Genomic DNA, 72,089 nt, shown 5'->3' with positions numbered 1-72,089 from the left:
AAATGGAACTAGTCCTTCGTGACTACGGAAATTCGTTGGCTGTGTTCAGTTCTTCCAAACTCTGCAGAGTCTCAATCTTTCAATTATCTTGTACTTTGTTCAAGTACTATAATTATCTTATCTTGTCAGGTATCAGCCCCAGTGACAAAAACTCCGGTGGGATTTATGTGTAATAAATCCAGATAAAGGATTATTCTTGTGGATGGACTAATCTCGTATTTACATTTATTACAAAGCCCTGTCTGTGATGTCGCTCAGACGTCCGACGGTGGCATACCTGTTATTTGCTTTTGTTAAAGCCCTGTCTATGATGTCGCTCAGACGTCCGACGGTGGTATTTATTTAAAGCCCTGTCTGTGATGTCGCTCAGACATCCGACGGTGGTATTTCTTTTAAAGCCCTGTCTATGATATCGCTCAGACGTCCGACGGTGGTATTTCTTTAAAGCCCTGTCTGTGATGTCGCTCAGATGTCCGACTGTGGTATTTCTTTTAAAGCCCTGTCTGTGATGTCGCTCAGACGTCCGACGGTGGTATTTCTTTAAAGCCCTGTCTGTGATGTCGCTCAGACGTCCGACTGTGGTATTTCTTTTAAAGCCCTTTATGTGATGTCGCTCAGACGTCCGACTGTGGCATTTCTTTTAAAGCCCTTTATGTGATGTTGCCCAGACGTCCGACTGTGGCATTTCTTTTAAAGCCCTGTCTGTGATGTTGCTCACGTCCGACTGTGGTATTTCTTTTAAATCCCTTTATGTGATGTCGCTCAGACGTCCGACTGTGGCATTTCTTTTAAAGCCCTTTATGTGGTGTCGCCAAGACGCCCGACTGCGGCATGCATTTTTATTTATTTACCTTTCGAGGCATCGCTCCAGACATCCGATCGGTTTTCAGTTATTAAATTTTGATACATCAAGTTCTGCAATATTACCGTTGTTATTTGAGTATCATACTTTGTTCATGATGCATTCATGCATTCATTGATTATATCTTTTGTCCGAGCTGTCTTGCGAGTACTTTCAAGTACTCACTTGGCTTGTTGATTTAGCCAGATGCTGATGAAGACAATCTCATGGATGAAGAGTTTGATAGCGAGTCCGACGCCTAGAGGAGTCCCAGTCAGTACCGTGCGATCCTGTCTTGGTCATTGTATTATCCGCTTCCGCAACCCCGAATAAATTCATCGAGCCTCACCTCGACGCTCGATGTACTACCAGTAGAAGTCAAGTTATCCACCACCACTTTTCCCTCGAGCTAGTAGCATGCCACCCCACCCTTGTGTCAAAACCGCCCACATATAATATATTGGCGAGTCTGTAATAAATTGTTGAGCAGCCTCAGCTCAACCCTGTAATATATTTGATGCTACTGGTTCTCTGTTTATCAAGCTTTTGTCTACCAGAAAGGATGACTTTTCCTATACTAGGATTTAAAGATTGGTTTTCTCAATAAACATTTTTATTGAAAAACAAGTCGTGACAATCTCTTTGCCTTAGATGTCTTGCTCCCCCTGAATCTAACATGGGATACTGGGAGAACATAGGGAACAGAAAATCTAAGCTGAAGGAAAACAGAGCTGAAAGATATGAATGATGATCAGAGCTTAAGTTCAGAGATAATGTATGCTAATGCAAAAAGAGCACATATGAACATGTCGTTCTCATCAAGAAGACATGTGGCATCTCTCCTCTTGAACACCAAGCATCTGGGTTCCTTGAGAAATACTTTCTACTAGTATTCTCTCCCCCTGGAGATCTCTCTCTCTCCTTCTCTGATTTGATCTCTCTAAGTGATAAGCTTTGATGTGATCTCTCTCTCCCCCTTTGACATCAATTTCCAAGAAGGGCTTGATAAAGATGTAATCTCTCTCTCTCCCTCTGGAATTTGATGTGAATGGGTTTGATCCTTGAGTCACAACAAAAAGCAATGATAAAAATGTGATGCTTGTGGAGGACAAGATTCATTGAGTGGATCTGGATCAGAAGAATCACAGAATAAGTGGCAAACTGTTTTTCCTGTTGTGAAATCGGTGGCACCGAGTGGTATGCTTCGGTGGTACCGAGAGTTTTCGGTTGGACCGAAAATAACAAATCGGTGTAACCGAGTTCATCGCAGGGAAAACACTTGTCACCTCAGCTCACTAGACTAGTAACATCTCACCAAGATTTGCAAGGAATTTACTGAATGATATGCAAGGAATTAGATGCAGAAAATGCAGAGAAAACAGAAAGAAATATGCATGAGACAAATGCAAAAACTCAGAAAAGAACACACGAGAACTTCATCTAGAGATGGTCGGCGACAAAGTCACCTATATTAGAGTATATTGACTTAGGAGTCAAGTGAGATCACTTTATCATAGGCCATACTCATCGTTTAAGCTCAAAATGGGGTTGCCATTTTTCGTTTAAGCATCTTGATGTATTCACATCTTGTCGAGTTGCTTTAACTCATGACTCGGAGTAAAGATTCTCTAAGATGGAATAACATACCTTGGTTGGTGGTGTTGTCCATGTAGTTGAACTTGTGTGGGTTGCTCAAGGTTGATGTAGCTCATCAAGAAGTTGGAGCACTACTTGGAATTTGAGTCCATCTACCTACATGGGTTAGTTCTTGCAAGGAAGAGCACTTGTATATCCAAAAATGACAATCATGAATCTCAACATAGAATTTGTCAAAGGATATGTTTGAATGGTTTCATGCTTCCTTGTCTTCAACCACCTTGTGTAGAGACTTGGTGATGTAGAGATTGCTCAAGATGTGAGTAGGTTACAATCTCATGGAATTTGATTCAACCAAGTACCTACATGGGTTAGATAACATGCAAGATACAAATATATCCAAGACATAAGATTGTCATCATAAGAGAAATATCAAGGATTAGTCATAAGCTCATGTCTTGCATGTATCCAATGAAGTTTCTACTCCAAGTTTGAAGCATCAATGATGTTCAATTCTCCTCTTAACCTGCAAAACACTTTCTCATCAAGAGGTTTAGTGAATATATCCGCTAATTGCTTTTCAGTGTGAACATGCTTAGGATCAATGTCACCCTTAGCAACATGATCTCGAATGAAATGATGACGAACTTCAATATGCTTAGTTCGAGAATGTTGCACAGGATTATGACCAATTTTAATAGCACTTTCATTATCACAAAGCAATGTAACATGTCTCACATATATCCCATAATCTTTAAGAGTTTGGGTCATCCAAAGTAATCGAGCACAACATGATCCAGCGACAATATATTCAGCTTCGGCGGTGGATAAGGATACCGAGTTCTGTTTCTTGGAGGACCAAGATACAAGAGATCTACCAAGAAATTGACAAGTACCCAAAGTGGACCTTCTATCGACCTTGTCTCCGGCATAGTCCGAGTCGGAATAGCCAACAAGATCGAAAGAGGTCCTCTTAGGATACCAAATGCCAAAATTTGGTGTATGGATTAAGTATCTCACTATCCTTTTCACGGCCTTAAGATGACATTCTTTAGGAGCAGCTTGATATCGTGCACACATGCACACACTTAGCATAATATCGGGACGTGAAGCACATAGATATAACAATGAACCAATCATAGAGCGATAAACCTTTTGATCAACCGGTTCACAATCTTTGGTCAAATCAAGATGTCCACTAGTAGGCATGGGTGTAGTCATACCTTTGCATTCTTGCATATTGAACTTCTTTAATAAGTCCTTGGTGTACTTTGTTTGCGAGACAAAAGTACCTTCCTTAGTTTGCTTGATTTGCAAACCAAGAAAGAATTTGAGTTCACTCATCATAGACATCTCAAACTTCTCCGACATTAGCTTCCCAAACTTCTCACTAAAATGAGGGTTAGTTGAACCAAATATAATATCATCAGCATATATTTGGCACACAAAGAGTTCACCATTAACCCTTTATTAAAAAGAGTAGAATCAATTTTCCAAATTTCAAAGCCTTTTTCAATAAGGAACTTGGTCAAGCATTTATACCATGCTCTAGGAGCTTGTTTAAGACCATAAAGAGCTTTGTGAAGTTTGTAAACATGATTGGGTTTCTTGGGATTGATAAAGCTGGGAGGTTGTTTAACATAAACTGCCTCCTCTATTTCACCATTTAAAAAAGCACTTTTAATGTCCATTTGGTACAAGGTGATATCATGGTGATTAGCATAGGCAAGTAAGATGCGAATGGACTCAAGTCTAGCAACGGGGGCGTAAGTCTCACCATAGTCCATACCTTTGACTTGTGTGTAGCCTTGGGCGACGAGACGTGCTTTGTTGCGAACTACTTGTCCATCTTCATCTTGCTTGTTGCGAAACACACATTTGGTACCGATGATGTTGTGGTTGTTGTCGGGCTTCTCAACCAGTGTCCAAACTAGGTTCCTCTCAAAGTTGTGTAGCTCTTCATGCATAGCATTTATCCAATCTGGATCTTCCAATGCTTCTTCGACCTTCATAGGTTCAATGCTAGAGATGAAAGAATAGTTTTCACAAAAGTTAGCTAAATGAGTTTTAGAGCGAGTGATTCTCCCGGTTTGAATATCATTGTAGATTTGCTCGACGTGATGGTCTTTAGCAATTCTTGCTCGAACTCGTGAAAGCTTTTGCTTGGATCTTCATTGAACATCTTCTTCATCTCGTTCTTCTTCTTGGCCTTCTTCATTGTTGGCGTTGTCGTTCTCTTGTCGTGGTGGAGAAGGAGGTTGTTGACGTTCATCTTGATGCACTTCCTCGTTTCCTTCATCTTGGTGTGTCCCACTTGTGGATGCTTCCGTATCAACTCTTGGTTCACCTTGTCGTGAAGTACAAGCTTCCACTTGGACAGACAAGGTACTCTCCTTCACCTCCGTTGGACGGACCTTGCCAATAGACAAGTCTTGGATTGCTTCCGAAGGATCTTTGTCTCCTACATCAATTGGCAATTGCTCTACTTGCGAGCCGTTAGATTCATCAAACTTCACATCTACCGTCTCTTCAACCTTTCGGGTGAAATTGTTGTAGATACGGTAAGTGTGCGAGTTTGAGCCATAACCTAGTAGGAAACCTTCATGAGACTTAGGAGCAAATTTAGAACGACGATGCTTATCAAGAATGTAGCACTTTGAGCCGAATACTCGAAAGTATACAACTTGGGATTTGTTACCGGTGAGTAGTTCGTATGCCGTCTTGCCGAGTAGCTTGTGAAGATACAAGCGATCTGTTGCATGACAAGCTGTCTCAACCGCTTCTGCCCAAAAGTGCTTCGGCGTCTTGTACTCATCAAGCATCGTTCTCGCCATTTCGATGAGCGTCCGGTTCTTCCTCTCAACAACTCCATTTTGTTGAGGTGTGTACGTAGCCGAGAACTCGTGTGAAATCCCTTCTTCGTCAAGAAAGGTGTCCACATTTGCATTCTTGAACTCCGTTCCGTTGTCGCTGCTAACCTTCTTGATCTTCACTTGAAATTAATTTTGGGCCTTCCTAGCGAAGTTCTTGAAGATCTTTTGGACCTGCGATTTATCATCGAGAAAGAACACCCACATAAATCTGGAAAAATCGTCAACTATAACTAGACCAAAAGAATTTCCACCGAGACTCTTGTAAGAGTTGGGACCAAAGAGATCCATGTGAAGTAGCTCGAGTGGCCTCTTCGTGGTCATGATGTTCTTCACGGGATGCCTTCCTCCAACCTGTTTACCTGCTTGACAGGCACTGCAAAGTCTATCCTTATCAAATATAACATCATTAACTCCAAGGATATGATTCCCCTTAATAAGCTTGTCAAGGTTTCGCATACCAACATGACCTAATCGTCTATGCCACAACCAGCCTTTTGAGGATTTAGCAATGAAGCAAGTTTTAGGTTGAGCCTTTTTAGTGAAATCAACAATGTATAGATCACCTCTACGTATACCGGTAAAGACCATTTTATGATTGTCTCGACGAAACACTTGGCAATCAATTTCAGTAAATAAGACATTGAAACCCAAGTCAGCAAGTCTAGATACTGAAAGTAAGTTGTATCCAAGAGATTCAACGAGCATGACATTTTGTATGGAGCTATCATGTGAGATGGCCACCTTACCAAGGCCAACCACCTTACCCTTTGAGTTGTCACCGAAAGTGACATACTTTCGAGGACTATCATTATCAGCAAGCTCACGAAACATGTCTTTATCTCAGGTCATGTGATCGGTACATCCACTATCAAGAACTCATTCCTTTCCTCCTGACAATTATCCCTGAAGATTTGCCATAAGAACAAAATGTCTCATTGCATCATCAAGATCGAAGTCACTATCATCATCCTCATCATAGTATCCATGTTCGACATCATCATGTGGTGGATCAAATCCTAGAGAGGGTGATTTGTTAGAGTGATTTTGACAATGATCTTGTCTATGAATTTTTTATAGCTTCGGAAATAATATCACTAATAATACCAACATTTCCTTTGGCACGCATAAGGTTTGTAAGCTCAAATAGACGATCACCAAACATAGGATCACTAGTATTCATCATACTCAAGGCAATAGACTTATGGATAATTTCATCAAGATTTTTCAAAGAATAATCAGGAAATCGTTCCTCAAGAAATTTCCATATAGTGTAGGCACACTCAGGAGTAGGCAGTTTTATAATCAAGTTTCTAGGCAAGCCTATAGTGATAAGATTAACAGTTCTAACATTTATAATCATGTCAATAGACTCATCAAGGGTAGGATGAATAGGATCAACACAAGGTGCACAAGGACTAGCAATGTACTTGTTCAAATGATATTGATTGAAAATTACAAGCATCTCATTTTTCCACTCATGAAAATACTCTCCATCAAGAATAGGCACTCTATGTCTAAGACTCCCCAAAGTAGACTCATCCATCTTCCTCCAATGGTGATTAAACCAAAGCAATGGAGACCAATGCTCTGATACCACTTGTAGGACCTTGAGAAGAGGTGTCTAGAGGGGGGGTGATTAGACACTAAGTACCAAAGTTGCAGTTTTTAGTTTCTTTAAAGTTTGAGTGGAGTTTAGGCACAAGTTTAACATTCACAACATATAGCAAGCAAGCATGCAAAGAGTATATGAGTAGTGGAAAATAAAGCACGCAACTTGCGAGAATGTAAGGGGAAGGGATTGGAGGATTCAAATGCAATTGGAGACACGGATGTTTTTGGCGTGGTTCCGATAGGTGGTGCTATCGTACATCCACGTTGATGGAGACTTCAACCCACGAAGGGTAACGGTTGCGCGAGTCCACGGAGGGCTCCACCCAAGAAGGGTCCACGAAGAAGCAACCTTGTCTATCCCACCATGGTCGTCGCCCATGAAGGACTTGCCTCACTAGCGGTAGATCCTCACGAAGTAGGCGATCTCCTTGCCCTTACAAACTCCTTGGTTCAACTCCACAATCTTGTCGGAGGCTCCCAAGTGACACCTAGCCAATCTAGGAGACACCACTCTCCAAGAAGTAACAAATGGTGCGTTGATGATGAACTCCTTGCTCTTGTGCTTCAAATGATAGTCTCCCCAACACTCAAGTCTTTCTCATAGGATTTTGATCTGGTGGAAAGAAGGTTTGAGTGGAAAGCAACCTGGGGAAGGCTAGAGATCAAGATTCATATGGTAGGATTGGAATATCTTGGCCTCAACACATGAGTAGGTAGTTCTCTCTCAGAAATAGGATGCTGGAAGTGTAGGTTCAGTCTGATGGCTCTCTCCATGAATGAAGAGGAGGTGGAGGGGTATATATAGCCTCCACACAAAATCTAACCGTTGCACACAATCTACCAAACTCGGTGGGACCGAATAGTTAAACTCGGTCGAACCAATTTAGCAAATAATATGACCGTTAGGGTTTTCGGTGGGACCGAAATGCAGCTCGGTAGGACCAATTCAGTTAGGGTTAGGGCATAACGTAATCTCGGTAAGAACGATTACACAAACTCGGTGAGACCGATTTTGGTAACAAGCTAACCAGAGAGTTGGCCGGGCAAACTCGGTTGGACCGATTTTGATAATAAGTTAACCACAGAGTTTGCATTGTAATCTCGGTAGTATCGATTGCTCAAACTCGGTGAGACCGATTTTGATAATGGACATACACAGAGAGATTACAATCCCATCTCGGTGAGACCGAGATCCCTACTGGTGAGACCGATTTGCCTAGGGTTTGTGGCAGTGGCTAAGACATCAAAACTCGGTGGCGCCGGATAGGAAGAATCGGTGTGGCCAAGTTTGACTTTAGGTTTAGGACATATGTGTGGAAATGGGAAAGTAGTTGAGGGTTTTTGGAGCATATCACTAAGCACATGAAGCAAGAGGCTCATTAAGCAACACCTCATCCCTCCTTGATAGTACTGGCTTTTCCTATAGACTCAATGTGATCTTGGATCACTGAAATGTAAAATAAAGAGTCTTGAGCTTGAAGCTCGAGCCAATCCTTTGTCCTTAGCATCTTGAAGGAGTTCCCACATCCTTTAGTCCATGCCACTTCATTGTTGAACTTATCTGAATCATACTAGATAAAAGTTTTAGTCCAACAAGAGATATGTTGTCATTAATTACCAAAACCACCTAGGGAGCACTTGTGCTTTCTATCTCCCCCTTTTTGGTAATTGATGGAAACATACATCAAAGCTTTAGATAAACATATAAAGAATAGCAAATAAAGCTTTGGAAAGACATGTAACAAGCATAGGCTCCCCCTACATGTATGCAATCATGTGAATATGAAATATAGAAGCATGTGAGAGCATAACCATGATAGAGCATGCAATGTGTTACATGTATCTTGGCCATATGCATTAGAGCAAAAAAAATATTAAAGGAAATACCTTCATGCCCATGAGTCCTTCTTGCAAACAGTATGTACATCAGCAAGAATTCCTCATACACATGATTGTGATGCATATACTTACCTTGTGGTCTTGAGTTGGCTTAGGATGGAATGAACCTGTGAAAACAGGGTTAGATAACACAGATGCATCTACTAGCCAGAGCAAACAAAAGAAACCACAAGAATACCAATACTGGGATGACATGTAGAGAGTGAGTACTAAGTACCACATTGGATTAGACATGTCCCCAAGAGTAAAGATATGCAATGAATTTAAATGAACTCTTTCCCTTAGATGTCTTGCTCCCCCTGGATCTAACATGGGATACTGGGAGAAGATAGGGGACAGAAAATCAGAGCTGAAGGAAAACAGAGCTGAAAGATATGAATGATGATCAGAGCTAATGTATGCTAATGCAAAATGAGCACATATGAACATGTCTTTCCCTTCAAGAAGACATGTGGCATCTCTCCTCTTGAACAACAAGCATCTGGGATCCTTGCGAAATACTTTCTACTAGTATTCTCTCCCCCTGGAGATCTCTCTCTCTCCTTCTCTGATTTGATCTCTCTAAGTGATAAGCTTTGATGTGATCTCTCTCTCCCCCTTTGACATCAATTTCCAAGAAGGGCTTGATAAAGATGTAATCTCTCTCTCTCCCTCTGGAATTTGACGTGAATGGGTTTGATCCTTGAGTCACAACAAAAAGCAATGATAAAAATGTGATGCTTGTAGAGGACAAGATTCATTGAGTGGAGCTGGATCAGAAGAATCACAGAATAAGTGGCAAACTGTTTTTCCTGTTGTGAAATCGGTGGCACCGAGTGGTATGCTTCGGTGGTACCGAGAGTTTTCGGTTGGACCGAAAATAACAAATCGGTGTAACCGAGTTCATCGCAGGGAAAACACTTGTCACCTCAGCTCACTAGACTAGTAACATCTCACCAAGATTTGCAAGGAATTTACTGAATGATATGCAAGGAATTAGATGCAGAAAATGCAGAGAAAACAGAAAGAAATATGCATGAGACAAATGCAAAAACTCAGAAAAGAACACACGAGAACTTCATCTAGAGATGGTCGGCGACAAAGTCACCTATATTAGAGTATATTGACTTAGGAGTCAAGTGAGATCACTTTATCATAGGCCATACTCATCGTTCAAGCTCAAAATGGGGTTGCCATTTTTCGTTTAAGCATCTTGATGTATTCACATCTTGTCGAGTTGCTTTAACTCATGACTCGGAGTAAAGCTTCTCTAAGATGGAATAACATACCTTGGTTGGTGGTGTTGTCCATGTAGTTGAACTTGTGTGGGTTGCTCAAGGTTGATGTAGCTCATCAATAATTTGGAGCACCACTTGGAATTTGAGTCCATCTACCTACATGGGTTAGTTCTTGCAAGGAAGAGCACTTGTATATCCAAAAATGACAATCATGAATCTCAACATAGAATTTGTCAAAGGATATGTTTGAATGGTTTCGTGCTTCCTTGTCTTCAACCACCTTGTGTAGAGACTTGGTGATGTAGAGACTGCTCAAGATGTGAGTAGGTTACAATCTCATGGAATTTGATTCAACCAAGTACCTACATGGGTTAGATAACATGCAAGATACAAATATATCCAAGACATAAGATTTTCATCATAAGAGAAATATCAAGGATTAGTCATAAGCTCATGTCTTGCATTTATCCAATGAAGTTTCTACTCCAAGTTTGAAGCATCAATGATGTTCAATTCTCCTCTTAACCCGCAAAACACTTTCTCATCAAGAGGTTTAGTGAATATATCCTCTCATTGCTTTTCGGTGCGAACATGCTTAAGATCAATGTCACCCTTAGCAACATGATCTCGAATGAAATGATGACGAACTTCAATATGCTTAGTTCGAGAATGTTGCACAGGATTATGACCAATTTTAAAAGCACTTTCATTATCACAAAGCAATGGAACATGTCTCACATATATCCCATAATCTTTAAGAGTTTGGGTCATCCAAAGAAATTGAGCACAACATGATCCAGCGGCAATATATTCAGCTTCGGAGGTGGATAAGGATACCGAGTTTTGTTTCTTGGAGGACCAAGATACAAGAGATCTACGAAGAAATTGACAAGTACCCGAAGTGGACTTTCTATCAAACTTGTCTCTGGCATAGTCCGAGTCAGAATAGCCAACAAGATCGAAAGAGGCCCACTTAGGATATCAAATGCCAAAATTTGGTGTATGGATTAAGTATCTCACTATCCTTTTCACGGCCTTAAGATGACATTCTTTAGAAGCAGCTTGATATCGTGCACACATGCACACACTTAGCATAATATCAGGACGTGAAACACATAGATATAACAATGAACCAATCATAGAGCGATAAACCTTTTGATCAACTGGTTCACCATCTTTGGTCAAATCAAGATGTCCACTAGTAGGCATGGGTGTAGTCATACCTTTGCATTCTTACATATTGAACTTCTTGAATAAGTCCTTGGTGTACTTTGTTTGCGAGACAAAAGTACCTTCCTTAGTTTGCTTGATTTGCAAACCAAGAAACAATTTGAGTTCACTCATCATAGACATCTCAAACTTCTCCGACATTTGCTTCCCAAACTTCTCACTAAAATGAGGGTTAGTTGAACCAAATATAATATCATCAACATAAATTTGGCACACAAAGAGTTCACCATTAACCCTTTTAGTAAAAAGAGTAGAATCAATTTTCCCAATTTCAAAGCCTTTTTCAATAACGAACTTGGTCAAGCATTTATACCATGCTCTAGGAGCTTGTTTAAGACCATAAAGAGCTTTGTGAAGTTTGTAAACATGATTGGGTTTCCTGGGATTGATAAAGCCAGGGGGTTGTTTAACATAAACTTCCTCCTCTATTTCACCATTTAAAAAAGCACTTTTAATGTCCATTTGGTACAAGGTGATATCATGGTGATTAGCATAGGCAAGTAAGATGCGAATGGACTCAAGTCTAGCAACGGGGGCGTAAGTCTCACCATAGTACATACCTTTGACTTGTGTGTAGCCTTGGGCGACGAGACGTGCTTTGTTGCGAACTACTTGTCCATCTTCATCTTGCCTGTTGTGAAACACCCATTTGATACCGATGATGGTGTGGTTGTTGTCGGGCTTCTCGACCAGTGTCCAAACTTGGTTCCTCTCAAAGTTGTGTAGCTCTTCATGCATAGCATTTATCCAATCCGGATCTTCCAATGCTTCTTTGACCTTCATAGGCTCAATGCTAGAGATGAAAGAATAGTTTTCACAAAAGTTAGCTAAACGAGTTTTAGAGCGAGTGATTCTCCCGGTTTGAATATCATTGTAGATTTGCTTGACGGGATGGTCTTTAGCAATTCTTGGTCGAACTCGTGAAAGCTTTTGCTTGGATCTTCGTTGAACATATTCTTCATCTTGTTCTTCTTCTTGGCCTTCTTCATTGTTGGCATTGTCGTTCTCTTGTCGTGGTGGAGAAGGAGGTTGTTGACGTTCATCTTGATGCACTTCCTCGTTTCCTTCATCTTGGTGTGTCCCACTTGTGGATGCTTCCGTATCAACTCTTGGTTCACCTTGTCGTGAAGTAGAAGCTTCCACTTGGACAGACGAGGTACTCGCCTTCACCTCCATTGGATGGACCTTGCCAATAGACAAGTCTTGGATTGCTTCCGAAGGATCTTTGTCTCCTACATCAATTGGCAATTGCTCTACTTGCGAGCCGTTAGATTCATCAAACTTCACATCTACCGTCTCTTCAACCTTTCGGGTGAAATTGTTGTAGATACGGTAAGTGTGCGAGTTTGAGCCATAACCTAGTAGGAAACCTTCATGAGACTTAGGAGCAAATTTAGAACGACGATGCTTATCAAGAATGTAGCACTTTGAGCCGAATACTCGAAAGTATCCAACTTGGGATTTGTTACCGATGAGTAGCTCATATGCCGTCTTGCTGAGTAGCTTGTGAAGATACAAGCGATTTGTTGCATGACAAGCTATCTCAACCGCTTCTGCCCAAAAGTGCTTCGGCGTCTTGTACTCATCAAGCTTCGTTCTCGCCATTTCGATGAGCGTCCGGTTCTTCCTCTCAACAACTCCATTTTGTTGAGGTGTGTACGTAGCCGAGAACTCGTGTGAAATCCCTTCTTCGTCAATAAAGGTGTCCACATTTGCGTTCTTGAACTCCGTTCCGTTGTCGCTGCAAACCTTCTTGGTCTTCACTTCAAATTGATTTTGGGCCTTCCTAGCGAAGTTCTCGAAGATCTTTTGGACCTGCGATTTATCATCGAGAAAGAACACCCACGTAAATCTAGAAAAATCATCAACTATAACTAGACCAAGAGAATTTCCACCGAGACTCTTGTAAGAGTTGGGACCAAAGAGATCCATGTGAAGTAGCTCGAGTGGCCTCTTCGTGGTCATGATGTTCTTCACGGGATGCCTTCCTCCAACCTGTTTACCTGCTTGACAGGCACTGCAAAGTCTATCCTTATCAAATATAACATCATTAACTCCAAGGATATGATTCCCCTTAATAAGCTTGTCAAGGTTTCGCATACCAACATGACCTAATCGTCTATGCCATAACCAGCCTTTTGAGGATTTAGCAATGAAGCAAGTTTTAGGTTGAGCCTTTTTAGTGAAATCAACAATGTATAGATCACCTCTACGTATACCGGTAAAGACCATTTTATGATTGTCTCGACGAAACACATGGCAATCAATTTCAGTAAATAAGACATTGAAACCAAAGTCAGCAAGTCTAGATACTGAAAGTAAGTTGTATCCAAGAGATTCCACGAGCATGACATTTTGTATGGAGCTATCATGTGAGATGGCCACCTTACCAAGGCCAACCACCTTACCCTTTGAGTTGTCACCGAAAGTGACATACTTTCGAGGACTATCATTATCAGGAAGCTCACGAAACATGTCTTTATCTCCAGTCATGTGATCGGTACATCCACTATCAAGAACCCATTCCTTTCCTCCTGACATGTATCCCCGAAGATTTGCCATAAGATCAAAATGTCTCATTGCATCATCAAGATCGAAGTCACTATCATCATCCTCATCATACTATCCATGTTCAACATCGTCATGTGGTGGATCAAATCCTAGAGAGGGTGATTCGTTAGAGTGATTTTGACAATGATCTTGTCTATGATTTTTTTATAGCTTCGAAAATAATATCACTAATAATACCAACATTTCCTTTGGCACGCATAAGGTTTGTAAGCTCAAATAGTCGATCACCAAACATAGGATCACTAGTATTCATCTTACTCAAGGAAATAGACTTATGGAGAATTTCATCAAGATTTTTCAAAGAATAATCAGGAAATCGTTCCTCAAGAAATTTCCATATAGTGTAGGCACACTCAAGAGTAGGCAGTTCTATAATCAAGTTTCTAGGCAAGCCTCTAGTGATAATATTAACAGTTCTAACATTTCTAATCATGTCAATAGACTCATCAAGGGTAGGATGCATAGGATCAACACAAGGTGCACAAGGGCTAGCAATGTACTTGTTCAAATGATATTGATTGAAAATTACAAGCATCTCATTTTTCCACTCATGAAAATACTCTCCATCAAGAATAGGCACTCTATGTCTAAGACTCCCCAAAGTAGACTCATCCATCTTCCTCCAATGGTGATTAAACCAAAGCAATGGAGACCAATGCTTTGATACCACTTGTAGGACCTTGAGAAGAGGTGTCTAGAGGGGGGGTGATTAGACACTAAGTACCAAAGTTGCAATTTTTAGTTTCTTTAAAGTTTGAGTGGAGTTTAGGCACAAGTTTAACATTCACAACATATAGCAAGCAAGCATGCAAAGAGTATATGAGTAGCGGAAAATAAAGCATGCAACTTGCGAGAATGTAAAGGGAAGGGATTGGAGGATTCAAACGCAATTGGAGACATGGATGTTTTTGGCGTGGTTCCGATAGGTGGTGCTATTGTACATCCACGTTGATGGAGACTTCAACCCACGAAGGGTAACGGTTGCGCGAGTCCACGGAGGGCTCCACCCAAGAAGGGTCCACGAAGAAGCAACCTTGTCTATCCCACCATGGCCATCGCCCACGAAGGACTGGCCTCACTAGCGGTAGATCTTCACGAAGTAGGCGATCTCCTTGCCCTTACAAACTCCTTGGTTCAAGTCCACAATCTTGTCGGAGGCTCCCAAGTGACACCTAGCCAATCTAGGAGACACCACTCTCCAAGAAGTAACAAATGGTGCGTTGATGATGAACTCCTTGCTCTTGTGCTGCAAATGATAGTCTCCCCAACACTCAACTCCCTCTCATAGGATTTGGATCTGGTGGAAAGAGGGTTTGAGTGGAAAGAAACTTGGGGAAGGCTAGACATCAAGATTCATATGGCAGGAATGGAATATCTTGGCCTCAACACATGAGTAGGTAGTTCTCTCTCAGAAATAGGATGCTGGAAGTGTAGGTTCAGTCTGATGGCTCTCTCCACGAATGAAGAGGAGGTGGAGGGTATATATAGCCTCCACACAAAATCTAACCGTTACACACAATCTATCAAACTCGGTGGGACCAGATAGTTAAACTCGGTCGGACCGATTTAGCAAATAATGTGACCGTTAGGGTTTTCGGTGGGACTGAAATGCAACTCGATAGGACTAATTCGGTTAGGGTTAGGGCATAACGTAATCTCTGTAAGACCGATTACACAAACTCGGTGAGACCGATTTTGGTAACAAGCTAACCAGTGAGTTGGTCAGGCAAACTCGGTTGGACCGATTATCAAACTCGGTGGGACCGATTTTGATAATAAGTTAACCAGAGAGTTTGCATTGTAATCTCGGTAGTACCGATTGCTCAAACTCGATGAGACCGATTTTGATAATGGACATACACAGAGAGATTACAATCCCATCTCGGTGAGACCGAGATCCCTATCGGTGAGACCTATTTGCCTAGGGTTTGTGGTAGTGGCTAAGACATCAAAACTCGGTGGCGCCGGATAGGAAGAATCGGTGTGGCCTTGTTTGACTTTAGGTTTAGGACATATGTGTGGAAGTGGGAAAGTAGTTGAGGGTTTTTGGAGCATATCACTAAGCACATGAAGCAAGAGGCTCATTAAGCTACACCTCATCCCTCCTTGATAGTATTGGCTTTTCCTATAGACTCAATGTGATCTTGGATCACTGAAATGTAAAATAAAGAGTCTTGAGCTTGAAGCTTGAGCCAATCCTTTGTCCTTAGCATCTTGAAGGAGTTCCCACATCCTTTAGTCCATGCCACTCCATTGTTGAACTTATCTGAATCATACTAGATAAAAGTGTTAGTCCAACAAGAGATATGTTGTCATTAATTACCAAAACCACCTAGGGAGCACTTGTGCTTTCAGCTGCCTAAATGCCCTCTTACTTTATCGGGGGTGGCAACAGAAGTCGTCCCGTCCGTCGTCGCCCCTCCTTGCTTTGACACGTGTCCAGGCTAACGAGGCATGCAATCACGCAGGCGCCTGCTTAGTTGGCACACTGGTTGTCTCACTCGAGTGGTGGTGAGGTGGCAAATCCTTGCTGGGCGTGGGCCTGGCCGTGGCCCAGCAATCATCCCCAGCAAGGCTTGCCGAGAGCCTCGCACTCGTCCTCGGCAAGGGTCTTGCTGGGAGTGTTCGTCTTCTGGTCCCACGTGGGCCCGCAGGCCAAAAATCTTTGTGAAGATCTTCATGCTACCACACATGCGTTCCCAATCTTGGCCTTAACGTTGTCTATGGTGTCAGAACTCTCAGCCTCAAGGGTGGTGGCCTTGCTGGTGCTGCGTCGGTTGCCCCGGCAAGGAGCTTGCCGGGGCTACGAAAGCCGCCCCGGTAAGGATGTTGCCAGGGGAGGTCCAACTTGTCTTCTGCTCCTTGTTCTCTATATTGAGAGTTGTCTTGGAAGTCTTGTGTTCTGTCTTCTGCTGTCCTTCCAGGCCCGACCACAGGCGAGGCTACAACTGCCCGTGCACAAGTAAGGGGTATAGAAAGATCCCATACTTTTGTACACCGACATAGCCGTAGGGTTCATGCCTGGTGTTTTGAGGAAGGTGACCTTGACCTTAGGCGTCTAGTCCGCCAATGTTACACACAAGTCATCACCGAAGTGGGAAGACCCTTACCGGGTAGTACGAGTCACCAGACCTGGCGCAGTCCGTCTAGAGATCGGAGATGGCACTCTGTTGCAAAACTCATGGAATATTGAGCATCTCCGCAAGTTCTATCCGTAAGACTGTTGGAGGAGCTTGGGAGCATCATTCCCACCGCTGCCGGGGAGGAGATGCAACTGCAGATGATGGTGCAGCCGCCTGATGAAGATGGTGCGGGCGGCGATCAGTTGGAGTCAGAGTCATCTCCTTCCAGCCTGCTACGGTCGTCATCGCCATCACGATCCTCCTCGTCGCTGCCGCTCAAGGAGGGACTTTTGTCACTTGTAGATCTCTCCGCGCAGCACCCTAAGCGAATTCCCAAGTGCCCGAAGACCTTGATGGAGAGCAGGCCGCTCTCCACTAATTTGAACTGGAGAACTTGCCCCTCTGTCAAGCTGTGGGCATGGGCAAAAGTCTTCCAACCACGACGAAGGTACATAACAAGAGGAGCTGGGAAGTCGACATCGACCCACATGTCCGCATTCCCACAGCCCCTCATGTGCAACCTCAAGGCATGCTACGGATCGAGCTCCATTTCGCGGGTGAACGGGGTAGAGAGATGAAGATGGCCACACAGAGGCTTGTACAACCTGATGAAGAAATATCGGGGATGATCTCCAGCATGGCCTTCCATTGGGGGAGGAGCCACCGGCAGGGGTGCAACTGGAGCACCATCCCGTCCTACTCTTCCTCGAGCACCACGGCAACCTTGACCACGCCCCCTCCCTCCTCCTCTCGTGACGGGCTCCACCGCCGCGAGCTCTGGAGGAGGAGGAATGTGCTGCCAAGTGGAAGCGCTCGTCGCTGCCATTGGAGCACAAGCACGCCCTCGCCCTCTCACCATGACAAGCGGAAGAAGACTGTGAAGAAATAAGAAGAAGGAGGTGCGTATGAAGAAACACTGTCCCTTTTCCCTTTTATAGAAGGGAAGGGCCAGGGGCTGGCCTCTCACCCCAAGGGGGGCACTCCACTCATTCAATACAACCTCAAGAGACATGGGTAATCAGGATCGACCCGCTGCTCCAACCAGCGACGCCAGATTTCCAGCTGCGGCACTCACACACGTGCCCTCCACGTCCATCACCTACCCTTCCTAAGGCATGATGGACATGTGGCGGATGGGTCAGAAGCATGGAGGCAAGTGGGATGCCCGTTTACACCACCGTGATCGTGGGGTATGAGTGCCATGCAGGCCATGATCCGAGCCTTTTTCATAACATAGTGCACCACGCACGGGGAAACCAGAAACTGGCCTGAAATCAAGACTAATGAAGAGGCAAAGAAGACCTCAAGAGACCAGCCTCTTCAGCAGCGCTGCCTGTGCACTTGTTAGGCCCTACCCCAACGATGCTCGGCAGCGCGTTCGAGGCAGGCACGGGGGCTTCTGTCAGTGCAATAGACCCGGGGCCCGTTGCCCTGACTGTGCAATAGCACCAGAGCAGACGAACAAGAGACCAAGAGATTCAAAGCATCATTACGCAGATCGAAAGGATCCAAGGCAAGATAGAGAAGCTAGATATTATCAAGAGAGAAGCTTCCCACGCCGGGCAGGCGAGCCCAACAAGGGGCGAGGCCACCCCAGAAGGAGATGGCCAAGGCATCTCGGCAGAGCCTGCCGGGACCCATGGATACCAGATTACTTCACCAACTACTCCACCTCGACCCACATCATCGATCAGTGCGGTGTCAAGCCACATGATGATTAAGTGGAAACTATTTGCCACATGGCGGCCACTTCCTACCAATTAAACCCACAGATGACACCCGTCCAGTGACGTGTCAAGCGAGTAGGCGTGGAGCTAGCAAGATAGCCCGCCAAGCCTTGTCGGGCAACCAATGACGTGACACTAAGTGGTGCATTAAATGCACACTATTAGCCTGCAGAGTTAGGTGCGATAACACTATTTGTTATCATATCAATATCTAATGAATAATTTGCCACTGTGGTAACCCCTTGATCTTTAAAAGGAGGCCCATGGCAACCGTAGAGGGGGTTCGGTTCACGAGTTTGGACAGCTAGACCACTCGCACCCCCATACGCATGTAGCCGCTGCCGCCCCGAAGCAACCCCCGCCGGACAAGTGTACTACGCACCACCACCACCACCACCTTTCCACCATCAATCCACCAAAGTAGGAGTAGGGTTTTACGCCTCTTGGCGTCCCAAACCTGGGTAAAATTGCCCATGTGATCTCTGTCGTGCTGTCTTGCATTGGTCTGCTCTTTGTGCAACGTGAGCCCCCCCTGCCAAACCAGCAAGGGGCCGTCCAGGTCCCATAGGTGGTCGTGGTTTCCCGCGACTCCAATGCATTGCAACGCATCCAAAGTAGAGTAATACATATGCACCAATTTCATAGAAAACATTCTAGTTTTGATATACACATATCACTAAAAATATCTTATGTTTCACTCAAAATATATTCCTTTGGCTGTTTTGATGAGATAAGGTAGGAATGTAGTGGGTCTCAAGATTCGAGATGTGGGACATTGTTGCAAAAACCCATGTGTGTGAGAGAGAAAGAGTGAGAGAGGAGGTGCATAGAGTGCATGTCTCACAAAGACACGAAGTGCAAGATGTATTACCATAAAATGAGGTAATAGTTTGCGCGTGCATGACCGAGAGGGTGTGTCTCAAGAAGGGACGAAAAACCTACATAGATACAAGGAGCGAAAGTGTGTGGTAGATTTATAAACCAATGTAGAGATTGGTCGATGAATATTTGTGAGAGAGATAGGAGTCGGGGGTGCGAAAGCCAGAGTTTTGTGTGTGATAGAGAGAGACGGTAGTTAGTAGGGGCATCGAAAGCTGGAGTTGTGTCTATGTGAGTGAGAGAGGTGAGGGAGAGTTTGTATGATTGGTAAACAAATGAATAATGTCAGTTTTGGAACAGAGATAAAGACGGAAAGGAGAGAACCCTAGAGAGAAAGGAGAACTGAAAGACGAGTGAGAGTGTGTATGTGGCGGTGAAACAGAAAACTTAGGTAGCTATAGTGATACCAAAGAACGTTAGAGACGTGAGAGATAATGAAAACCATGTAATCTATGAACATAGAGAGTGTGTGGCAGTTCTCGAGGGAGATAGCGAGAGACCGTGTTTGAAAAAAAGGGACAAGCATGTAGTGAGGGTGCGGGTGAGATGGAGAAAAGAGAGTGATAGCTACATGAAGGAGCACACGACAGAGACCTAGAGAGAGATGGGCATGAAACAAGATTCAAATATTTAGTTCTGTGTATAGAAGATGTCAACATAGAAGGTATTCAAAAATTTAAATTCCAGATAATGGTACAGGTAATTCATACTCGAACCAAAATTGATCTATCAAACAAGCATACTATATTGAATTTTCGCGCGTGTATGTTATTTAATATATTGATATTATCGATCCATACATTTGAGCTGAACATATTTTTTTTCAGAAATTTCAATTGAAAGTTGAACATAATTTGGTATAAATTTTTTGAATTCAACCTTATGATTTTGAGATCATTGCATTTGTAAATAATATTTTATATATAAAGGAGCATAATTCTTTGTTATGCTTTTGAAAGTAGATATAACAAATTGATGTATAAAGATTTGTATTCGAATACAAAATGGATCCTGCCTGAAAGAAGAAAGAATACAAAATGGATTGGAATTGAGTTGCACGGTAACGTGCAATCCTTTTATGCAAAATTTGAACGAAGAGGGGAAACTCGCGGTAAATGCCCGAAACCAAAATCTGCGAGATGGAAATTACTGCCTATCTATGACACGCAAAGCATATCGGCTCGATATCTATAGGTTTCGATAGGGGTAGACTTGTAATTTCATTTAAACATGACACAACCGCCTCCGCGTCTCACCTCCCCGGATTCAAAGATGGTGGGCACCAAAACAAACTCCCTCGTCGGCCGAAATCGCCTCTTGCCTCCCCGGATTCATACATGATGGGCGCCAAAACAAACTCTCTCCTCGGCCGAAATCTCCGTCGGCAAATATTCGTTGTATGCGAGTATACCGTCCTATCCCCAACCGACTAATATTGCCATGATGTAGGAAAGTTTAAACAGGGGCTAAGTTTGTAAATTTCCTCCCATTTGAGGCAAGTGCGTCCTGAAGACATGGTTCCCCAACCTCTCCCTCCATTTCCCCATTCGTACTCCGTGGGCGGCAAAACACCCTCTTCACCCTAGTCTCCTCCATCCGCCACCCCATCAACCGTCATCCTCCTCCACCATGCCGGAGTTGTTACCCCGTCATCGTCCATTACAAGAGATCAACCTCTCTTCCACGACTACGGACCAAGATCCTTGCATCGCATCTTGTTTCTTCATCCGCACTGTCTTCTAACTTGTCGGGGCCGCTCCTATGATCGTCTCGTCCACCGCGCTAGGATATTTCCCTTGCCACCACCATCTGCTCTCCTAGATCTACTTCCACGCGGCCGATAGCCATCTCTACTGCAGCACCCTCAACACCTCAGCAGATGCTTACATGGTGCCACACCAGAGGTGGTACTCTTTCATATCTACTCAAGTTATTTATCTGAGCAAGAAAATAGATCGCCATTGCTTTACTATAATTTCTTATCCATCACTTTGAATCATATTGTGCTTGTTAGTTGAAAGCAAACTTTGGTTGCAAAAGTTGCCTTTGTCCGGTTTGCACCTTCAGATCCGCCATTGCATGCTCACCACTATACTCGCAATGCTTATGGTTTGCCCTTTTTATATTCCACATTAGCTTAAGTGGTAGTCGACTAAATTTCAATTTGGGGTCAGTCCATTTTTTAGAGCTCGCCGGAGGGTAGGAAGGGGCTCGACAGAGGGCTGCCCCTTTATCTATCTTACGGTTTAGGGTGGGGACATTCGTTGTGGGGGCGGTCATCGGGCTATGGTGGGGCTTCACCGAAGGCAAAACTCGACACGGGTGGGGGTGGGGTGGGGTTGGCTAGAGGAATGGTCTGGGCTAGTGGAAGACTAGATGTTGTGCGCGGTTCAGGGGAGGCCGGGGGCCGATGGTTCGTCCGGCGGCCCGTGCGGTGGTCTGTAGGGGAATAATAAGATCCGAGGAAGAAGAAGGGTTAGGAGACATAGGATTTTCATCCAACCGCCTGAAATGGTCGACTGACCCCAATGATGAAAGTCAGGCAACTTGCATGTAAACATTCTCATATATTCAGTACCATCATCGTAGGTGCTTCGAGAAGTGCAAGGAGTGCTCCTCAACCCATCAAGCTAAACAACATGCCACTCATAATTCCAAACTTACTTACTCAAATACGAATCTGATATGATGCTGACATGTTGTACTAAACAGAGAATGTTTAATTGGTCAGCTAATATTCCTACTTTACTTTCGAAAAGCACGTACGCCACATACCGAGGGACAGCAGGGAGTTGCATTGTTTATGCGCTCTAGTCCATCATGTGTGGGCAATGAACATTTTATTATCCAACATTTGCTTGCTCTTCTTTAGCATGCTGCTCGTCGGTTCTTCTTTAATAAGTACTCTTTCCGTTCCTATATACAAGTCTTTGTAGATATTCCTCCATGGACTACATACGGAGCAAAATGAGTGAATCGGCACTCTAAAATGTATCTATATACATCCGTATGTGATCCATAGTGTAATATCTACAAAGACATGTATTTAGGAATAGAGGGAGTATAATAGTAGTACAGTGTGTTCCTTGTAGTGAGGAGGAGCAGGGACATTTGCAGTGTACAGGTCTATTCGGCCGCTTGTCATGGACGCTTTCAACTCTTCGTGTTGGTCTTCATGTCGCTTGTCATGGACGCTTTAAACTCTTAGTATTTGATCGTATATGTCGCCTTTGAGAGTTAGACAGATAGGAACTTTATTGAGGCTTGAGTTGTAGAGAGCTGGTATCCGAAGCCATTCTAGCTGTACCAGCAATAATAGCACATATTTTCCAGAAAGTTCCACTTTCCTCATTTTACTCCTGATGCTTAGGGTTTTCCCATTGTATCTACACTATGATCTGTGTAGGTGCTCTGTGTCCTACTGGAAGAACTCCACCCTTTAAAGCTAAATAACACACCAATCATAATTCCAAAGCTTAGTTGTTCCAATACATATGTGACATGATATTCGTATTAGTTAACAGACAAACATTTAATTGGTCAGCTAATGCTCCCACTTGAGTTTCCAAATGCCTGTGGCCACATAGAGAGAGACAACATGGAATTGCATTTCTTTGGATGCTCTGATTGATCGTGGGTGGGCAACCAACATTGTATAGACAAAAACAGAATCTCCATAATATGCTTCCTTGCTATTCTTTGTAAATACTACAGTATGTTCCTTGTCAAGAAGGCAAGCAGGGAGATCCGCATTCGACAGGTCTATTTGGCCGCTTCTGCAAATTGCTTTCAGCAATTCGAGTTGGTCTGCCATAATATCCAGGAAATGCTGGGAGCTATGCAACCTTTGAGAGACTAGACTGATAGTAACAGTAGTGCGCGTTCAGGTGAATAGACCTGGCCTGTAGGTGATCGATAGACTTTGGGTTAGTAGTGGCAATACAACCCCATATTTCCTAGCCAGTTCCACTTCCCCAATTTATTTATGATGCTTATGTTGTTTCCCTTTTATCGACACTACAATCTGCATAGTCGCTTTGTGTCGTAATTGCAGCACTCCATCCTTCAAGCAAAACTACATGCCACTCATATTTCCAAAGCTTACATTTAATTCGTCAGCTAATGCCTAATGTTACTACATGAGTTTTGAAATGCATGTGCGCCACATATAGAAATGTTGGAACACTATTTCCCTGTGCACTCTTGTTGTCACGCAATAAACTTTCAACACAATATATTATGAACCTATCATCCGCCAACTATCCTTTATTCTAGAGCTCCCAATAGGAGCCTATTTTTTGTGTAGTTCTGCCAGATTATAATATTGTGCGCACAAATTTACAGCATGCTAGGGCTCTCTCATCCAAACCCTACTCCTGTTTTGTGGTGGATTTGCCTCACAAGGGGCTGAGGACGAACTAGTACAAGGGAAGAACAACCTCGTGAGGTCTGCTCTGGTGTGAATGTGAGCTGAAGGGGTTCGACCCCCTGCGATGGTGGTGGCTAACCTATACTTATAGTGGCCTTGGTCCTCTAACCCCAAAACGTAGCTGGGAAGGGATCCCATAGTGGCTAACTCGAGTGGGGACAAGTAGTACATCTTATCCTGACAAAAGTTGTTCTTCTCCTACGAAGCTCCTGGTCATGATGCTGCGGTGGGATCGACGATGACATCCATCATGTCGTCCTGGCGGTCTTGGTCTTGTTGCACGGGAATGGAAACATTTGGCTGATTCCTCGGGAGTCCGCGCATGTGCTTGCCTCCTTAGCACAAAAGAGGAAACCCGCTGGCACCCGCCTGGCCTTGGTCATCATGGCTTGCGTGACCGCAACCTTATGAGGTTGAGCGCCTGCATAGAAATCTCCGCTCCTCAGGAAGTAGCCTAGGGAGGCTGCTCCCTCTAGAGGTCTTGGTATCGTCCGCCTCGTGAGGCTTGCCCCCCCCCCCCCCGCGAGGGTCTTGACTTGCTGATGTCGTAGATGGGTCGTACCAGGCCGTCGATGAAGCCTTGCCATGGGCAGCAGGTAGGCAAGTACCCTGGTTCCCAGAAAGCCGACATCTTCCTCGGGATGGCTGGTACGCCAACTACGACGCCGTTTTGGTGGCATACATCTACGCCGCATAAACCAATTGACAAGCAACCAAAATCAAGATCATCAAAACATTGTTATACTTACAAAATAATAACGTCAACAAGAACATAAATAATAAACAGATACTATATGAGATGCATACCCCTTGATCCCCTCCTATTGTGCACAGTGTGTGATTTTTTTTAATTCTTAAATTCTAAGTCCAGTTTAAAATTGAACTTTTTGTCACATCCCTAGTTCTGGTCTACCTAGTACCAGCATCTATTGTTGTATCATGTTACTTTTCACAGAAAGTTGAAATGGGGATGACAGAAACCCCCAGCACCATCCAACTTAACTAGGGTTACTAAAATAATTTTCCAATGAAACTGAAATGCCCTTCTAAAATGTTCATCATCTTTGCCTTGGTCTAGAACCTTTGACAAAAATGGTGCACAATTTTCTAGGACATTATTGGGTCACTAGATTAAATCATACTCTATTTGCATTTGAGCATTTAAATGCTATAAAATATTTTAAATGTCACTATAATCACAAACTGAAATGTTTACTATTGGAAATATTCCAAACAGTTGCCATAGTCAGTTGCATGATTTTTGAAAGTGCCTAACTATTTTTATTAAAGCCCTGAAGTCTACAGAATAAAGAAAAGAGAAACAAAAAGGGAAAAAGGGGCTAACCTGGGCTTACCTCACGTGGCCTGCTTCTGTAGGAGAGGCCCAGCCCACCTGGCAGCCCAGCCACCTGGCTGGCCCACCGATGGCAGGGGCGTCTTCTTCCTCCTGCCACAATGCAGAGAAGAACCTAGCCACGGTGCCATGGCATGCCACGCCAGCAGCTGCCTGCCTGGCTGCCCCCTCATCCCCCTGGACGCCTTCCGCAATGCCACGCAACCCCCCGACCCCTCTCACTCTCCCTGTCCTCCTACCCCTCCTCTGTTTCTCTCTCTCGAGCACACCCGAGCACTGTAGTCACCGCCGCTCACTGTAGCCACGCCCACCGGCCCTCCCTCGCCCAACTGACATGCTCGAGAGCTCTGCCACGCCTCCCCCCGTCAACTCCATCGAGCCACGTCAGATGGGAAGCATCGCAAGGCCTCGACATCGTCATCTTCTACCTCGGGTCACCGAGATCGTCGGCGCCAATTTGCGCCACCCAGGTCATCCCCGGCAGCACCATTAGCACCATCCTCCTCGTCGTGATCCCCTCTCCGTCTTACCCCTATTCCCCTCCTCGCGCTCGACCTCTAGCTTACCTCCCCGTCGCACCCATAAGTGCCTTGCCGCCAGCGATGTCGCCTTCACGGCCATGGCTCGTTCCAGTCACGTCTGGGTGCGTAGTTGAACTCCTGGAGTTCCTAGGGGCCCATAGAGCACTTCATACGGCGTCACATGGCTTGTAGCCTCGCCTGCCTCACTCCCGTAATCCGGCCGCCGCGCCTCCCACCGTCGATGTTGTTTCCGTGCACCCCAGCCATCGCCGCTTGCTGCGTTGGTAGCGCGCGAGCGTGCGCTTCGTGTAGAGCCCCTCCGCCGCCCGAATGGTCGCTGGAGGAGGAATTCCGACGACCTCCGCCATGACTGGCCTTGCCGGCGGCCTTAACTCTGGCTAATCACCGATTAGGCACTAATCAAATGACCCCCAGGGTCATTGACAAGTGGATCCTGGCCCCTGTAATTTTGGTTAAGTTTTAAACTAAACTTAACTAACCCACTGATGTGGCACCGTTAGATTAGCTTATTAGGGTTAGTTAGTGACACTGACATGTGGGCCTCGTGTCCTGCTAATTTTAGTTAGTGTTAAAACTAACTCTTTTAGCCCCTCAGTAACTGACCAGTGGGACCCACTGGTCAGTTTTGACTAGTTTGACCCCGTTGACCTACTGATGCAGTGATGACGCAGAGCTGATTGATAACTGATTTCTGGGATTTTGAATAAATCAAAAATGATTTATGAATTTCAGAAATGTCCTAAACTTTGAAAAAAAATCATAGAAAATAATCTATAACTCCAAATGAAATAATTTATATATGAAAAATGATCAGAAAAATCCAATCTATCCATCTGTACTGGCTTCATGCATGTTTAAACAACTTAAAATTTAGGTTTAGATCAAAACATCATAATGCACTATTTGAATTCATAGTTTGAGTTTGGAGTTGAACCTTTGGTTCAAAATGACCCAAACCCATCTGGTTGTAGTTGCATTAGGCCAGCACACTCATATTGCCATGTCATGATCATGCATCATATTGTGCATTGCATTGATTGTGTCTTCTCCTATTTGCCGGTATTTGTCCCTCTCAGTAGACGACATTCCGATGATGAGATTGATGACACCGATGAAGAACTATACTATCTTCAGAAGCTCTAGGCAAGCAAAAACCCCTTGTTCATTTTGATACAATCCCACTCTCTCGCTCCTGCTCTCTTTTACTGCATTAGGACAACAACGATTCATCTGTTACTTGTTGTGGTAGTTCAACCACTTCTCCTTTGCATGACCTTTCATTGCCACAGTAAATAGATGAAACCCACTAGCATGAGTAGGAGTTGTTTGAGCCCTGATGTGCCTACTCAGTCATGCTTGTTTGTCAAGCCTACTACTGTTTAGAGTATTCTCAGGTCTGATTCATCGAGAATGAATTGGAAAGTGGTGAACATGTCCTACTGTGTGTGAACTAAGTGTGTGAACACGATTTGGTAAAGGTAGCAGTGAGAGGCCATGTAGGAGTACATGGTGGGTTGTCTCATTGAAGCCTTCCTTAGGAACTGAGTTCTTTGTTTGTGATCCATGAACAGCTACTACCACTCATTGGGATCCTTAATTGATCCTCTCGACTTATTAGCCGCCCTTGTCCTCTGTCCAGGAGTTGCAAGTAGTTTCTGGTGTTCGTAGTATGCTGGAGGCCGGGCACAGCACTGGCCCGAGGGGTGGGCTGTAATGCGGTAGGCACGTAGCACGGTGTACCGGGCGCCCGTTTGGTGTCTCAGGAACCCTGCTCACATCGTTCGGGGTTGTATGTGGAAACTCCGGCCGGACTCCCTTCGGATGGAACCTGAATAGGCAATAAACCTGGACTTGGACTTGTGTGGTTAGTCAGGTCATGGCCGACACCCTCGCTAGGCCTCCGCTTGAAGGTTGCCGAGATACATGACGTGTACATGGCGGTAAGTGGTGAGAGCGTGTGTGAAGAAGTACACCCCTGCAGGGTTAACATCATTTATTCGAATAGCCGCATCCGCGGTAAAGGACCTCTGGGTTGCCTATACAGTTCATAGACAAGTGTAAGTGGATACTCTAAAATGCGCAAGATAAACATGAGTGCTATGGATGGCATTCTCGTAGGTCGACAGGAGCGGATCCAGAGTGGTGTATTGATATGGTAAATATGCGGACTTGTGTGCGCCACCTCAAAAGAGTTACTTGCAGTCGTAGGTCAGGATAGCCACCGAGTCAAAGCTGGCTTGCTGCAGTTAAACCCCACCATCCCTTTTTGATAATGATGCATATGTAGTTGATCTAATGTAAGTCTTGCTGGGTACATTTGTACTCCGTTTGCCTATTTTATGTTTTGCAGAGAGACTTCCGTCTCACTAGTAGTTCCATGTGGACTTCGACCTTTAGCTTGTTACCTCAGCTGCGATCTTGTGCCCTCGGCAGGATCTGGTAGATGTCTGTACTAAGACCTATTAAACTTCTACTTGTGCTTTGACTTGTATGCTCTGAATGTTGGGTCATGAGACCCATGTTTGTAATATCTCGCTCCTCGGGGTCTATTGAATGAAATACTTGAGTTGTAGAGTCATGTTCTGATGCCATGTTGTATTTGCACATATCGAGCATATTGTGTGTACGTTATTGAAATGTTTGGTATGTGTGGGATCTTACTATCTAGTTGTTTATCCTTGGTAGCTTCTCTTACCGGGAAATGTCTCCTAGTGCTTCCATTGAGCCATGGTAGCTTCCTACTGCTCAGAACACTTCGGCTGGCCGGCATGTGTCCTTCTTCATTCCTGTGTTTGTCCCTTCGGGGAAACGTCAGGTGGTGATCCTTTAAGTCCTTGTAGCTTGCTACGACTTGGGATTCATTCGATGTTGATCGACACATTCGTTGATGGGTCATGTATGCCTGTCCCTGTAAGTTAGCGCCACTTTGGGTTCATGACTAGCCATGTCAGCCCGGGTTCTTTGTCTTATGGATGCTAGCGACACTATGATATACGTGAGCCAAAAGGCGTAAATGGTCCTGGGCCTGGTAAGGCGACACCCGTGGGAATACCGTGCCTGAGGCCGCAAAGTGATGTGAGGTGTTACATGCTAGATCGGTGTGTCATAGGATCAGGGTCCTGATAGCTTTGGTATCAGAGCCCGACTGCCTGTAGGATTACAAAGCCAAACTGGTCGAAGTTGAGTCTAGAAATTCTTTAGTTATATAGGGGAATTGATTGTGGATGGGAACATAAGGCTCTTTTTACTCCTTATACGTTATGCCATTCTGATCCAAGTCATCTTATCTTTCCTACGGGGTTAAGGAACTAGGCTTCCTCTTCTTTCTATCAGGATCACATGTTACTAATCCATAGACTCCTAAGATTAGTGGATTCAAGACTCAGTTCAGTTCCTACTATCTCCGTGTATTGATAGTTGATCCCAAATCCTTGATACTATGAGGATCGAGTGGTTATGCCACCATTTCGCAGGATATCTCAAATCTTTTTGAGCATTTACAGCCGTTATGATGTCTGAGTCGTCCCAGGTTTCTAAACAATCTGGTGCATTTGCAAATCCCTTCTTTCCATTCCTGAAGTTCCTTTGTGCCAGATCAACCACACTAACTAGTGTGTTGAGGTACTGCCTCGGCATTTATGTTGGAGCTATTATTACAACCCTAGGTGTCTAGAGTATCACCTAGTAATCTAGCCATGTTTTGTGTTTCCAGTGTGATCATTTTGGCTATCATTCTTGAAAGCATCCTGTTATGCAATTTAGTTAGTAGGTATTCTATTCCTGGGTGTTTGAACCTGAGATTCAACCTACTTACTTCATGTTGATAGTGTTCGCTCGTTCCTTTAGGTTATTAGTAACCTTTGCATTAGTCCTCGAGGTCCGTGGTATTTCCTTCTTCCAAATACTATGAACCACTTATGGCAGAAGTGTGTTGGATCAAAAGATCACAACAGGAGTGCTCTCGATGAGTTCTCCATTCTATATTGTGACTCTGCCAGTTCAACCTTTCTGCATGGGTTATCCGGAAGAAATATGTTGAACTCGTTCAACATGCTAGTCCATGCATCCACAACTCAGAAAATCATATGTTCTTTTGGGATGTCCCACTTTAGTTGTCTTCTGACCTCGTCTATCAATTGATAGTCAAGAGTATGTGTGCATTCGTTCATCGATGCCTATTACTCTTGTGGTCCATCAAGCAATTCTATTCGGAATGACTAGGAGAAACAAACTCCAGTACCTCATTCATATCCAGGATTGGGTCAAAGCAGTTGTGTTGCGCAGCCTTTGTTCTGTTCTACCTTGGAGTATTACCATCTTTATATTAAGATTGTCATGGGAATTGCACAACATCAATGAACTCTTGATACAGTGATACTTCTTGCCCTCATTATTCATTTCTTTGTCCCCGTGTGGTTGCAACCTGAGTGCCGACAAGTGAATCGGGATGTGTGAAATCAATACTCCTAGAAACCCCATTGTTTGGTAGTTAATGGACAACCATCTCATTCTTAGTGTGTTGGTTATTGAATTATCAATCTAAGATTGGTCGTGCTACCTAGTCCTTATCTCGTGGTGCACTCTTCTGTCAATGAGTTAGGATTGTGTCAATCCCTCGCTCTTTGATCATATCGTCTTGCCCTGAAAAGCAAGATTGTTCTTGAGCTTAGTAACATATTGGTGGTTCATGATTTTTCGAATATCTTCTCGGAAGTATCACCAAGTCGTCACCTGACCGCTATGTTGAGTTCGTGATCAAGTGGTTTCCTGTAAACCACACTTTCTCCAAGAATCTGTGTTGCATATCCCTAAGCTAGTTGGTTAAGCTAAACAACAACTTGGGGAGTTGGAAGATAAAAGCTTGTCCGACTTAGCTCATTTCAAGGGTTATATTTGTGCTTGTTGAAGAAAGATGAAATATTCATCGATTGGTACCTGTGATCAGCTAATGGACCTATCATCTTATCCAATCTTTGATTTGAGCATGGCATATTGTCAAGTCAAATCAGAACCAACTATATTCGTAATGTTGTCTTACTCGTGGTTGATTCCTCGAGCATACACCATTATATTCTTTGGGTCTGACCAATGCTATCACCATGTTCACTTAATTATGGAATTCCATTTATATGGAAACTTGGATGAATTGTTGTTGAGCCCATCGACAACATCCGTATCTCCTCCATGATTTTGTTGAACATTAAGCTAGTGTTGGAAACTTTTGAAGGCATCTCTTCATGCTAGCTCATGAAGCATATGTTCGGACGTAAGAAGTGACTCTCTCTAGTTCATGTGCATCTGATGCTAGTTGCCACCATGAAATCGAGAAAGTCAATGTTGTTTCCTTTGGAATCATTCCAAATCAGTCATGCATACGTGCGAAGTATTTTGTGGTCTAGAGACTTGCAACCTTCATTCTATATGTGTCCCTAGCACACCAAGCCACTAATTGATTTGTTCAAGGATAATAAGGTCTAAGTGTTAGTCCTGAAGGTACCAGACGGATTTGTAAAAGATTCCGTTATCCTCGATGATGGTTCCCAACCAGAACTCGGTAGTATTTCATTATAAGACTACTGTGTGGTCATGCTTGTCTGGGACAACGTGTTCACATGTTTGAAGCAGAACCAGCTCATGTTTTGGAGCTTACTACCGTAGTTCATTCCGCGAGAATCTCGCAATGCCATCTCGTCGATTTGTGTTGCAAACTTTCATTTTTTTCTATCTAGACTCGATGAGTCTAGAATATCCTGACACCAACCAGATCTAAATCTCAGGCAGATATGATGGTTGGAACGTTTTGTAGGAACTATAATATTGGTCTCACCATAACTGGTAAAGTGGATGTCGTGGCCAACACACCCAACCGAAAGATCTATTATTGTAGTATCTTGTTTAAGGAAGTTGGCCACCTCCCCATAAGGATCTCGTAGAATTTATTCTAGCAGTTGTTCCTTATGGATTCATGAGCTCCCGAAATCTGACCTATTACTTGGTGTTCTAGATACCAAACCATCTCAATGAATGGGTTACGCTAGCACATCAAGGGAACATTAGAAGCGGAGTGCTAAATGTCTCTCGGTCGATCATCAAGATTTTGATCCTTTAGCCTCGCTAAGGTGAAATCTGAGAAGGTGTTATCTTCCTTTGCATCTGCATCATCCATCACTATTCATCATGGTAGTATGTTGTGTTGCCAGGATCCTTGACACGGGTGTTGGTAAACCTTGATGAATATGGAAGTGCTCAAGTTCTTGAGAGCACGCGCAAGCTCTAGCTTTTATCGTTGGCATTAACTGGGATTTGCTCCCAGTTTTCTTCGCTTATGCTATAACCGCTTTACACTGTGGAATCACTCTCTATTATTGGGTTTCTCCCCAGTTACTAGAATCATTCCTAGCATTTGCAACTTGTTCCCAGCTTGCACCGCGATTGTGCCATCCTACTATGGACTACCCTTCTCAGTAATTACTGATTAGGATCATCCTCAAAGTGGTCCTACCAGGGGTTCCATTCATTTTTGATGATAAGAAAAATCATCCATTGCATTTTCTTCAAACAAGGTAATCCACATCATCCATATTAGTCCGAGTATGCCATTCTACCGAACTCCTCCAATGATCGCTCGAGATTTGCCCTAGGCTGCTATTGAGAGTCTCAATGATCTCTATATCAAATGTAATTCTTTTTGCCACTTAAGGTAATAATTCTATGAGTCATTCTTCCCGAGGTGTCCCATTATGGTAACATGGCAACTCAACTCCTCGCTACGTTGACAACCGTTCACCACCCTTTTAAGTATGGAATTGTTGCCTACCTAGTGAACCTTCATCATCTGTTTCACTCCATTCCTTTGGATGTGTGCCTCGTGTCTCAGCTCGAGAGATGTTGCTATGTCTCACTCCATGAGTTGATCCTGAGTTGTTCGATCTTCGAGAAGATTGATCCTTCTAGAATTTTCCTTTCCTCTCGTTGCCATGTTGGTTGAAGTTCTCAGAGCAAGACATCAAGACAAACATGGTGATCAATCAATGTTCTTATGAAGTGCAACCTGGATCGTGAAGATTGTGTTAGTTTGCGACCCCCCCCCCTTCATCTTACCCTACGCTTGAATCTCGGGACGAGATTCTTGTTTAGTGGGGGTGGGTTGTCACATCCCTAGTTCTGGTCTGCCTAGTACCAGCATCTGGTGTTGCATCATGTTTACTTTTCACAGAAAGTTGAAATGGGGATGACAGAAACCCCCAGCACCATCCAACTTAACCAGAGTTACTAAAATAATTTTCCAATGAACCTGAAATGCCCTTCTAAAATGTTCATCATCTTTGCCTTGGTCTAGAACCTTAGACAAAAATGGTGCACAATTTTCTAGGACATTATTGGGTCACTGGATTAAATCATACTCTATTTGCATTTGGGCATTTAAATGCTATAAAATATTTTAAATGTCCAAATACTCACAAACTGAAATGTTTACTGTCGAAAATATTCCAAACAGTTGCCACAGTCAGTTGCATGATTTTTAAAAGTGCCTAGCTATTTTTATCAAAGCCCTGAAGTCTACAGAATAAAGAAAAGAGAAACAAAAAGGGAAAAGCGGGCTAACCTGGGCTTACCTCACGTGGCCTGCTTCTGTAGCAGAGGCCCGGCCCATCTGGCAGCCCAGCCGCCTGGCCAGCCCAACGAGGTCAGGGGAGTCTTCTTGCTCCTACCAGAAGGCAGAGCAGAAGCTAGCCACGGCACCACGGCGTGCCACGCTGGCAGCTGCCTGCTTGGCTGCCCCCTCCTTGCCCAGGACGCCTTCCTCCATGCCACGCAACCCTCCGACCCCTCTGACTCTCCCTGTGCTCCTTCCCCTCCTCCGTTTCTCTCTCCCAGGCACACCCGAGTGCCACAGTCGCCATCGCTCGCCGTAGCCATGCCCACCGGCCCTCCCTCGCCCAACTGATGTGCTCGAGAGCTCCGGCACTCCTCCCCCCGTCAAATCCACCGAGCCACGTGAGCTGGGAAGCATCGCAATGCCTCGACATCGTCGTCTTCTACCTCGGGCCATTGAGATCACCGGCGCCAATTTGCTCCACCCAGGTCGTCACCGGCAGCATCGTTAGCACCATCCTCCTTGCCGTGAGCCACTCTCTGTTTTCCCCTTGTTCCACTCCTCGCGCTCGACCTCTAGCTTACCTCCCCGTCGCACCCGAAAGCGCCTTGCCGCTGGCGATGTCGCCGTCGCGGCCACGGCTCGTTCCAGTCGCGTCTGGGTGCGTAGTTGAACTCCTGGAGTTCCTAGGGGCCCGTAGAGCACTTCATACGTTGTCACCGTGGCTTGTAGCCTCACCTGCCTCATTCCTGTACACTGGCCACCACGCCTCCTATCGTCGGTGTCGTTTCCATGCACCCCAGCCACCGCCACTTGCTGTGTTGGAAGCGCACGAGCGTGCACTTTACGTAGAGCCCCTTTGCCGCCCAAATGGTCGCCGGAGGAGGAATTCCGACGACCTCCACCGTGACTGGCCTCGCCGGCGGCCTTAACTCCAGCTAACCACCGGTTAGGCACTAATCAAATGACCCCCAGGGTCACTGACAAGTGGGCCCCTGCCCATGTAATTTTTGGTTAAGTTTTAAAATAAACTTAACTAACCCGCTGACGTGGCACCGTTAGATTAGCTAATTAGGGTTAGTTAGTGACACTGACATGTGGGCCCTGTGTCCTGCTAATTTTAGTTAGTGTTAAAACTAACTCTTTTAGCCCGTGAGTAACTGACTAGTGGGACCCACTGGTCAGTTTTGACCATTTTGACCCCGTTGACCTGCTGATGGAGTTATGACGCAGGGCTGATGTGATAACTGATTTTTGGGATTTTGAATAAATCAAAAATGATTTATTAATTTCATAAATGTCCTAAACTTTGAAAAAATCATAGAAAATAATCTATAACTCCAAATGAAATAATTTATCTATGAAAAATGATCAGAAAAATCCAATCTATCCATCTGTACTGGTTTCATGCATGTTCAAACAACTTAACATTGCTGTTTAGATCAAAACATGATAATGCACTATTTGAATTCATAGTTTGAGTTTGGAGTTGAACCTTTGGTTCAAAATGACCCAAACCCATCTAGTTGTAGTTGCATTAGGCCAACACACTCATATTGCCATGGCATGATCATGCATCATATTGTGCATTGCATTGATTGTGTCTTCTCTTGTTTGCCGGTATTTGTCCCTCACAGTAGATGACGTTCCGACGATGAGATCGATGACACCGATGAAGAACTATACAATCTTCAGAAATGCCAGGCAAGCAAAAACCCCTTGTTCATTCCGATACAATCCCACTCTCTCGCTCCTGCTCTCTTTTACTGCATTAGGACAATAATGATTCATCTGTTACTTGCTGTGGTAGTTGAACCCCTTCTCCTTTGCATGACCTGTCATTGCCACAGTAAATAGATGAAACCCACTTGCATGAGTAGGAGTTGTTTGAGCCCTGATGTGCCTACTCATTCATGCTTGTTTGTCCTGCTTGCTACTGCTTGGAGTTGTGTCGGGTCTGATTCATCAGGAATGAATTGGAAAGTGGTGAGCATGTCCTACTGTGTGTGAACTAAGTGTGTGAACATGATTTGGTAAATGTAGTGGTGAGAGGCCATGTAGGAGTACATGGTGGGTTTACTCATTGAAGCCGTCCTCAGGAACTGAGTTCTATATTTGTGATCCATGAACAACTACTACCACTCATTGGGACCCTTAATTGACCCTCTCGACTTATTAGCCTCCCGCGTCCTCTGTCCAGGAGTTGCAAGTAGTTTCTGGTGTTTGTAGTATGCTGGAGGCCGTGCGCAGCGCTGACCTAAGTGGTGGGCTGTGATGCCGTAGGCATGTGGCACGTTGTACCGGGCACCCGTTTGGTGTCTCGGGAACCCTGCTCACATTGTTCGGGGTCGTATGCGGAAACTTCGCCTGGACTCCCTGCGGATGGAACCTAAATAGGCGCTAAACCTGGACTAGAGACTTGTGTGGTTAGTCACGTCGTGGCTGACACCCTCGCCAGGCCTTCGCTAGAAGGTTGCCGAGATACATGGCGGTAAGTGGCGAGAGCGTGTGTGAAGAATTACACCCCTGCAGGGTTAACATCATCTATTCAAATATCCGCGTCCGCGGTAAAGGACCTCTGGGTTGCCTATATAATTAATAGACAAGTGTATGTGGATACTCTAAAATGCGCAAGATAGACGTGAGTGCTATGGATGGCGTTCTCGTATGGAGACGAGAGCGGATCCATAGTGGTGTATTGATATGGTGAATATGTGGACTCGTGTGCGCCACCTCAAAAGAGTTACTTGCAGTCCTAGTTCAGGATAGCCACCGAGTCAAAGCTGGCTTGCTGTAGTTAAACCCCACCATCCCTTTGTTGATAATGATGCATATTTAGTTAGAACTGATGAAAGTCTTGTTGGGTACATTTGTACTCACGTTTGCCTATTTTATATTTTGTAGAGGACTTCCGTCTCACTAATAGTTCCACGTGGACTTTGACGTTTAGCTTGTTAGTTCAGCTACGATCTTGTGCCCTCGGTGGGATCTGGTAGATAGTCACGCTTCTCGGCCCTTTTCATTTGTAGATGTCTGTACTCAGACATGTTAAATTCCACTTGTCCTTTGACTTGTATGCTCTGAATGTTGGGTCATGACACCCATGTTTGTAATATCTCGCTCCTCGGAGCCTATTGAATAAAATACTTGAGTTGTAAAGTCATGTTGTGATGCCATGTTGTATTTTCCCATATCAAGCATATTGTGTGTATGTTATTGAAATGCTTGGTATGTGTGGGATCTGATTATCTAGTTGTTTATCCTTGGTAGCCTCTCTTACCGGGAAATGTCTCCTAGTGCTTCCACTGAGCCATGGTAGCTTGCTACTGCTCCGGAACACTTAGGCTAGCCGGCATGTGTCCTTCTTCGTTCTTGTGTCTGTCCCTTCAGGGAAATGTCAGGCGGTGATCCTGTAAGTCCTTGTATCTTGCTACGACTTGGGATTCATTCGCTGTTGATCGACACATTCGTTGCTGGGTCATGTATGCCTGTCCTTGTATGTTAGCGCCACTCTGGGTTCACGACTAGCCATGTCAGCCCGGGTTCTTTATCTTATGGATGCTAGTGACATTATCATATACGTGTGCCAAAAGGCGTAAACGGTCACGGGCCTGGTAAGGCGACATCCGTGGGAATACCGTGCGTGAGGCCGCAAAGTGATATGAGGTGTTACATGCTAGACCGGTGTGGCATAGGATCGGGATCCTGACACTTTTTGTATAGCTAGCCTAAAACAGGTTTTATGTCCTTTGCAACACCGTCTAGAGATCTAAAGGCTAGGCTCTAATACCAACTATAACACCCCAGATTCAAACTCATCCTAGTAGTGCTACCACACTACTTTAAAGCTACTAAGCCTTAAATAATTCGAAATGTGGACAGAGTTTCTCTTGTTTATACAGACATACAAGACATCCAAATAGAAATAATTCACAAGAATCAATGGTATATATGTTATCCAATAACCGAAAGGTATATAAATAACCAAAGTTCTCTAAGAAATAAACTACATTAACCAAAGCGACCAAAGTCCCATGCCAACCGAATGAGTATTAACTACAACTGGTAGGTAAAAGTATGTGTCTCGTCTAAACATTATATGGATGTATTTCATATGAGTGATGTAGTGGTGCTACTCCCGTATCCCATGTATGTCACTTATTTAGTACGTGAAAACCAAATTAAACAAGGCTGAGTATGGAAATACTCATCAAGTACAATAGAGAACCATAAGAGCATTTCAATGAACTACATAAGAACATCACTTGAAACAGACGACTTCTCTTAAAACTGAGTCAAAAGGATTTCTCTGAAAACTGATTCGAACATCTACACACATGTGGCGTAGATTAACCTACATGTGGCTGAAAACATATTCGAGGGTTTACACACATGTGGCGCAGACTAACTGACATGCGGCAGTGTTGGCACAGAATAACCAACTTTCGATAAAGTTGGCATAGAATAACCAACCTACAACCCTAGCTTTGAAACCGAAAATACCGAGTCGAAGGGATACCAAATATGCAGATCCAACACCCAAAAAGCACACATAACAATCTTTCATAGAAAGAAGAAGTTCATCATGCACTTGTCTCTAATTCAGTGAAGCAGTACGATGTGTTGGCTCAACCCCGGACTGATCAATACCAAAACTTGGATAAAATCCCCTACTTAGAACAATGCCAAAGCATGTTGTGCAAATAATTCTATGTATACAATTAAATTCAGTTTAACTCAAATTTCTAGTTGGGTCAATTGTGGTTGTAGTTTCACTAGGACGGTTGATCGAGTGTAAACTAAAAGAAACAGAACACAATAGGAATAGCCACATGGTGTAGATGCAGTTTATCAAGTGGATCCTAGCTGTAGAAACAAAAACTTGTCTTGCATGCTGAGGAAGTCCTGGATTAGGGGGTCCTCGGACAACCGGACTATGTACTTGGGCCAGACTGTTGGACTATGAAGATACAAGATTGAAGACTTCGTTCCGTGTCCAGGTGGGACTCTCCTTTGCGTGGAAGGCAAGCTTGGGAATTCGGATATGTAGATCTCCTTCTCTGTAACCGACTCTGTGTAACCCTAGCCCCCTCCGGTGTCTATATAAACCGGAGGGTTTAGTCCATAGGACAACAACAATCATAATCATAGGCTAGCTTCTAGGGATTAGCCTCTACGATCTCGTGGTAGATCAACTCTTGTAATACTCATATCATCAAGATCAATCAAGCAGGAAGTAGGGTATTACCTCCATCGAGAGGGCCCGAACCTGGGTAAACATTATACCCCCCCCCCGCCTCTTGTTACCATTAGCCTCAGACGCACAGTTCGGGACCCCCTACCCGAGATCCTAGCTGTAGAAACAAAAACTTGTCTTGCATGCTGAGGAAGTCCTGGATTAGGGGCTCCTCGGACAGCCGGACTATGTACTTGTGCCGAACTGTTGGACTATGAAGATACAAGATTGAAGACTTTGTCCCGTGTCCGGGTGGGACTCTCCTTTGCGTGGAAGTAAAGCTTGGGAATTCGGATATGTAGATCTCCTTCTATGTAACCGACTCTGTGTAACCCTAGCCCCCTTCTGTTTCTATATAAACCGGAGGGTTTTGTCCATAGGACAACAACAATCATAATCATAGGCTAGCATCTAGGGTTTAGCTTCTACGATCTCATGGTAGATCAACTCTTGTAATACTCATATCATCAAGATCAATCAAGCAGGAAGTAGGGTATTACCTCCATCGAGAGGGCAAGAACCTGGGTAAACATTGTGTCCCCTGCCTCCTGTTACCATTAGCCTTAGACGCACAGTTCGGGACCCCCTACCCGAGATCGGCCGGTTTTGATACCGCACCACAGTCCAACCTAGCTACTTAATTAACAAAATTATCTCCTTGCTCAATCCATAAGAAATTTGCACTAATACTTCTGCCATTGCACATGCTAATGTAGAAAATTATTGGACGTTTTGCTGCTGGGTTGAGCACATCCAGTATACATGCCGTGGGAAACCATGGACACCTATGGGGCCATGAGCCCCTTTTGGTTCGGTGGGGGGATGGGAACGTTGCACAAAGAGCGGAGAAGCATAAGACAGCACGACAGATATCACACGGGCAGTTTTACCCAGGTTCGGGCCGCCGTGAGGCGTAAAACCCTACTCCTGCTTTGGTGGATTGACGGTTGATAATGGTGGCGAATGCAGCACACTTACTCGGTAGGGTTGCCTCGGGGCGAGAGTGGCTACGCTCGTATGAATGTGTGAGAGTCTGAATCCTTTCCACGGCTGCCATGGGCCTCCGTTTATAGATCAAGGGGTCACCACAGTGGCAAATCAGTCTTTACATACTGATTAGATAGCAAACAGTGCAATCATACCTAACTCTACAGACTGACAGAGCGCATTAAACGCGTCGTCGAGTGTCACATCACGACATGCCCGGCAACCCTTCTCGGGCTGTTTTGCCAGCTTCGCACTTGTTAGCTTGACACGTCTCAGTATGGGTGTCATATGGAGGTGTTTGCTGTAGGAAGTGGCTGCCATGTGGCAAGAAGCAGCCACTTAGTCGCTTTAGGGCTTGACACCGCACTGATCGATGACTTGCATCGCTTGTGAGGTGGAGCAGTGGAGTGGCTTGCCTCCGCTAGGCCCGGTAGGCCTGCTGAGACGATCTGGGAGCTAGCCTTCAGGGTAATCCCAACCTTGCCAGGATCGCCTGCCCAGCAAGGGAGGTTCTCCCCTTAGCGATATCTTGCTTCTCTGGCTCATCTTGGTCTTCTTTATCTGCACCTGGATCCTTCAAAAGAATTGATCCCTCTTGCTTGGTCTGATCTTGGTGTTGTAATCTTGTACCTGGGCCTCTGCACAGCCGGGCAATATGGACCCAGGGTTTGTTGCACCGACAGGAGCCCCCGGGCCTGGCACGAACACGCCACTGGTTGTCATCGAGGTAGGCCCTAACTAGTGCACAGGCAGGAGCGCAAGGGTGGGTCTGGTCGGTGTTCTGGGAACCAGGGTACCCACAATTTTGTACCTGCAGCCCACGGCATGGCTCCATGGATGGGCTCGTACGACATATCTTCAACCACAACGAGACAAGACGCTCGCGAGGGGCCAGGCCTCACGAGGCGGGCAACATCAAGACCTCCGAAGGAGCGGCCTCCTCAGGCAGCTTCCAGAGGAGCAGAGATTTATATGGAAGACCTAGCCTCATGAGGATGAAATGACATCAGCCATGACGACAAAGGCCAGGCGAGCGCCAGCGGGCGCAGAGCGGCATGTTTGCTCTTTGGTGCTAAAGAGGCAAGCGCAAGTGCGGAGTCTGAAGGAATCAGCCAAAGGTTGCCATTTGCACGCAACGAGACCAGGACCCCCAGAACGGCAGGATAGATGTCATCGTCGAGCCCACCATGACGTCATGATCAAAAGCTTTGGAGGCGAAGACCACCTTTCATCAGGATTAGATGTACTACTTGTCCCCTTTCAAAATTGGCCGTTGTGGGATCCCTTCCCGCCTAAGTTTTGGTATAAGAGGACCAGGGTTGCTATAAATATAGCCTAGCCACCGCCGTAGAAGGGATCCACTCATCGGATCATCAAGCCCTTCAGAGACGAGATCCCCAAGAGCTCATCACAAGAACAAGCCTCTTGAGGCTATTCTTCCCCTTGTAGTAGTTCATCCTTGGCCCTCGCAAGGCCAATCCATCACAAAGCAGGATTTGGTTTTACACCCCAAGGTGGCCCAAACCTGGGTAAACTACCGTGTCTGTTTCCTTCCTGTTCATCGAGCTAGGTCGTGAGAGCAGCGGGTGGATCGACTTGAGAGGTTGGGTTCTTCATACACGCCACTGAGTTTGAACCTTTCTTGGGTATACGAAGCCTGGAATCTGACATTTGGCACGCCAGGTAGGGGTGTGCCGAAGGTCGGCCTCTTCATCGACGGCAGCACTCCATCCTCGCCGCTCGATCTCCATGGCAGGCACCACTCCTTCCGCTGGTCCACCGGGCGTGTTCGGAGGCGCCATGGTCGTCCAGGCTTTCTCCCCCACCTTGCGGCAGGTGCGATGGCATCCGAAGTTCAGGTCGGAGCTGCCACCGCGCTATGACGGCGCAGTGGACCCTGCGGAGTTCCTACGAGCATACGCGGAGGCCATCTGGGCGGCGGGAGGAGACGACAAGACCATGGAAAATTGGCTCCCTGTGGCACTCACAAGCATGCCTCGTACCTGGCTGCTCGACCTACTGGAGTCTTTGGTGGCTTCCTGGAAGGAGTTGCGCAAGTTGTTCATCGCACACTTCGTGGTTCCGGCGCACCGCTCCGTCGCGGCCATCTTCGGTGTGTCATAGGCGCACGCTTCAAGCCGCCACACCAAGCAGTTCTTCTGTCAGATGGGGGCTTCTCCGTCCCCTTGAGGGGCCCCTCTAGGCTGCACGGCGCCCAAGGCCGACCTCACCTTCGACTCCAGAGGTCGCCCCAAGACCACGGCTGGTGCCGGTGCACTGCCCATGCTCTGCACCCCCACTATCTGCAACGTAGCGGTCACTAGAACCCTCATCAACGGTGGCGCCGGCATCAACGTCATTTCCGTGGAGGCATTCGGCCTGCTCCCCATGCCTCATGACCGGCTCCTCCCCACCAGACCATTTTCTGGAGTGGTCGGCGGCTCCACCTGCCCCGTGGAGTAGATTCGCTTCCCGTCACCTTTGGAACGCGAGACAACTACCGCACTGAGCTCATCGACTCGACTTCGACGTCGTGCGCATTGGGCTCCCGTACAATGCCATCCTCGGGTATCTGGCCCTCGCCAAGTTTATGGCGGTGTCTCACCCCGCCTACAACGTCATGAAGATGCCAGGAAGCAGCGGCGTCCTCACCGTGGAGGGATGCACTGACGACCCTCAGGCTCACCTTCAAGGCTGCGGCGGTTGCGCGACCAGGTGATGGGAGTGCTCCAGACTGCCCGGGGGCTGCCCCGACAAAGAAGAAGTCGTTGTTCTCCCAAGACCGGGCCGAGACGAGGACGGAGAGTCAAGAGCCACCTTCACCATAGGCGCTGGCCTTCCCCAAGACCAGGAGGGGGCACTGGTCAGCTTCCTCTATGCGAACAAGGACGTATTTGCATGGCAAGCAACGGACCTGGTAGGCATCCCGTGGGGGGTGATCGAACACCACCTCATGGTGTGCCCCCACACGCGCCCCGTGAAGCAGATGGCGCAGCGGCAAGCCCCGGAGAAGTGGTCGTTCATCGTCTAGGAGGCCCACAAGCTACAGGAGGTCGACGTTATTCGGGAAGTGTGGCAGCCGGAGTGGTTGGCAAACCCAGTCATCATCCCCAAGAAGGGCGGGAAAGAGCGCATGTGTGTTGACTTCACGATCCTGAACAAAGCTTGCCCTCTGGATCCATTCCCTCTTCCTCGCGTCGACCAGATCATTGATTCCACTGCCAAGTGTGGTCTACTCTGCTTCCTGGACGCCTTCTCAAGCTATCATCAAATCAAGATGGCAGTGGAAGATGTAGAGAAGACGTCCTTCTTGACCCCGTGCGAGGAGTATTGCTACACTTTCATGCCGTTTGGGTTGCGCAATGCCAGAGCAACCTTCCAATGGTTGATGCACATTGCTTTGTGCAAGCAGCTTGGGAGAAACGCACAGGCTTACATCGATGATATAGAGGTCAAGTCCCGGGAGGCAAGAACCCTTGTTGGTGATCTGGAGGATACGTTTGCCAACCTACGCGAGGTAAAGTTGTGGCTTAATCCTGAGAAGTGTGTATTCGGTGTCCCATCTGGCAAGCTCTTGGGGTTTCTGGTGTCGCACAAAGGAATTGAGGACAACCCGGAGAAGGTCAAGGTGATAGAAAGGATGAGCCACCTCAAACTCTCAAGGAAATGCAGAAGCTGGCAGGCTGCATGACCTCGCTTGGGCGCTTCATCTCCAAGCTAGGTGAGCGCGCCATCCCTTTATTCAAGCTAATGAATAGGAAGGGCCCGTTTGAATGGACTCCAGAGGCTGACGCGGCTTTCCAACACCTCAAGAAGTACCTGACCAGCCCACCAGTGATGGTGGAGCCTCGCCCTCTCGAGCCCTTGGTGCTTTACCTAGCCACCATGTCACACTCAGGCAGTATGGCGCTGGTGGCGGTCCGCGAGGAACATGCAGCCAAGGGTGTGCGGCGCGGGACCGTGCACCCGTCTAAGGCGCCGCGACCTCAGGACAGTGCGCCTGAGGCCTCGGTGGCACCCTCAGGAGATGGGGCTCCTGAGGTCGGGGCCCCTGTGTAACGCGCCAAACACACCTGCTGGTGGTCGTTACTCCTCACGGGATCTAGACTGGCCCCACAGATCAATACTAGTCTTTTCTGTGCACTTTGTCCTCACTGATGCGCACCAAGGAGCAACTTCCCAGTCAGTCACCCATCCTGAAACTACTACAAGCCGAGCATGCTTAACTTTGGAGTTCTGTCTGAATGGGTTCCCTGAAAAGAAGGAATTACTTATTTATATGAGTAGTCTATCATCACTACTAAGCCAGGCTATCACATACACCCCCACTCAGAGGAACTGGCGTCCTCGTTGGGCCACATGAACGTTCCCTCTTGGCACATATGTTTGTGCTTCCAGTCCGGCACATGTGCCATGCCGTGTGCTACGCCAAGTCACAAACGTCATGCACAACATGACCGCGCACCTGTCCGCAAACATCCGTGTAAGCGCGATGGTCGGTTCTAATACCAACTTGTAACGCCCGGACACACCTGACGGTGGTCATTACTCCTGGCGGGATCTAGACTGGCCCCACGGATCAATACTAGTCTTTTCTGTGCACTTTATCCTCACTCGTGCGCATCCGGGAGCAACTTCCCGGTCGGTCACCCATCTTGAAACTATTACAAGCTGAGGACTCTTAACTTTGGAGTTCTGTCCGAATGGGATCCCGTAAAAGAAGGAATTCCTTATTGATATGAGTAGTCTATCATCCCTACTAAGCCACCCTGAGGCAACAGTGGCCCCCCTTGAGGACGAGGCTCCTGAGACTCCATCACCTCAAGAGGAACAAGACTCGGCGGACACCTCCTCCCTCGTCGAGCATCCCATTTACTTTGTCAGCACCGTACTGCGCGATGCATGGGCACGTTACCCCAGGCCACAGAGGCTCCTCCTTGCACTCCTCGTTGCTTCTAGGAAGCTGCGGCATGATGTCGTTTTAAGCTACGTTGATATTTCCCTGAAGAGGAAGGGATGATGCATCACAGGGTGGTAGGTATTACCGTCAGATATGAAAGCAAGGTTATTGAACCAGTAGTAGAACCAAGCAACACAACATAAACAGCCCCTGCACACAAATAACAACACCTCGCAACCCGACGTGTTAAAGGGGTTGTGAATCCCTTTCGGGGTACGGCGCCTCAAGATAGGCAAAGGACGTGAGGTAAATTTGTAGATAGGATAAATAGATCGCGGAACAAATAAATTGCAGCAAGGTATTTTTGTATTTTTTTTAGTTTAATAGATCTGTAAATAAACGCGAGGAAAAACTAGATTGCAAGGCAAATATATGAGAAAGAAGACCCGGGGGCCGTAGGTTTCACTAGTGGCTTCTCTCAAGAAAAATAGCAAACGGTGGGTGAACAAATTACTGTTGGGCAATTTATAGAACTTCGAATAATCATGATGATATCCAGGCAATGATCATTACATAGGCATCACGTACAAGATTACTAGACCGACTCCTTCCTGCATCTACTACTATTACTCCACACATCGAGCGCTATCCAGCATGCATCTAGTGTATTAAGTTCATGGAAAAACGGAGTAATGCAATAAGAATGATGACATGATGTAGACAATATCCATTTATCTATTGCGGCAGATATGGATCCCGTCTTTTTATCCTTAGTAGCAACGATACATGTGTCGGTTCCCTTTTTGTCACTGGGATCAAGCACCGTAAGATCGAACGCACTATCAGGCACCTCTACCCATTGTAAGATAAATAGATCAAGTTGGCCAAACAAAACCCAAATATCGGAGAAGAAATAAGAGGCTATAAGAGATTACGTATATAAGACATCAAAGAACTCAAAATAACTTTCATGGATATAAAAAGATATAACTGATCATAAACTCGAAGTTCATCGGATCCCAGCAAACACACCACAAAAAGGACTTACATCATATTGATCTCCAAGAGATCATTGTATTGATAATCAAGAGAGAGAGAGAGGAAGCCATCTAGCTACTAACTACGGACCTGGAGGTCTACAAAGAACTACTCACGCATCATCGGAGAGGCACCAATGGAAGTGGTGAACCCCTCCCTGATGGTGTCTAGATTGGCTCTCGGTGTTCTGGACTCTGCGGCAGCTGGATGAATATTTTGTCGACTCCCCTAGGGTCCAGGGGGCACCCGAGGTGGGCACAACCCACCTGGGTGGGCGTGGGCCTCCTGGCGCTCCCAGGTGGGTTGTCCCCTCCTCGGGACTCCCCCAAGTGCAACTTGTGGCCGTTGTGTTCCTTCTGGCCCATAAACCATCATCGTAAATTGGTGTGGTATTTGGACCCCTTCTGATATTGATTTCATGTGATGTAAAAAACATGCAGAAAAGAGCAACTGGCACTCGGCACTATGTCAATAGGTTAGTACCCAAAAAATGATATAAAATGACTATATAATGATTATAAAACATCCAATATTGATAATAAAACAACATGGAATGATAAAAAATTATAGATATGTTGGAGACATATCAACATCCCCAAGCTTAAATCCTACTCGTCCTCGAGTAGGTAAGTGATAAAACAGAATTTTTGATGTGGACTGTTGTTTATCATGTCATATCGTATTCTTTTCTTCATGGCATGGACATTTGGACTTTTATGTGATTCAAAGCAATAGTATAGTTTTGGCATAATAATTTAGATACTCAAGCATATTAACAAGCAACCATCTCTTTCAAAATATCAATGCTAAAACAAGTTATCCCTAGCCAATCATGCTCAAACATTGATCAAATCATGAAACACACTCGAATATTAGCTACACCCAATACTTAAGTACGATCATATTGTCCCCTAGTTGGTGCTTTTATAAGAGATGATGGAGACTCAATTTTAAAAATTAAAATTGCATAAAGTAAAAGAAAGGCCCTTCGCAGAGGGAAGTAGGGATTTGTAGAGGTGCTAGAGGTCAAAGCGAAAAAATAGAGATAAAAACATTTTGGGACGTGTATCCATCCCACCAACGAACACGACTTGGAGCATCCCAACACTTTCCATGCTAGATATATTATAGGAGGTTCCCAAACACAAAATAAAGTTTATTCCTTTTTCCACCATTACTTTCACTTTCCATGGCTAACCGTATCCACGGGTGCCCTCCATAGCAACACTTTCCAAGGAATTTATCATTTGACAACATAAAGTAAATTCATTTTTGCATTTCAGGACTGGGCATCCCTAATATCTTTGCCTTACTCTCGTGCAATGACAAGTGAATAAACACTCATCCTGAGAATAAGACATCTAGCATGGAAAATATTAGCTACCCGTTATCATTCCGTGAGCGAAACAAACACACAAAAGAGAAGTTCATTTTGAAAACTAGAGATGGCACACGCAAATTTGCTTAGAACGGCAAAAGAATATCGCTTATAGGTAGATATAGTGGACTCATGTGGCAAAACTTGTTTAAAGGATTTTGGATGCACAAGTAGAGGTCATACTTGGTGCAAAATGAAGGCTAGCAAAAAGATTGTGAAGCGACCAACCAAGAAACGAATAATCTCATAAGCAAGCATTAAGCATAATTAACACCGAGTAATGCACCACAAGTAGGATATAATTTTCATTGCATGATTATTGACTTTCGTGCATGCATAGGGAATCACAAACCTTAACACCAATATTCCTACTAGCGCACAATTACTCACCAACATGACTCACATATCACATTATTATATCTCAAAACTATTAATAATAATCAAGTTTATTTTGTTCAATTATCTTCATGACATATATTTTTTTACTTTCTTTATCCTTCTTGGATATCTATCACTTTGGGACTAATTTTCATGTGTTGCTTTTCATAAGCTCAAACTAAGATAAGTGAAGATCCTGAGCATAACATATTTTCTTTCTCTCAAAATAACTTAAGTGAAGCAAGAAAGAATTTCTTCAAAATTTTACTAACTCTCAAATAAATCTAAGTGAAGAAAGAGAGCATTTATTCAAAAATAGTAAGCACACCATGCTCAAAAAGATATAAGTGAAGCACTAGAGCAAGTCCATTGCTCATAAAAATTTAAGTGAAGCATAAAGAGCAATTCTAACAACTCATAACATAATTTTGGCTCTCTCAAATAGGTGTGTCCAGCAAGTACTGATGACTTAAAACACAAAATAAAACAAGAAAAGACACATATCATACAAGACGCTCCAAGCAAAACACATATCATGTGACGAATAAAAATATAGTCTTGAGTAAAATACCGATGGTCGTTAGAAGAAAGAGGGGATGCCACTCGGGGGCATCCCCAAGCTTAGTTGGTTTCTCATTCTTGGATAATAGCTTGGGATGCCGGGGCATCCCCAAGCTTAGGCTCTTCTATCCTTCTTTCATCCATCGTAAGATAACCCAAAACTTGAAAAGTTCAATCACACAACACTCAACAAAACCCGTGTGAGATCAGTTAGTAAAAGAAAGCAAACCACTATATAAGTGTTGTGTCAAACCAATTCTTATTTTTTTGTATTATATCTACTGTATTCCAAATTTTCTATGGCAAAAACTCATCAAAGGAAACCATAGAGCCATCAAAATAAGCACACAACACAAAGAAAACAGAATCTTACAAAACAGAACAGTCTGTGGTAATCCGGAACTTTCAAATACTTATGTAACTCCAAAAATTCTAACAAATTAGGAAGACCAGCATAATTTGTATATTAATCTTCTGCAAATAGAATCAGAGCAAACGCTCTTTTCTGTGATTTATGATAATTATTTTCGTGAGCACAAAGTTTCTGTCTTTTTCAGCAAGATCAAACAACTATCACCCGGAAGATCCTAAAGGCTTTACTTGGCACAAAAACTAATTAAAACACAAAAAACACAATCATAACAGTAGAATAATTGTTCTAATAGAACATAAAGCAAAAAGCAAAAATAAATTTTATTCATTGGGTTGCCTCCCAACAGGCGCTATTGTTTTACACCCCTAGCTAGGAATAATTTTATTGATGCTCACATGAGAGATAATAATTGTAATGCAAAGAGAGCGTCATAAAACATGTGACAAACACATTTAAGTCTAACATACTTCCTATGCATAGGAATTTTATAGGAAAACAAATTAGCATGAGAAGCAAGATCTAGCATATGCAAGGAAGAAGAAAGAAACTATACCAATCTCAACATGAAGAGAAGTAACTTAGTGACATGAAGATTTCCACAACCATATTTCCCTCTCTCAAAATAATTATATGTGGGATCATATTCAAATTCAACAATATAGCTATCACATAACCTATTTTCTACATGATCCACATGCATGCAAAGTTGACACTCTTCCAAAATAGTGAGATTAACATTAACTAAAGTCATGACCTCTCCAAACCCACTTTTATCAAAAAAAATCATAAGATTGAACATTCTCCGAAGTAGTGGGATCTAAAGTTGACACTCTTACAAACCCACTTTCAATATTATTGCAAACACTATTATCAATCTCATATTCATCACGGGGCTTAAATAAATTTTCAAGATCATAAGAAGAATCGCCCCAATCATGATCATTGCAATAAGTAGTGGACATAGCAAAATTAGCATCCCCAAGCTTGGGGTTATGCATATTATTAACACAATTGACATTAATAGAATATATACTAAAATCATTGCAATCATGCTTTTCATTCAAAGAGCTATCATGAATCACTTCATAAATTTCATCATCACAATCTTCAGATTCACGAATGTCAAGCAAAACTTCATAAAGATAATCTAGTGTACTCAAATCACTAGCAATTTGTTCATCATAATTGGATCTCTTGAAAAGATTAGCAAGTGGATGACGATACATATCAATAAATTTTTAGCAGGCAAAGATGCAAGCAAATAGAAGACACATGGCAACACAAGCAAACATAGCAAACAAGAGATCTGACGGGAAAAAGGCAAACGAAAAAGAGGGCGAATAAAACGGCAAACTTTTGTGAAGTGGGGGAGAGGAAAATGAGAGGCAAATGGAGAATAATGTAAATTGCAAGGAGACGAGATTTTTGATTAGGAACCTGGTTATGATGAAGATCCTCCCCGATAACGGCGCTAGAAATGGCTAGTTGACGGGGGACTACCTTGACTAGATCCTCCCTGGCAACTGAACCAGAAACTCCTTTTGATGTCGCTTGAAGCCACGTCGGCATTTCCCCAAAGAGGAAGGGATGATGTAGCACAACGATGGTAGGTATTTCCCTTAGATATGAAACCAAGGTTGCCGAACCAGTAGGAGAACCAAGCAACACAACTTAAACAACCCCTGCACACAAATAACAACACCTCGCAACCCGACGTGTTAAAGGGGTTGTCTATCCGTTTCGGGGTACGATGCCTCAAGATAGGCAAAGGACGTGAGGTAAATTTGTAGATAGGAATATTGGGGTATTTATAGAGCAAAGAGTCGGTCTAGGGGAACCCAAGGTGGGCACAACCCACCTGGGCCTCCTGGCATGCCCAGGTGGGTTGTCCCCTCCTCGGGACTACCCCCAGGTGCAACCAGGGCCCGTTGTGTTCCTTCCGGCCCATAAAATATCATCGTAAATTGGCATGGTATTTGGACCCCTTCTGATATTGATTTCTTGCAATGTAAAAAACTTCTAGAAAACAACAACTGGCACTTGGCACTTTGTTAATAGGTTAGTACCAAAAAATGATATAAAATGACTATATAATGATCATAAAACATCCAAGATTGATAATAAGACAACATGGAATGATAAAAAATTATAGATACGGTGGAGACGTATCACACCACTACTTACAAGGCCACCCTATCATGGTCGTCTTAGCCTACCCCCTAGATAGGGTGCTCCGAAGCCCCAACACCACAGGAAGGGTTGCCGAATGGAACATCGAGTTGCATGCGTTTTAGCTGGAATTCAGCCCCACTCGAGTCATCAAGGGCACAACACTCACTGACTTTGTGGCTGAATGGACTGATGCACCAAGATAAGAAGTGGGCCAGGACCGCTCCCTCACCCCAGGAGATGAAGCGTTTGATGGATGGGTCATGTACTTTGATTGCGCATTCGCACGTTAGGGCACGGGGGCTGGAGCCGTGCTCACTTCACCCAAGAAAAGCTCTGCTATGCCGTGCAACTTTGCTTCCAGCACGACGAGAACGTCTCCAACAAAATCGCCAACAAAATCGCTGAATTCGAGGGCCTGATCACCGGGCTCAGGGCCACGGTTTCCCTGGGGGTCAGGCGCCTCACCATCAAGGGTGACTCCCAGCTCCTCATCAACTTCTCCAACAAGGAGTACACGCCCAAGGACGACCACATGGAGGCATACCTCGAGGAGGTACGCAAAATTAAGAAGCAATTCTTAGATTTGGAACAGCAGCATGTGCCACGCGGCATGAACAAGGAGGCGGACGACATCGCCAAGAGGGCGTCTCGGTGCCTCCCCCAGGAGGCTGGCGTCTTCCAGGAACGACTCTTCAAGCCGTCGGCAGCTCCCCCCGTTCCCGAGCCAGTGTTGCCTCGGGAGAAGCTGCACACGACGCCCACTATGGGGCCCCTAGCCTGCGGCCCGGCTTCAAGGGCCCCCCTGCTCCTTGCGCTCGAGCCTTGGGAGGGCTGCTGGACCAAGGAATTTAAGGCGTACCTACTTCAGGGAACCCTGCTGAAGAAGGAAGAGGATGCATCGTGGGTGGCTCGCCAGGCCACCGCATACTACATCTAGGACGGCGAGCTCTACCGGAGGCGCCCAAACGACGTCTCCCTGCGGTGCATCTACAAGGAGTAGGGGTGCGAGGTGCTAGCCGGCATTCACGGTGGGAATTATGGGCATCACTCCTCATCACGCACCCTCGTGGGCAAGGCGTTCCGCAGTGGGTTCTACTGGCCCACTGCGCTCAACGACGCTGCTGAATTGATAAGATCTTGTGAAGCCTGTCAATTCCATGCTAAACAGATCCACCAGCCCGCTCAGGGCCTCCAGACCATCCCGCTCTCCTGGCCATTCACGGTCTAGGGGTTGGACATCTTGGGCCCACTTCCTCGAGCGCCCGGGGGCTACCACTACCTCTACATCGCCATCGACAAGTTCACCAAGTGGGCAGAGTTGGAAGCTGTCTGCGCCATCCCGGCCAGCTGCGCAATCAACTTCATGAAGGGCATCGTAAGCCGCTTAGGGGTGCCCGACCGCATCATCACCGACAACGGCTCCCAGTTCATGAGTAACCTCTTTAAAACATATTATGCTAACCTTGGAACGCAAATATGCTACGCTTCGGTCACGCACGCGCAGAGCAATGTACAGGCCAAGCGCGCCCACACGGAGGTCTTGAGGGATCTCAAGGCAAGAAGCTTCAAGAAAAAGCTTGAGGCCTATGGCAGAGGCTGGCTCGACGACCTCCCATCCCTGTTGTGGTCCATCCGCACCACCGCGACCAAGGCTACAGGTGGAGACCCTGTTCTTCCTCTTCTACGGAGCTGAGGCGGTCCTCCCTCACGAGATCAAGCATCGCTCCCCGCGGTCCTGGCATTTGACGAGGCGCGTCAGGACGCCTAGCGGGGGATGCACCTCATGTTGGGGGAGGAACATCGTCGCCAAGCCTCACTCCGAGCTGCGAGGAACCAGCAAGCGCTGTAGTGGTACCACTACCGCAACATCCGTTCCCGGACCCTCAAGGTGGGTGACCTCGTCCTGAGGCGGGTGCTCTCCAGGGAAGGGCTTCACAAGCTCTCCCTCATGTGGGAGGGCCCGTTCAGGATCGCTCATGTCTCCAGACCTGGCGCCGCCTGCCTGGAGACGTAGGATGGGGTCCCCATCTAGAATACCTAGAACATCCAGCACCTCCGGAAGGTCTACCCGTGAAGAAGGCTATGCGCCTGTGAAGGTCTCTGCTTGTGACACTCTCACGTAATAATGAGTTGGGGATGTACACGCCCCGGAGTCTCTTGAGTGTTGCCCTTGGGCCTCACAGGGGCTCCCTCCCACGTCCTAGTGGTAGCACTTAGCTCCACGCTGGTGAGAAGACTAGTATAGGTGCCGGACGCGGCTGTTCTTTTTCTTGCTTTCTGTATCTGATTTGCGACTTCTTGAATGGAATTTGGAGTTTCTGCGTCTCTTTTCGAGGGAAGGGAATTTTTCTTCTTGCCTCACTCGTTCTCTCAGGCCTTTCCTCAGGAGGAGTGGCAGTTGCCCGTCACTCCTCCTCGCATCCCGTTCACGAGGGCTGGGAAGGTGTGCGCGCTTCGGGCTTGCCCGCGAACACATCTCACCAAAGCCTCAGTCCCTATCCTAATGGCGTATATGTCCTCATGCGACGCTCTCGAATGAACTTGTAGGCACTGCGCCTCCGGGGCCTCCTAGTTCCACAACTATGATGGCCCCCCTCCTGAAGCCTGGTGAGCACTGGGTCACCCCTCGACGAGGAGTGCTCCCGTGGCGCGGAAGTTCCTCACAGGAACTCTAAGATAAGTTATGCCAACCACAATCAATGGCACCACGAGTATGAGGAGGAAGCATAGAAATAATAACATAACAACGAAAGCGCCATAATCAATTACATGCCCTGGTAGGGCCTCATACTTCTTTTTTGCATCAGAAATAGAAAGAAAAAAAAGCAGGTGCACATCGACGACAGTTCCTGAGGACCGGCTCCGGCAGCACCCAGGCTCACTCAGAGCCCTCCTCCCACTTCACCGGGGAGAGGTCGCGACGCAGCTCACCTCTCCTCCCTATCCGGGCTCGGCGACGCGGTGGCTCATTGGAGTCGTTGTCACTGGAGCTTTCCGCGGAGGAGAAGCAGCTACTGCTGGAGGTGGCATGACCATCAGTTAGGGCGAGGTCATCACCAGCGATGACGCCACCCTCCTTTCACCATCAGCATCACCATCGTTGTCGCTATCGCTCTCCGGGCAGCACCCTACGCGCGGGTCGTCCTCCCCGAAGATCCTCACGTAGAGGGTCGCTACGCCATCATACCTGAAGTGGAGGGTGCACCTCCCGCGCGGGTCCCATGCACGGGCAAAAGACAGCCACCCGCGGTTCAGGAACACGTTGTCGGCGGCCGTGACCTCGGCCTCCACCCACGAGGCCTTGCTGCTGCAGCCATCGGCTTGAATCCAGAAGCCACCAGGTCCCCCGGCCGACAGCGTGCTCGTGAAGAAGCATGGGAGCTGGAGCCAGGCACCTGCAGGCTTCTCCGCCCACACCACGAACTACGGGGGGGAGTCGGTTGACTGTGATCGTGGCCATGGTGGCCGAATGGCCACCACGCGCCTCGCCTCCTCACGGCGGCTCCCCTAACCACGACGGCTTCCACCTCAAGAAGACGTGCCCCCAAGACCGCCGAAGTAGTGCCAGCCTTTGAGGAAGGGTTCCCACACCAGCGGGGAGCCACTGCCGGCATTACGGCATACTTGCGGGGGCTTCCACGGCTCCTCTTGGGCGGGGGCGAGTACGGACCCTCCTTAGGGGATTTTCCCTTCTCCGCGTCCAAGACCCTCCTCGTCGGCGCCATAGATACTCTAGCGAGATAGTGGAGCAAGAAGAGGGACAAGCTAGAAGCGAGGAGCCGAAGATGGGCAGGGGGCTCCGCCCGCTGCTGCATTTACAACCAAGGGGAAGTCAATCATTGGCCTCCCACGATCTCAAGTAATAATGGTTCTTTCTCCATGTAGTAGGCAGTTGTCAAGTTGGATTGTTGCTAAGGTAGCATGGATAAGCGGAGACGCCCATGTCCCATCAAGCGCCATGCATCGACTCAGTCCGGAGGCGATTGGGGCCCGCGGTGCTCCGCACTTGCTATTTGGCTTCGCCTCGAAGCCAAGTGCAAGCGCGCCTTGGGCCCGGGGGCTTTTGTCGGCATTCTGGTAACCAGGGTACCCAGACTTGTTTGCCTGCGACCCACGGCGTGGATCCACCGATGGCCTGGTATGACCCATATTCAACCATGACAAGACAAGACCCTCGCGAGGGGCCAAGCCGCACGAGGCGGGCTTTATCAAGACCTCCCAAAGGAGCTGCCTCCTCAGGAAGCCTCCGGAGGAGCAGAGATTTCTATGCAAGACCTAGCCTCATCAGGCTGAAATGACATCAGCCATGATGACCAAGGCCAGGCACGCGCCAGCTGTCGCAGAGCAGCAAGTTTCCTCTTTGGTCCTAAGGAGGCAACCACAGGTGCGGAGTCCCAAGGAATCAGCCAAAGGTTGCCGTTTGCATGCCACAAGACCTGGACTGCCAGAACGGCAGGATATATGTCATCGTCGAGCCCACCATGACGTCACGATCAGAAGCTTTGCAGGCGAATACCACCTTCCATCAGGATCATATGTACTACTTGTCCCCTTTCAAAATTGGCCGTTGTGGGATCCCTTCCCGCCTATGTTTTGGGGGAAGAGGACCAGGGCCGCTATAAATATAGCCTAGCCACCATCGTAGAAGGGATCGACTCATCGGATCATCAAGCCCTTGAGAGATGAGAGCCCTATCATCACAAGAAAAAGCCTCCTGAGGTTGTTCTTCCCCTTGTACAAGTTCATCCTCAGCCCCCCTGCGAGGCTAATCCACCACAAAGCAGGAGTAGGGTTTTACACCGCAAGGTGGACCGAACCTGGGCAAACTTCCGTGTCCATTTCCTTCATGTTCATCGAGATAGGTCGTGAGATGTGACACTCCAAAAATTTTGTGGTTTTTGTTTTTAGAAAGAGCCTTGCTTGGTTTAAAGAAGGTCATTTAAATCCTTCTTAAAAACCTCTCTTCTGAGTTTTCCCTCTAAAAATCTTTTCTTGGATTTAGTTTCTTCTAAAAAGAAAACCTTTTTGGTTTTGGGCTTTTCTTTGGTTTTGATCCTTTTCTGTTTTTACCATGCCTCATATGGTAAAAATTCTCCCAAAACCCCTCCTTCCACTTTGGGACAACCCAAGCATCCTGTCCCAACTAGTTAAACCCATTTTTGGATTTTATCTCATTTATTTCTTTTCCCAAAACAATTATGTCCTTTATTTTGAGCCTAGGTAATTTGCAAAGCAAGTACCTTAATGCCTTTGAACTTTGACCTCAACTCAGCTCCTCTGGATAGTCCTTAGCACCCACAACCTAGAACCATCAAGATCCACTCTTCTTCTTTTCAAAATTTTCAAATTTCACCCTCTGCAAGTTTGGACCAGATTTGTCAAATTTGGTGAAATTCATATCTCCACTTCTCCAAAAATTCCACCAAAATTCAGGCAACCCCCAGTTGCAATGAGAGACCACTCCACCAAAAACCAGCTCAAGGAAAAATCCCCACATGCCAAAATCATTCTGTCGAACACCTGGCCTGCACTGTTACTGTACATCTTCAGAAAATTCAGTAAGTGCTGTGTCGTTTCTTCGTCAGAATTCAGTCACAAGCCGACTGTGCGCCTGGCGTGTTGCGCGTGGCTCCTCCTCCCTATCCGGAGCACCACACGCGCGCTTGGCTCATTCCTGGCGTCGGTGGCACCCTGGCCCGCCTGCGCCGGCGTCTTCCGCGGCGGCAGAACCTCCCGTGGCGGCCGACAGGGAGCACCCTGCGGCATAACGCCGTTCGGCACTGCCCAAACCATCTGAGAGCTCCGCGTGGCCATCTCCCTTGCCAGCGCACGCATGCAGCACCGTCGCCGTGGCCTGGCACGCACAGGGCGCGTCCTCTGCCGCCGACGTGCCGTACGGCCGTTCCGTCGGGGACAGGCCGTAACCACCCTTGCCGTGTTGAGTTAGGCGCTGGAATGGAACCAGTGCTCCGTCTAGACGATGTTCAAGCCCTTAAACCAACCATCCAGCCACAGCGCCGCCGTAATCGCTCGCCGGACTTATCCCGTTCACGGCAACCACCTCGGGCCGGCTATAAATAGCGCCTCCGAGCTCGCTCTCGCCCCCGCACAACTCCACCACCTCACCAGACCCCGCCCAGCCACTGGAAGAGCTTCGAGGGGCCCTTCTTCCTCCACTCTGGCCACCTCCGTCCGCCTCGGGCTCCGGCAGCGTTATCTTCAGTGAGAACTCCTCCACTGCCCTAGACTTGCCCGTAGTCTCATGGCACCTCTAGGAGACTAACCCCCACTCCAATTTGACCCCAGCAACTCTCTCCGAGGAGGTCCACGACTACCCGAACCACCGTCCGTCGGAGCCAGGGCCGCCGTCGACACAGTGCTCGCCGGCGACCACCACCACCACCCACCGTCGCGGAAGGATGTACTGAACACAGAGGTACCACCCGATCCCCCTGCCTCGCCGTGGATCGCCGTCGGCGACCACCGCAGCTCTCGGGCGCTGTCGAGCCCCGTCTCCCTCGTTTGAATATTCAAACCTGACGGGTGGGACCTGCCTGTCGCCTCTCATTCTTTTCTTTTAAACGAATCTTTTTCTGGACTTTTCTGCAGAACCCCCTGGGAGTTTTCTGTTTCATTATACAAAGGTCCCTGAATCAAAACCTTTAAAACTTTTAAACACAAAAGGATTTTTGTTTGATTCTTTTTCTGTTCTCTTTAAAATTTTGTCTAGTTTTTTATCAGATTTATTTGAAAATTATTTGGATTACTTTTTGGTGCACCTCGCGGTATTTACGTTACGTGCGTATTTTTCTTATACCATAGATACCGGAGGAGGTGATGGAGCCGCGAACTTCACCCAGTTAGACTCCGACTACTCTGAACCAGGCAAGCATGTTTGAACTCTTGATATGATGAGTGTTTGTTGCATGTTTGCATTTAGGAGTTTCATGGCATGTTTATGAACATTTCTTTGAATGTGATATTTCATGTACAAAAGTGGAAAGTAAGTTTCGGAAAGCCATATGTTGTTGGATACATATTTGCATGGCCATGTGATGGCATGAGGATGGGTAAGATGGCAGTGTTGTGGCATGCCAGTCTTACGACAGTCTAGTTTGACATCAGTGTCATCGTGAATCAAATCACATTCCCATTCATTTCCATTCCTGTACTGCCACATGTTTTCCGCAAGGAATATGGCTTAGTAAGTTGCAAACCGTTTTTCCTGGTACACACCAAATAGAGAGGCCGGGATGAGGGTTCCATGGCCCTGGATTAAAGCCCGTCATCCGGTCAAGGGGCATGGGTGTTTCCGGTTGGGACCGAGAGGGGGGCACCCCTTAGAGCGCGCGTATAGAAATTTGATCCCATGCTATTCGAGGTTGTGACCTCCCCGTCTCAAAGTTTTTCTTGGACGTTGTCTAGGGTGATTCCTGGCATCGTGAGGTGGAATGGGTGTGTACTGGTTAAATGTGTTTCTACCGAAATACCATAAACGGAACTAGTCCTTCGTGGCTACGGAAATCCATTGGCTGTGGTCAGCTAGTACAAACTCTGCAGAGTCACAAATCCTTTAAATCATCTTGTACAAGTCCAAGTACTGTGTTCATCTTATCTTGTCAGATATCAGTCTCAATGACAAAGACCCGGTGGACTACATGAGTTTTAAAGCTGGTTAAACATTTATTCCTGTGCATGGACTAACCCGTTATTTACCTTTGATATAAGCCCTTTCCATGATGTCGCTCAGACGTTCGACTGTGGCAGACTTGTTATTTACATTTGATATAAGCCCTTTCTGTGATGTCGCTCAGACGTCCGACTGTGGCATTTCTTTTACAAGCCCTTTCTGTGACGTCGCTCAGACGTCCGACTGTGGCATTTCTTTATAAGCCCTTTTTGTGATGTCGCTCAGACGTCCGACTGTGGCATTTCTTTTACTAGCCCTTTCTGTGATGTCGCTCAGACATCCGACTGTGGCATTTCTTTTACAAGCCCTTTCTATGATGTCGCTCAGACGTCCGACTGTGGCATTTCTTTTACAAGCCCTTTCTGTGACGTCGCTCAGACGTCCGACTATGGCATTTCTCTTATAAGCCCTTTCTGCGATGTCGCTCAGACGTCCGACTGTGGCATTTCTTTTATAAGCCCTTTATGTGGTGTTGCTTAGACGCCCGACTGCGGCATGAGATTTATTTATCTTTCGAGGCATCGCTCCAGACACCCGATCGGTTTTCAGTTATTTGTTTTACTTATCAAGTCATGCAAAAATATTATTATTGGAACGAGCATCATTATTTTTGCTCATGACGCATTCATGCATACATTTGTTATATCTTTTGTCCGAACTGTCTTGCGAGTACTTTCAAAGTACTCACCTGGCTTGTTGATTTGGCCAGACGTTGATGAAGGCGATCTCATGGATGAAGAGTTCGATAGCGAGTCTGACGCCTAGAGGAGTCCCAGTCAGTCCCGTGTGATCCTGCATTTGGTCGCTGTATTATATCCGCTTCCGCCACCCCAGAAATAAATACGTCGAGCCTCACCTCGACGCTCGATGAGCTACCAGTTAGGAGTCAAGTTATCCACCACCACTTTTATCTCGAGCTAGTAGCATGTCACCACACCCCTGTGTCATAACCGCCCTTATGTAAGATATTGGCGAGTTTGTAATAAATTGTTGAGCAGCCTCAGCTCAACCCTGTAATATATTTAATGCTACTGTTTATCAAGTATTTGTCTACCAGTGAGGATAACTTTTCCTATATTGGGATCTAAAGATCGATTTTCTCAAGAAGGATTTTATTGAAAAACCGGTCGTGACATGAGAGCATCGGGTCGATCAGCTTGAGAGGTTGGGTTCTTCGCACACGCCCCTGAGTTCGAACCTTTCTTGGGTCTGTGGAGCCCAAAATCCGATAGTTCCGCCCTTTGAGATCTTGTTTTCTTCTTCATTAACCCGAGCTTGGGTCAGTTTCTAGTTTTCCCGCACGTCGTGCGAAATTTTATTTGAGAAACCAAAACATGATACTCGGAGCGCCCATGTCTCACAATCACAGGGTAGAAATTGCCATGCCACTTACCTCCCATCCTTGGTGCATCCGCCACATGTACCGCATTCATTGCATAGCATAGGTGGTGGATGCAGAGGGCGTGGAAATGGGCGCCATGGAAGAAAGCCAGACGTCGTTGATTGGTGCAGAAGGTCGGCCCTGATTTCCCAAGCCATTGAAGGCGCAGGGAAGTCGCATTGGAGGAGCAGGGCAGTCGCCTTCTAAATGAGAGGCCAGCCCCTCGCCTCGTTCTCCTATAAAAAGGGGGTAGGAGTGGTGTGTTTGCTCCCACACTTTCCTTCTCCCTTTCCTCAAACTTTCTTCGCCTGCCATGACAACAGGGCGAGGACGTGGTGGAACTTCAATGGTGGCGACAAGAGCTTCTGATCGATAGTGTCTCCCTCCTCCTTAGAGCACGGGGGCGGAACCTGCTGAGAGAGGAGGAGGGAGAGGACGAGGCTGTGATCGCCGTGGTACTCGGGGAGGAGGAGGAAGGGGCGGGGCCCTGATCATGCCCCCACTAGAGGCTCCTCCTCCGACGGAGGGCCACATCGGAGACCAGCCTCTGGAGTTCGTCATTAGGCTATACAAGCCTCCACACGGTCGCTTCCGTCTTCCTACTCCGTTTGCAAGGGCGATGGAGCTCGAGAAGCCGCAAGTGTTGAGACTACACATGAGGAGCCGCGGGAATGGCAGCATACGAGTGGATGTAGACTTCCCCGCCCCTCATGTAATGTACTTCCGTTGAGGCTGGAAGACTTCTGCTCGTGCCCATAGCCTATCGGAAGGCCATGTCCTCCATTTTAAGTTAATGGAGGACGGTTTCCTTTCTCAAGATTTTTGGGAGCTTGGGTGCTCGCTTAGGGTGCTGCGCGGATAACTCGACCAACGACGAAAGCTCCTCCTCAAGAGATAGCGATGAGGCGGAGAGTGATGGCGGTGACGACGCCACCGACCCGGAGGGCGATGACTCTGACTCCGGCTGAGCATCAGCCAGACCGTCACCGTCAGGTGTAGGCAGCACCATCTGCAGATGCTCCTTCTCTCCGACAAGGTGATTTGCTAGGGAGTCGGGAGCAGGGGTAGAGGTGATGCCTTCGCTCCTCTAGCAGCCTTCCAGCTGGACCCTGGCAGGCTTCCTCGCAGGCTGCAACCTCGTTCGCCCTGCCGCGTCCTGCTAGCCCTAGTGGTGGCGGTTGACGAGTCGCCTCCGCCGATCTCTTCACCATCGCCTTCGTTTGTGCCCTCCTGCCCCCGCCAGGATCCTCTCCTGTAGCCCGACAGGGTCAGGCTGAGCTTCTGCCCAGGCACTCCTTTTGCCCTCTTCACCTCCTTCCATAGTTCCTAGGAGTAGAGGGACAAGAAAGGGCATCACGAGGCACTTATCTATTTTCAATCTTAAAATCGCAGGCACTTGCCAAATTTTAGTTCAAATAATGTAATCTCTTGAATCCATGTTTGTGTCATGTAAGGTATGTACTTGTTTGATCAGCATATTAATGAAAAAGATAATCCTTACTGTGGACTCATGCTTGTATATGTCCATGCAGAGGTGGGATGCCTCTATATTTTTAAGTAAACGAGTTTCCCCCGGCAGGCTATCGTATCGGTACCCTCTGTTTTGTTGCCGGGGAGTTAGGCCTACATGCCACAAATCATGAAGAGGGACCAGCCCCCGCCAGTCCTTTTCTATCAAAGGCCACTACGACCACCCCGACCGAAGCAATGTTTGAGTCGAAGGGTGGGAGCACCTTAGTTTCATGGGTAGCAGGGTTTTCCCATGCACAAGTCCTTACTTACAGAACACATATGGATACAAGAAAGAACTTATCTGTTTGGCTATCCAGAGACCATAGTGTTGGCTCATCTTCTCATCTCCTCTTAAGGACTGAGTCCACGGCAGGAGCCTGCAGTTTATGCAGATGAAATAATGCCAGATGCAATCTTGTATACATGAACATGCGATGCTCATGATATGCTTGTGCATGCATGTTACTTGTCGGGACCCCCCCCCAACGCTTCATTTATTTCTCTGTTGCTCAGGGTCTATGCCTGGCTTTGTACAAGGGGCTACATGCAACTGAGGCAAGGCCTGTACAAAAGGGTGGCTGCCGGGCATGGCCGAAGCCGCGACGTACGGGTAGAACTTGTGGAGATGCTCAATATTCAATGAGTTTTGCAATTGAATGCCATCTCCGGTCTCCAGGCGGACTGCGCCAGGTCTGGTGACTCGTACTACCCAGTAAGGGTCTTCCCACTTTGGAGACAACTTGTTTGTACCCTTGGCGTACTGAACACGCCTAAGGACAAGGTCGCCTTCCTCAAAACACTGGCATGAACCCTGCGGCTATGATAGCGATGCAGGGCTTGCTGGTAGCATGCTGCACGCGTAGCAGCCCGGAGATGGTTCTCCTCGAGAAGCACAACATCATCACACCGGTGTTGTTCCTGCGCTACTTCATCGTAGGCAAGTACTCGAGGTGACCTGTAAATGAGTTTTGTGGGGATAACTGCTTCTTCCCCATAGACTAGGGAGAACAGAGTCTACCCGGTAGCTCGATTTGGTCTCGTTTTGAGGTACCAAAGAACCACCTGCAACTCATCGATCCATCGCCTGCCGCATTTCTGCAGCTTATCAAATGTTCTTGTCTTGAGTCCCTCCAACACTTCAGCGTCGGCGCTCTCAGCTTTTCCATTGCTTCAGGGATGTGCAATAGAGGCAAATGAGATCTTTCTTTCGAGGGCATGAACATATTGCATGAAGGCGTGGCCCGTGAATTTGGTGTCGTTGTCGGTGATGATCTGAGCAGGGACCCTGAAGCGACACACCAATCCTTTCAAGAACTGGATAGCTGACTAAGTAGCCACCTTCCTCATGGCTTCTACTTCCGGCCACTTTGTAAACTTGCAGCAAACAAGAATTCAAAGCCCTAGGCAGCTCGGGGGAAAGGGCCGAGGATATCGAGCCCCTAGACTGAAAACGGCCATGACAAAGGGACTATCTGAAGAGCTTGGGCAGGCAGATGGATATTCTTGGAATGGAACTGGCAAGCTTCACACTTGGTGACTAGCTCGACCGCATCTTGGAGGGTTGTAGGCCAATAGTACCCTTGCCAGAATACTTTCCCAACTAAAGCCCTTCATCCAATGTGGGAGCAGCACATGCCTTTGTGTTCTGCCAGCAGTTCCTTTCCTTCTTCTCATCAAATGCACTTCAATTTCACACCGTTGGGTCTTCTTCTGTATAATGTGTCATCGACAAACTAATACATACAGGCCATCTGGGCTACTCTTTCCGCTTCTTCTTGCTCTTCTAGAAGTTCCCCGATTTGGAGGAAATGGATAATGAGCCTTGCCCAAGTTGGAGCCTGGGGCTCAGCAACGAGGACTAGCGGCACCTCCTCATTCGTGGGAGCGCATCCCTCGACCGCGGGGATCAGTGGCCCGGCAAGAGGGTGCAGCCCGACAATCAAAGGGGAGTTGTTTCCGGCAGGGTCCCTACCAGGAGCCCTGAGAGGCTCTACCGGGATATGGATGGCCTGGTAAGATGGAGAACAAAAGTTCCTGGTTCCATAGGAAGCTTCTGTGTAACGCACTTTGATAGATGATCAACAATGATGTTTTCCACACGCGGTACATGCTTTGTTTTCAATCCGTCCAAGCGCTCCTCCTATCTTCTCACTTCCTTGATGTATGCCTCCATCAAAGAACTATCGTAATCCCTTGTTGACTTTACCACAAGTCGAGAATATCCTCGAATGATTAGCTTCTTGATTCCAATTTTGTGGAAATCCTGAGCCCGACAAGGAGCCCTTCATATTCTACTGTATTGTTGGTCGCCTCCTCCCGGGAAAAATGCATATGGACGACGTACTTTAGGTGCTCTCTAGTGGGAGCAATGAGAAGCATGCCAGCCCCTACACCTTGTAGGGAGAAGGCACCATCAAAATACATGATCCATTATTCGGGTGCTTCCTTGCCAGGGATAATTGTTTCCAGCACTTCTTCATCAGGGGTTGGCATCCATTCTGCAATAAACTCTGCCAAAGCCCTGCTCTGAATCGTTGATGTTCTTTCAAACTTTATGCCAAAGCTGGGTGACTCCAATGAACATTCCACTATTCTGTCGGTAGTCTTTGGGTTTCGGAGTATCCTTTGCAACGAGAAACGGGTGACAACCGTTATCTCATGGGCTTGGAAGTAGTGGTGCGGTTTCCTTGAGGCCATGACAAGGCCAAAAATCCATTTTTGCACGCCAGAGTACCTGGATCTAGCCCCCCTGCAACAGGGAGCTGACGAAGTATACTGGGCACTGCACCACGTTCTTCCTTGCCACGTCCTTGGGGTTGCCTCCACTGTCGTGCTCCTCTTTGTCCTTATCCACATCTGGCCTTGCCCGCATATTCTCACTCTCTTCCCTAGATGAGACACTTGCTGAGGATGCTATCTCCTCCACTTCCCGCTATGCCACTAATGTTGCACTAACCACTTGATTAGTTGTTGCCAGATATAGCAGCAATGGCTCTTGTGGTTTGGGTGCAACCAAAGTGGGCATAGAAGACAAGTAGGTCTTCAAATCTTGCAGCACTGCGTCTACTTCCGATGTCCACTTCATGGGTCCTACCTTCTTCAAAATTTTGAAGAATGGCACGGCACGCTCGGCAGACATGGAGATGAATCTGCTAAGCGCGGCAACGCATCCTGTCAAACGCCTCACATCCTTAACTGTCCTGGGTGCTTGAATCTGCTCGATGGCTTTGATCTTATCTAGGTTGGCCTTCATCCCGCTGTGGGACACAAAGAAACCAAGTAGCTTGACGGAGGGAACGCCAAACACACACTTCTCTAGGTTCAACTTCAAGTTGATCTTGCACAGATTAGCTAATGTCTCTTCTAAATCCTGGATGAGGGTTGATCTGTCCTTGGTCTTGAGCACAATATTATCCACATAAGCTTCAATGTTCCTGTGCAACTGTGGTTCAAATCCAATTTGGACTGCTCTTGCAAAAATGGACCCAACACTCTTCAACCCGAAAGACATGTGCACAAAGGAGTATGTGCCACATGGCGTGATGAATGAGGTATTTTCTTTATATTCCTTGGACATAAAGATCTGATGGTATCCAGAATATGCATCCAGAAAGGAGAGCAAATCACAACCGGAAGTGGAATCCACAATCTGGTCGATGTGCGGCAAGGGGAATGGGTCCTTCGGGCATGCCTTCTTTAGATTCATGAAATCTATGCAAAGCCTCCATTTCCCATTAGCCTTGCGCACAACCACTAGGTTTGGTAACCATGTTGGATGTAGTAATCCTCTGACCAAACCAGCTGCCTCAAGTTTCTTGATTTCCTCGGCAATGAACTGTTGCCGCTCCAACGCCTGCTTTCGAACCTTTTGCTTGACGGGTTGGGCATGTGGGCAGACAGCAAGGTGGTGCTTGATTACCTCCCTGGAAACACCGGGGATATCAGATGGTTGCCACACAAACACATCGATATTCACCCACATGAAGGCAACGAGCGCACTTTCCTAATTGTCATCAAGGGTGGCACTGATAGTGAAAGTACCATCAGTGCCAGCCAGCCCTGTTGGGACCTTTTTCACATGGTGTGCAGCATCCTTGGACCTCTTGCTGTTGGAACTCTCCGGCAGGTCATCAACAGGTGTGGCACACTCCTAGAGGTATGCTTCCTGGATTCCTTGCCGGTGTCCCTGCTAACCTTCTTCTTTCCTTTGCTTTCCTTGGCGGGAACTGTGGCTTCAGTGGCCTCTGCCGCGACTGTGTTCCGGTACATCTTATCCATGCAAGTAATTGCGTCTTTCATGTCTGACAGAATGGAAATGACGCTGGCATCTTCAAGGTGTTGTAGGAATAGTGGGATGCCGCCATGAATTTGGCTAGGGCCAGGCGCCCAAGGATTCCATTGTATGGCAGGAGGAGGTCGAGCACATCAAACACAAACTTCTCAGTCCGGTAGTTCAACTCTCGCTCGAACGTCACTGGCAACGTGATCTTGCCCTTAGGATGACTCCTGCCACGATTGACTCCTTGAAACGTGCCCGTGGCCTTAATCTCTTCCTCTGCTATCTAGAGTTTGCTGATAACCTTTGGGGAAATCAGATTCAACCCGGCCCCGCCGTCAACCAACATCTTTGTGACTTTGAGGTTGCGGATTATTGCTGAGATCAACAACGGCAAGCACCCTACCGTAGTGATGCGGTCGGGGTGATCCTCTTCATCAAAGAGGAGGGGCGTGTGTGACCACTTGAGTGGATTCCGACAATCTACCACTTGCTCCATGGCATTGACCTCACGTGCCCACTGTTTAAGTTGGTGGTGAGAGGAGTGCAAAGATGCACCCCCATCAAAACACAGGGTGTTAGTGGCCTTCTGGAATTCCTGCTTGCTGGTTTCCTCTTCATTCCGTCCATGACTGTAATCATTTCAATCCTCCTTCTCCCGGCCCCTGTCGGGTTTCCCTTGGTTCTGAGGAGCCTTGCCAGGGCGATTTGCTTCACCGCCACGACCCTTCCCGCCAATACCATTCTGACATTTTTCCTTATCACGCTTCCCATACTCGGCCACGTGCCTCTTGCAAGATGCTCAACCTGATGACACTCCTAGATCATGGCCCTTGGTCTGATGAATCTTGTAGTATGGTCCATCACCTTTCCCAGCTTTCCCGGCAGCCGCAGCCTATCGGCATTCAGCGCACGCGGTAGCTTCCTACCGGGGGCTTCATCCTTAGCCTTCTTGGCAGTACTAGGTGTGCTCGATCCCTCAACGGTCATCACTGCCTTATCCTTGCGCTTCTTGTTCTTCTTCTTCTAACTGGTGATCTTGTCGTCATCCTCTGAGTTGATGTCGATGCAATCTTCCTCTCCAGGGAGTTTCCTCCCCTCCTCCACCCGAGCACATTTTTCCACCAAGGTGTAAAGCTCCTTCACAATCTTAGGGAACTGAACATTCATCTTGGAACGTATCCTGCGGTTGCGTACGTTGGATTGGAAGGCAGCTATCACAGCTGCCGAGTGGATGTCTAAGATATTTCTGTTGACTAGGCTGAATCTCTGCAAGTACTTTCATAAAGTCTATCCTTCTTTTTGTTGGAGAAGCTACAAGTTGTTGGGCCACCCTGGTTCTTGATGGCCGCCCATGAAGCCGCCAATGAACTCATGGCACAGGTCAGCCGAGGTCGCAATGGAGTTCTCCGATAGGTGCATTAGCCAAGACCTCACATGTGACTTGAGAACCAAAGGGAAGTAGTTGGCGAACATCATCTGATCACTTCCCCCAGTAGCTTGAACAACAATGGTGTAGATGGTCAAGAACTCTATCGTGTTTAGTCTCCCATCATACTTCTAGGGTATCTCTGGCTTGAACGTGCGAGTGGACGGCCAACGGACTTGCCGCAACTCACGGGTGAAGGCAGGGCACCCAACCCCGAAAGGTAGGCACCCCCATCTCTGAGCGCGGGCTCATCGACAATGGGGCCATCACACCCATTGGACTGGCATCAGTTGTCGCAGCACCACACGACAACAACATGCGCGGCTTCCCTCTACCTGTTCTCCGGGGCCTGCCGTTGGCCAAGACACGCTCGAGGGTAGGAAGAGGCCATTGAGACATCATCGGTTCCTTGGATTCATGGCTCCTGTGCTTCTTGCCGCAGTGGGGATTGCACCATGGGGGTGGCCCCTTCTGTACAGCCAGCTACACGAGCCGTTGTCGTTGCCTAGGGAGGTCATGGTGGGCAGCTCATGGTAATTCTCCTGCCCTGGCGAAACCAATAAGGCTTTGGATGGTGGCTCGCCATTCATCCATCTGATCGCGTGCCATTGGAAATCTCAACAGCAGTTGAGACCGTGCCATGGCCTCTGAGGCAGTGCTTGGCATAGGTGATGGTGCTGGTGGTGACTGCACCGTGCCCTCATTGGTCCTAACCAGCCGCTTGGATGGTGTGGCGACGCGGTGGAGGTGCTTGAGGACCAGCAGCTCCATTGGGCACAGTAGCTGGGTCAGCCCATTCAGGGGGAGGCGCGTGCCCTGCGGTCGCACCCGCAACGAGGGCGGGCGGAGGGCTGCGATTCTCCCCAGAACCATCACGACCACCACGGTTGTGCCCTTCGGCGAGGAGGGTTCAGACGGAATAACCCCTCCATCCATACCTCGTGGAGCATGGCCGTTGGGATGTTGTTGATATTGTCCTTCCCCGGTGCCTCCTGCTCCAGCGTCGGACGTGGGGGAGGTGGTGACAACACCGCCTGCGCCGACCATGTCCCCTGCAACGTCCACATCCTCACGCGTCCCTGTATTCCCCATGACATTGGCGGTAGCGGGCGGTGGGGCCTTCGAGGTGGATGGGTGATATGCAGCTCCGGTTTCTTCTTGGGCGCCATAGTCGATGACGCCGTCAATGACGAAAAATGGCGACGAACATGATGCGCTACTGAGGCTCTCGGGTTCGCGCAAGTGATCCCCCAACTTGGCATGGCAAATATGTCATGGGAAACCACAACCAGCTATGGGTCCATGAGCCCCTTTTGGTTCGGCAGGGGGAACATTGCACAAAGAGCGGAGAAGCGTAACACCGCGCAACAGAGATCACACGAGAAGTTTTACCCAGGTTTGGGCCGCCATGAGGCATAGAACCCTACTCCTGCTTTGGTGGATTGTTGGTGGATAATGGTGGTGGGTGCAGCACACTTTCCTGGCAGGGTTGCCTCGGGGTGATAGTGGCTACGCGCGTATGAATGTGTCAGAGTTCAAATCCTTTCTACATCTACCATGGCCTCCTTTTATAGATAAAGGGGTCACCACAGTGGCAAATCAGTCTTTATGTACTGATTAGATAGCAAACAGTACTATGATACCTAACTCTGCAGGCTAACACAATGCATTAAATGCACCGTCGAGTGTCACATCACAGCAAGCCCGGCAACCCTTGCCGGGCTATTTTGCCAGCTTAGCGCATGCTTGCTTGATACGTCTCAGGACAGGTGTTATATGGAGGTGTTTGCTGTAGGAAGTGGCTGCCATGTGGCAAGAAGCAGCCACTTAGTCACTTTAAGGCTTAACACCGCACTAATCAATGGCTTGCGTCGCTTGTGAGGTGGAGCGGTGGAGTGTCTTGCCTCCGCAAGCCTCGGCAGGCCTGCCGGGACGATCTAGGAGCTTGCTTCCGGGGCAAACCCAACCTTGCCAGGCTCGCCAGCCCGGCAAGGGAGGTTCTTCCCTTAGCGATATCTTGCTTCTCTGGCTCACCTTGGTCTTCTTGATTTGCACCTGGATCCTTCAAAAGAATTGACTCCGCTTGCTTGGTCTGATCTTGGCGTTGTAATCTTGTCCCTGGGCCTGTGCATAGTCCGGGCAATGGACCCTAGGTTTGTTGCACCGACAATGCACAAGTCCTAGCAGAACATAAACACACGTTTCAGTATGACGCGCCAACATCTAAATCAAAACAGTACTACTTCCAATCTCCTAAATGGACTGGCTACTCATGTACTTGTACTTGGCATCTAGCGTGGTTGGATGGAACAACAAGATTAACCGGCGACTAGCACATCAATATTATAGCCATCGACCTGGATGCGAAGCTGGAGACCAGCCGCCAGCAGACTAACAACAAGGGGCAGAGGTGACGGCACCAAGATCAACCCTGGCGAGGCGGCCACTAGCAGCGTTTCGTCACGGGACCACTTCTAGCCGCGGTGGCGGCAGCGGCGGTGGACGATTGGGGATGACTGGACAATAGGAGTTTAGGGATAGCCAAAAGGTTTCTTTTATCTCTCTATATTTTCTCATATCCTTAGCCGAATAGGTTTTCACTTTTTCCGAAATTAAACAAAGGCTAGGATTAACCGGCTCGCAAAATATGCATATGAACTCCATTTTGGGCAATTCTATACTCTTTTTCTATATATTCGACGATATGGCCGCAGTCGCCGTCTCAGATTCTCTATTTGCCACAAATCTCAAAAAGTCATACTTGGTCAACTTTCAAGATGAATTTCTTAATCGAGTCTTTGAAGAAATCGAGGTATTATAATAGGGCCTGCGCCAGGCTTTGTACAAAGAATTATATGCCTTGTCAGCAAACTTGTACAAAAGATGGTTCTCGAGCAGCCCGGCAACCCACACCTTATGGGTAGAACTTGCGAAGATGCTCAACATTCGACGAGTTATGCACCGGGGTGCCATCTTCGGTCTCTAGGTGGAGTGCGCCAGGCCTAGTGACTCGTACCACCCGGTAAGGCCTTCCCACTTTAGCTTCAACTTGCTTGAATTCTTGGCAGATTAAACTCGCCAAAGAACAAGGTCACCTTCCTAAAGGCTCCTGGCGTTAACCTTGCGACTGTGATAGCGGTGCAAGGCTTGTTGGTAGCATGCGGCACATACAACAGCCTGGAGACGATCTTCCTCAAGGAGCGTGGCATCATGTTGCCGCAGCCGCTCTTGCTCAAGGTCATCATAAGCAAGAACTCGAGGTGACCCTTACATGAGTTCCATGAGGAGCACTACTTCTACCCCATAGACTAAGGAGAATGGTGTCAATCCAGTAGCTCAATTTGGTGTCGTTCTGATTGACCAGAGAACTGCCGACAACTCATCAGTCCAGCATCTTGCACACTTGTGTAGCTTGTCAAAAGTTCTTTCCTTGAGCCCGTGCAACATTTCAGCATTTGCCCTTTTGGCTTGGCCCTTGCTCCTTGGGTGCACAAATAATGCAAAACTGATCTTCCTACCAAGGTTATCAAGGTACTGCATTAAGGCACGACTATGAACTATGTGCCATTGTTCGTGACTACCTTGTTGGGCGCTCCAAACTAGCAAACTAGTCCCTTGAAGAACTTGACGGCTGACTGTGCTATTACGTTCCTCACCAGCTCCACTTCTAGCCACTTCATGTACTTCTTGATTACAACATACAAGTACTCAAAGTCCCAGACAGCGCGAGGGAAGAGGCCTAGTATGTCGAGCCCCAATACCGAGAAGGGCCAGGAGAGAGGGATTGTTTGAAGAGCTTGAGCTGGCTGATGTGACTGCTTTAAATGAAACTGGCATGCTTCACACTTGGTTACTAGCTCAGTTGCATCCTGGAGGGCAGTGGGCCAAAAGAAACCTTGTAGGAAAGCCTTGCTGACAAGTGCTCTTGATTCTATGTGTGAACCACATATCCCTCCATGTATCTCCGCCAACAGCTTCTGTCCATCTTCCGTATAAATGCACTTCAATTTCACTCCATTTGGTCTCTTTCTGTATAGGTTGTTCCGGCAAACTGATACATACTTGCTTGATGGGCTACTCTTTCAGCTTCAACTTGATCCTCGGGAAGTTCTCATGTTTGAAGGAAATCGACAATCTGCTGCACCCATGATGGAGCCTTCGTCTCAACAACTAAAGGCATATATTCAGCTTTGGGACTGCTTGTCTTGACGGCAAGAACTTGGTTCTTTGCTAGAGCCTGCTGGTCACCAGCAAGCTCGCCGCTGTCTCCGACAACATCCTTACTGGCAACTTCTTGGAGCTCGACGGGAAAATACTTGTTGGAGTTCAGCTTTCTTCTCTAGTGCTGCCCAGCTAATGGTGTTATGGATAGTTGAGTTAAATTGAGCACAAAAGTCACTGGTTCCACAGGTAGCTTGAGTGCGACACGTTTTGATAGACCATTTGCAATAGTGTTCTCCACATGTGATGTGCTCTATTTGCAACCCGACAAAGTAATTTTCTCACTTCATCAACATATGCTTCCATTAGAGGACTCTGGTAGTCTTTGTTGACTTGCTTCACAACTAACTGTGAGTCACCTTGGATGATAAGGTTTTTGATTCCAAGGTCTGCCGCGATCCTGAGACCGGCAAGCAATCCTTCATACTCAACAGTGTCATTCGTCACCTTCTCCCTAGGGAAATGCACCTGAATTACATACATTAGGTGTTCTCCAGTGGGTGCAACAAACAGCACTCCAGCACCGGCACCTTGCAACGAGAAAGCACCATCAAAATACATAATACAGTCCTTAGTTGTTTACTTGCCAGGGAGATAGGTCTCAGGGATTTCTTCATCTGGTGTTGGCGTCCATTATGCAATGAACTCTGTCAAGGCTCTACTCTGGATGGTTGAAGTTCTTTCAAACTTTAGATCAAAGCTTCACAATTCCAATGCCCACTCAACAATCCTGCCTGTTGCATCTGGATTCATCAAAATTCTTTGTATTAGAAAGCGAGTGATGACTATGATTTAGTGTTGAGTAGTGGTGTGGCTTCCTTGAGGCCATTAGGAGACCAAAAAAAATCAATGCTCCAAAATATCTCGACCTAGCCCCCTAGAGAAGGGAGCTAATGATGACCCACAAGTGTAGGGGATCAATCGTAGTCCTTTCGATAAGTAAGAGTGTCAAACCCAACGAGGAGCAGAAGGAAATGATAAGCGGTTTTCAGTAAGGTTTTCTCTGCAAGCACTGAAATTGTAGGTGATAGATAGTTTTGTGGTAAGATAAATGGTAACGAGTAACAAG

Source organism: Triticum aestivum, chromosome 3B, assembly GCF_018294505.1.
Source record: "Triticum aestivum cultivar Chinese Spring chromosome 3B, IWGSC CS RefSeq v2.1, whole genome shotgun sequence".
Taxonomy (NCBI): domain Eukaryota; kingdom Viridiplantae; phylum Streptophyta; class Magnoliopsida; order Poales; family Poaceae; genus Triticum; species Triticum aestivum.
This window is presented reverse-complemented; position numbering follows the sequence as displayed.